This window comes from Chamaea fasciata, unplaced genomic scaffold (genome assembly GCF_029207755.1).
Source record: "Chamaea fasciata isolate MVZ Bird 193981 ecotype frontalis unplaced genomic scaffold, bChaFas1.0.hap1 SCAF_18, whole genome shotgun sequence".
Taxonomy (NCBI): Eukaryota; Metazoa; Chordata; class Aves; order Passeriformes; family Sylviidae; genus Chamaea; species Chamaea fasciata.
Window position 1 is genome coordinate 6,212,061 of NW_027094103.1, and position 69,720 is coordinate 6,281,780.

General features: G+C 50.1%; 2 protein-coding genes across 6 annotated transcripts; both read left to right on the forward strand.

The window, feature by feature from the left end:
• The first annotated feature begins 405 nt into the window (after positions 1-405).
• SEPTIN5 (septin 5) lies at positions 406-42,841 on the forward strand. 5 transcript variants are annotated; one of them, XM_066199799.1, is made up of 11 exons: positions 406-471; positions 32,111-32,207; positions 32,720-32,806; positions 33,350-33,473; positions 33,578-33,712; positions 34,406-34,523; positions 34,862-34,963; positions 35,858-35,954; positions 37,190-37,325; positions 38,853-38,955; positions 39,265-42,841. In XM_066199799.1, exons 2-11 carry the CDS (start codon positions 32,198-32,200, stop codon positions 39,319-39,321), a joined length of 969 nt encoding a protein of 322 aa, XP_066055896.1. In that variant the 5' UTR covers positions 406-471; positions 32,111-32,197; the 3' UTR covers positions 39,322-42,841. The 5 variants fall into 5 exon arrangements, with proteins under 5 accessions (XP_066055896.1, XP_066055898.1, XP_066055895.1 ...); XM_066199801.1 differs by lacking the exon at positions 406-471 and adding an exon at positions 14,987-15,007; XM_066199798.1 differs by lacking the exon at positions 406-471 and adding an exon at positions 20,851-20,914.
• Positions 42,842-42,923: 82 nt separating this feature from the next.
• On the forward strand, positions 42,924-46,874 carry GP1BB (glycoprotein Ib platelet subunit beta). The gene has a single exon (XM_066199804.1). It carries the CDS (start codon positions 45,410-45,412, stop codon positions 46,019-46,021), a length of 612 nt encoding a protein of 203 aa, XP_066055901.1. The 5' UTR covers positions 42,924-45,409; the 3' UTR covers positions 46,022-46,874.
• The last annotated feature ends 22,846 nt before the right edge of the window (positions 46,875-69,720 follow it).

Consider the following 69,720-nt stretch of genomic DNA (forward strand, 5'->3'; position numbering starts at 1 on the left):
CGGGCCGGCGCTGTGCTCGCAGCCGCTGGCACGGGGCGGGGCTGCAGGGGGGATCGCTCCGGTGCTGGGGCCGGCGGCCCCCGCCGCCCTGCCCGGCCCCGGCAGCCCCCGGCCCGGCTGTCACCCGGCGGGGGCGGGCCCGGGGCGGGCTCGGCTCCCGGGATTGGCGGCCCCGGGCGGCCCCGGCCCCTCGGCGGCGGGGGGGCGGCCCCGCCGCTCGCACTCCCTCAGTCCCCCACCCACCCTCGCGCACACGGGCTCGGCTGTCGCTCCGGGGAGGCACCATGAGCACGGGCATGCGGTACAAGAGCAAGCTGGTCAACCCAGGTGAGGCGGCGGGGACGCGCGGCCGCTCCGCCCCGCGGCCCGGCGCGTCCCTCTCGCCTCACCGTGTGTCCTTTTCTCTCCCCGCTGCCGGTCCCCGCCGCGGGCATCCCGCCCTGGCCGCACCGCCCCGCAGAGGAGAAGCAGGTAGGTGGGCTCCCGCCGGGCACGGCTCTCCGCGGGGATGCGGCAGCTACCTGGGCACAGCGGCGGCTCGGCTGCATTCATCCGGGAAACGGGCGCTTTGCCTGCCGCATCCCCCCCGGGTTTTGGCTTGGGTTTCTTTTTTGTCGCTGCCTTTGGGTGTGTCGAGCGGGTTCGGATGGAGAGTGGCAGCGCGGGGCTGGCAGAGGCGTTTGGGTATTGGGAGCACGTCTCGCATCCCTCGCCCCTCCGCAGCACAGATGCGCAGACACAGCCCCGCTCCTGCCGCTCCTTGGTGCTGCAGCCGATCGCCACCTCGCAGGCGGCCAGGATTTGGGTGTTAGAAAACATCTGTTTTGCTTCGCAAAGCTAATAGCTATTTGGAGACATGCCTTTGAGTCCTGGAGAGAGAGGAGGGGTGATGCAATCAGATGACATCGACAGGTTTTTTTGTTGTCTATTTGGTATTTGGAGGGATTTAGGATGTTTGAAAAGAAGAGGAATCCTCCTCTGCAAAGCTTGAATGCTTCGGTAAGGGGCTATCAGGGTCCTGTGTATCAGGGTCCTTCCTCAGCACGCATCATCATGATATAGGGAAGTCTGTAAATAGAAGAGCCCCTCTGTCTCACAAGGGTGGGGATGGAGCTGATGGTTAACACAGCAGAGCAGTGCATGGGAAGAATCTCATCCATTCCCAGCCTGGCTTACACTTGCCTTCGGGTCCAGTCTTTCTCTGAGGCTCCAATTCTGTATGAAGCAAACACCTTGCCTGCTAAGACCCTAGTACTGCACAGCCTTTTCAGGCCACAGAAAAGCAAACTAGCTTTGTAGCAGCTTGGGTATTCACCTGGCCATGGCAAGAGGTGGTGTTTCCCTGTGTAATTCAGACTTGGCACTGTGCTTTTTTGTGAGCTGCTGATCACAGTGATGAGAAGAGCAAAGCAAATCTAGGGGTAATAGGATAATGGGATCACCAGATGCATTTTTTCCCAAGGTACTTGAAATTTTGCTAGTATTTGTAGTTATTTGTGAATATTGCAGTTAAATCTTGTTTTATTTCTGGATGAAAGCAATCCAAAATGTATTCTAACACTGTGGAATATTTAGTGTAAGCTGTGAAGTGGGGAGAAGCTTTGTGACCCCCCCCCCAGAACCATGCTGTTCTTCAGTTCATGTTTTTAAATGAAGAGGGAAGCGGGTTATGTATAAGGCTCCTTTCTGTGCATTCCCTAGGGGAAGAAGAGAGGTAGAGATCAGAGGAGTGTTGTAGATATTAGCGTAACTCCTGAAGGCTCTTGTCACACTGCATAGGCAAAAGTGGGCTGGAGTCTGTACCCCAAAGAGCCTGTGTGTGCAGGACCGTGCAGTTCCTGCTGGGGCAGAGGAGTCTTTCCTCCGGTGTGGAGGGGGGGTGTGTGTAACCGTGTGTCTTACGCTCAGCGTAGAGTGGGTCTTGCATGACAGAGCACAGTTCATTATGGATTTGGGCCAGCCCTGTTACTTGTGGATGGAAAGGGGAAACCAAGCTGTGAACACAAGGCAATCTATTAAAATTAAAGTGAACACACAAAAGCATAAATTATTTTTATTTAGCATCTGTTAAGAGCAGGATTTTTCTTCCTGTGCTGCTTTTTTGCAATCTTCTTGCATCTGACAGCAGATAACAATTTAAAGGATTTACTAAAGCTATAGTTCTTGTCTGAATTAATTTTTAAAAAACTATTAAAAAAGCTATTTTTTAATGAATATGTGAGAAATGGAGTGAGCTTCTGAAAGGGCAGTACAATAGATTGCATGTAAGTAGGGTTTCCTTCGGTAAAGTCTTAATAATATTCATGACTTACCGAGTCCACAGAATGGAACAATGTGGTGTCAAAGAATGCGTGTTCATCCTCCCTCACAGCGCGGTCAGGGCTGGTGCATTGTCTGGGTTCAGGGTACTCTGATTTGCAGATTGGGCTCCTAATTACTACCATTCATCAGGAAAAAATAACGGTAGATTCTCCACCTCTCTGATTTCCAAGGAATGGCCTCTCAATTATTGAAGTCAGTGGAGATTTCATACTGGTCTCTGTGTGCAGAGCATCCAGCATTCCCAGGGGAAGGGTTGTGGTTTAAGAGCTTGGGCTGGTGTGGAGCTCTGTGGCAGGTTGCCTGGTGACATCAAGCTCCTCAGTTTTATTATACCTCAGTTCAGCACCTCTTGGAGAGGGATGGTTTCTCTCCCAGCAATTTATTTACCACTGGATCACTAAGGGATTCTCAAGGTTGAAGCTGGGTAGGAAATGAAGCAATGACTAACGTCCCATGTGCAGAGGAGTAGGCCCCATGTGGGAAAACCCAGCAATTTGTCAAGAATTTGACAGGGCAAGTACAGCAGATGGATGCTCTGCCAAAGTCAGAGGTGTTGCTGTGGGAGGAGTAAAGGTGAAAGCTCCCAAGTACCTGGTTAAACTGGAGTCTCCTGGCACACTCCTCCAGAGCATGCCAACATGCCTCCTAGCTCGTGTTGTTGGCGTGTGTGTGTTTGGGGTGTTACCTCGCTGTGTCTCTGAAGCTGGCTCCTGCTCATTCAGGCTCATGTCTCTCATGTTCTTTGAAGTCATTGTTTCTTTTTAAATCAGGAGGATGGGAACTTCTCTTTCCCAAGTTGATCTCTCCCCACCCCATCAACTTGCAAAGTTGTTTGGGTGTGGGAGCAGAGACTATCTGGTGGATCCAGTTCTTTCAGTGGGTTTGAAATTACAGGGCTGTGCCTTTTGCATTCAGCTTAGCCCTTTTTTTCTACTTGAACTTATTTTGAAGTGGTCTGCTTGTCATTAAATATATAGATGGGGGGATGTGTATAGAGAAGATGCTGTGCAAAAGGTAGTTTGAGGAGTGGTTTCGGTGCGAGTCATTGAGAACTGAATTCATTGCCTTTGTGTTTCAGTTTTTGAGAATCTGGGTTTTATATGTTCAGAACTCACATTCAGACTCCTTTGGTTTTTTTCTTATAAAAAATGGAGCAGAGATTTCTATCATTCCTGGAACAGCAGATATTTCAACAGCAGAGATGTCTTCTGTCTAAAATAGCAACTGTGCCAACACAGAGCATCATTTTTAAGGTCAACTTTCAACCCCAGCTTTGCCTATCAGAGAACACTGGCTGGTGGAACTACCCCAGTTCCCCGTTAAAGTGTGCTGAGCTGCCTTCTCCTTTTCTCTACTGTGCTTATGAAGAAATAAACCCAGGTGAGCTACAGGAAAGTGTATCCCCTGAAAAGCTGCACTCTGCACAGAGCTGAGGCACCCAGAGCAGTTGTCGATACTGCCTGTCACACTGAGGACAACTCCAGTGCAGGGCAGCTGCTGAACAAATTAAGAGGAGGGAAGAGAGGTGATCCTTGTGCCTTGAGCTGGTTGAACATGAGCTGATGTGACCCTCAATTTCTATGTAGATACCTATGTGGGGAAAATTGATTAACTGAGTTTTGCGAAACGTGTGATGGGGAATATCACTGGAGTGGTAGATTCTCTTGTACAGCAACTATACAACAATGACCATAAGCAGAGCTTAGATTTTTACATGATCTCCCCAAATTCTCTGCTGGAGTATCTTGGAGGGTTTGTACCTGCACTGTACCTTTGTGGCATTGCCATCTTTAACCTAAATGTTTTTCTTACAATAACAGTGCTTGTAGTCGTGTGACTAGAGGAATGTTCTTGCTTGTGGAGAAAAGTATGGAACCTGGAAGGAGAACAGACTACCACTGACTCTTTAATTTTCTCAGAATTAAACCAATTATTTTATAATTGTGATTCTTTGAGTCATTGGGAGTAACAGTATGAATCTGTGTTCCTGCTCTGTGTCAATTCAGGGTGGTTGTGGTGAGGTGGCTTTTTTTTTTTTTCCCCCTTGGAGAAAGCAAAATTATGTTTGCAGCTGTATAATGGGATATTTCACCACAGCTGGATAGTCTCTCACTGTGTCATAGCTTGCCCTGGGTGAGGCTGTTTCTCTTTGACTCCCCACATTAATATCTCTTCCAACCTCTGTGTTTTCCAACCCTGGTCATGCATCCTGGCTACCAAGATGCTCCTGCCAGAAAGGGAGTAGCAAATTAGTCACAGAATCTGGAGGTAAATACTGGAAACACACTTAAAGCAGCATATCCCTGCTTGTTTTTCTGATGTCCCAGTGTATCTTGGCCAGACGTAGCATAGGAGTGGAAGCTTTTACTTCTCTGTTAAAAGCCTTGTGTGTTTCATTCATTTTTTTTGGCCCATTTCAAAAGACAACGTTGGTCCCTTGCCCTCCGAGCTGGGCAGAGGCTCAGTGCTCAGAACAGTGTGTTGGGAGCGGTGGGACTGCAGCAGGTCAGGAGGTTCAGCCCTGCCTGTCTTTCTGCTGTGCATCTGTCTAAACAGCCTGGCTGCAGGAGGCCCTGTGTCACAGATGGGCTGTTCTGGGCTAGGAAGGGAAGTTCATCCTGGGCACTTGGACTTTTTTTTTCCATTCTTTGTCTGCTTGGCTTCTTGGAAAAGGGCTGTAAAAAGAGGTCAGTGCATGGACTTTGTGGTGAAACAGAACCACTGGAGAGTTGGGCACAGATTCTGTCTCCTGCTGCTGCTGTCTCTCTTCAATTATTTATGTTCCAAATGGAAGAAACAGATGTGAGTGCAGGGCAGGGGAGAGGCTCAGCCCTCTTGGTGCAAGTACCAATCTGCAGTTTGTGGGAAGGAGAAGTAGGTGCTTCCTCCACATGATTTTTGTCACTTCGATTTCCCTGCCCAGCTACTTGTACACAACTCTAAAATTCTGCTGCACTTGTGAGAGTTCTACAGGGTTGTTCCAGGCACATCAACGAAATGTGTAGGTTCCACAGATGGTAGGGCCTGATCCTTGCTGATGTTAAGGAAGTAGGAGCAACCTTCATTTAACCCCAAGAGGTGCTGGTGACATTTGTTCAGCTGCTGGGTTCCAGACTGCTGGGGCTTTGCAGAGGATGGCTTGCAATTGCAGAGGGGAAAATGTTGCTGCCATTTGAGCGAAGGAGAAACACAGTCCCTGGGTGCTTTCAGTCTCCAAAGTCAAGGAGCCTCTTACAACCACTTATGTTGTCAAAAATATTACTGGCTTCACGCTGATGCTGTTCTTCATTTGATAGTTCAAGCAATAAATCTAAGAGGCTTGTGTTATGACAGTTCCCTGGAAAAGCTGAGGAAAGGCAAGTCAAGAGAGATGAACAACTGGTGGAGTTCAGTGTCTTCTAAAACCCATATTGCCCAGTTTCAGTCTAAGGTGCTGTTCATTGAATACCCAATGAAATGGACATCTTGGAAATTCCATCTCAGCCAGCTGCTTGGTCTCTGTGCCAGGCCAGGTGGGTGCCTGCTGCGTATCTCTAGAGCTTTGCCAAATTAGTTTTAAATGTTCAGTCCAAGGGGTTCCCCAGCTGTTTTGGGACACCCCACAGTGGTGGGCCCTATAATCATGCTGCAGTTACTGCTTATATGTACTGAAACCAAGCCTGGGGAGCTTGGCCCCATCCTTAATACTTCAGGTACTTCTTGCTGAGATACCTCTTGGCTAGGCTGAGAGGGCTGCTCTCCTATCCCCGTTTCTCTTCCAGTTCAAGTGGCCTCTGTGTCACCTTTTTTCTTGTATAGCAGAGCACTAACTGGAGGGCACATTCTTTGCTTACCTGTAGAGTTTTCTTCCCTGACCAACACTAACAGTTTGTCCCCTTCTTGCCCAAGGCAGAGGTTTCCCTGTGACAGTGAAACCACACAGGATAATGCTCTACTCATAAAAGAAATGTGGGGCACCTCTAATACGTGTGTGACTTCAGATGTTTGTGAAGGGTATGCAAGTTGTTTCATAGCATATTGGAATAATTCCCACAAGGGCTGCATTTTGTGCGCGTGTGTGCATGTCTACAGTGTGGTTAGCCTTGAAGCACAGGAAAAAATGTTTGTCTGCTGTTACACATTCCTTTTCTCCCAGAGATTTGTCCCTGGAGCTGTGAAGAGGTTTGCAGTCATCTTGTTCCCACAAAAGTGTTCAGGAGCAGGATTTGTGTGTGGTGCTGGGATCAGATGCCAGAACATATGCTCTTCATCAGTATGTATGTGTGCTGCTGTTCATCCATGACTTGGCTTTCCAGAAACACTGTTCAGCATGAACAGTGGAAGGCGGCACTGCACGCTGAGAGGGAAGATTTGGACATACAGTGCCGACCATAGGGGCTGGGCTGCAGGAAGCGGAACAGATCTGTTGCTTCTGACTTAAGTAAGAACTGTCTTTGTTTTAGGACTGAACGGGGTGATATTCTTCATTCCTTCTCCTTTGTACTTCCAGTGCATTAGTTGAAATCTGTTATGTCCTGCTAACATTCAGCTCTAGGCTGCTCTCCCTTCCCTCAGTCCTCACTCCCTTCCCACAAGGCTGGTGCCCAGCAGCATCGCAGCAGCCAAGTGCTGGGGGTGGCTGGAAGGGAGAGTGTGCTGAGAAGATGCAGGGACTGTTTTGTTAAAGAGCAAAGCTTGGCCAAGTGTTGGCCAAGAGCTGAAGAGGAAGTGAAACCCTGCACAAGCATCTGCATGGGTGTAACGCCAAGAGGGGGAGGAGAATTGTTTAGTTTCTGGCTTGAGTACAACTGTCCACTCCTGAAGTCAAAAGAAATAAGAGAAGTTGAGTTCTGGAAGAGGGATGTAGCTGTGCTGGGCAGGACAGTGCAGGGATGCTCAGGATGGCAGGGACCTCTCTGGATACAGCTATGGAGCCCTCCGCCTGGTGCTGTGCCATGGCAGCCTGGGCCGAGGGAGGATTGGGGTTAACACTTGGAAATGTAGCACTGGAGGATCTTGGGCTGTGGTTCATGCAAGCCTGAGGCTCTGTGGGGTGTGAGCCAGTGTAGTTGTAAGTCACTCAGAGGTGGGAAGCCCTTACTAGATGTTAACTCCAGTTGTTCTCTCAGCTCTTGTTTCTGTGCACAGTGGCAGTGGCTGGTGGCAGCACCAGGCGCGCTCGCCCTGCCCGCACTCCTGCTAGGGAGAGAGGGGCAGCAGCTGCCCGACCCTGCCTGTGCTGTGTGACTGCTGGGCGCCAGGCACAGGGGGACCTGAGCTTTGTGCAGCTCAGCCCTTTGCTCTTCCGGGGATCTTTGGGAGTGCCCCGTTTGTCTTGCAGTTTGTTATCCAGTGTGTCCGGGGTGTGTTTATGGAGATGGGACGGCCCATCTCTGCCTGACCCCACCCGAGGCAGTTGGTGCTGTTCTCCCAGAATGGCTCCTGGCAGGGAAACGGGGAGCTGAGAGTGCAGGCTGAGCAAATAAACCACAGGATCATGAGTGCTAGCTCCTGGAGACTGGCCATGAGGAGTGAGCCCGGCCCACTGACCTCTGGATGTTCTCAGTGCAGAAGCAAAGGAGGGGGAAGAGATCCACTCAGCTTGTGGGAAAAGGGGCTCCAAGGGCTTAACATCTTCCTTCTGCTTTCTGTGAGGCAAAGCTCATGGCAGTACAGGTGTGGCTCCAGTGATTACGTTTCATTTTTCCTTGCAGCCCCTGGTGCATGAAGCTGTGAGAACATGAGAGCACAAGCCAGGCCTTTTACTACTATAGTTTGTATTGCAATTATTTTTAAGGTTACTTCACAGGCAAGTCTCTTTGCTTTCAGCTTTTTGTAATGTCTTCTTGCTGTTTCCTCAGTGTGGGAACTATTTTAATCCTTCCTGACGCACTGAGCTCATTCTTGCTGTGATACGTACACCAGTGTAGTCTCTTTAGATCTCACAGTCTTACATCCACTTTTATTTTCAAATAAATTACATACTACATTAATTATATATTCAGGTGAAATGTGAGTCACAAAGGCATCTGCCTGCCCTACACACAGTCCCCTTGGCTGTGCTTTCTGTTTGGTTTAAAGCTCTCCTGAGCTCTACAAGTGATATGAAGTCACTGGAAATGTGGGTGGGCAGTACTGGAAATGCCCATCTACACCAATAGTAATTTCCCTCTGCCCAAGGTCTGCTGTAAAAAATGTCAGGGAGATTTATGGCTTTTAAGATCCTATAGATTCTCAAGGTTCCTGCTGCTTAGAGAGTCTGGTGCCAGCTGGGATCAGACAGTAATGGAAGAAGCATCAGAGCCTTCAGAAGCTGGGATTTGCCCTGTTCTGTAGGTAGTGGGCTGAATCAAGGCAGCAGGAGTTAATTCAAGAGATTCAGCTGGTCTGCAGCAAAGCCTCGCCATGATTGCACGGGGCCAAGATGAGCAGGGATGTGTCATTGGGACAGTGAGAGATGCTGTCAGGGATGATCTCTTGTCTCCTGGCAGTTGTTCTAGCAGCCCCGACTCTCAGAGCTGATTTCTGTGATGCAGCTGGAGCAGTGCACTGGAGCTGTAGCAAGCAGAAGAGAAACTGTTTGTGTCTCATCCCAAGGTTTATACCTGTGCTGTTCAGCTGCTTTAAAGAGCTCCCCTCCCCTTGAAAGGAGCCCTTGGCAGTGTGTGTATTTATGAGGGAGATGGGTATTGGGGAGGACAGTAATTTAGCAGAACTTGGTACTTTTACTGAGCAGTTAATCCAGGCATATGCTTGGGAAGCACTCCAGGTTCACTGAGCAGCTTGGACCCTCTGGATTAGCTCTAGTCTGCCAACAGCCCTGGGGCTGACACTTCAGAGGCTCAGAGCAGGCCCACAGAGGTCAGTGAGTTAGAGGCTGTTTGCTGCATACACCCCAGTAGTGCCCCTTGGTCCTGCTTGGGACCCTGATGACCATCACTGTGCAGCGGGAGTGTGTCCTCTTGTCACCTGGATAAGCCTCATCTGCCCTGCCCCACCATGCTTGGCTCACGCCAGCTTCACAGCACTGGATCTCACAGCAATTTGAGTAAACCAGAAACAACTGGATGGAGCCCAGCGTTCCTGTTCCTCAGTGCCTGCTCTGTTCAGCTGCCAGTCCCCAAATGGATTTGCATGCCATCTCAGAGCTGTGGGATGGCATTATTTGCAGCAGCTCTCAATAATGTCAGTGAAAGCCTTTCTGTTTGAGATGGTAGGGCTGGTCCTCAGCAGCTGCTCAGACGTTCCAGGCAGTGCCAGGCGTTTTGCTGCCTCGTTTGAATGCCCAGTGTCATCTGAACATCTCCCTGCTCCTCCCGTGGTCGCACTGTCATGGGCAGGTGTCAGGCAATAGCAGAATTGTTCTCTTGGTAAACAAGTGATGTTGTTATTGGAGCTGCCCCTCGTGTGGCAGCAGTGCAGTGTGTGCATGGGGTTGCTAATGAGTGATATCATGGGGCTTGTTAGGCTGAGAGCTTAATGAGCTGGTTCCTTGCAAAGTGTGTGGATGCTTCTTCCCGTCAGCTGCTCCTGTGCTGCATCTTGCACTTGGCTGTGTTTGGTACTAAAGTGTGTCCCTGCAAGTTGGAGCTCAGAGCACATATTGGGCATTTTGGAGGACTCAAATTCCATTTATCATGACATTAATGGCAGTGGACATCCAGGAAATGTCTGGATGAGACCAATGCTCTCGTTTCCTCAGACACGCTGTGTACGCTCGGGGGCTGAGCTTCCTTGCGGCTCCAGTGAATCCATGTGTACTGGGTACCTAGAGTTTGTCCCTTAGCTCATTAGGGATTTTCCTTCATGACCAAATAACTATTTTTCTTCATTATTTTTCAAAAAATAAAATAATTAGGGCATCCACCCACCTCTTGGCTGGCATCCTGCAGTAACATGCCAGCATGTGTTTTCTTCAGAAGAGGAAGCAGGTCTTTCTTTGTATTTTCAAGGCAATGGTTTATAAATGAGCCTGAAAAGCCTGGAAGGGCAGTGGGATAAGAACCCATAGAAAGAATAAATCCCAGCAAATACATCCCAAGAGATTGCTGTTTGGCCTAGCAAGTCAGAGCCCAGGTTAGAAGCCCAGGAGAACCCCTCCTCATTTTGCATATGACAGTGGTTCCAGGCTTTGCTTGAAGGTAGTTATCTTTGGATTCCTAAAACATATAAAGGTTTGACTTCACGCTGTGCTGCACGTCCTAGGAGCTATTCGTGGGTATCTAATTTGATTTTGCACCCAGTTCTCGTTAAAGGGCTGCGAGTGACAAATTACTCTTGGCCTGTTGTGGCTGTCACTTGAGCTGACATTGCATGGGGGTGCTGGCTCTCTGCTAACCCATCGACTGCGTGGAGCATCCCCCACACTGCCTCGCTTCTCTCCTTACCTACACGGCTGTTTCCATTTCCTTTGGGTTGCCTCGTAGGAAAACACAGTCTAGCAAATGCAATTTTTTCCACTCCATTGCTTCCAAGTTCTCTCTAACATTGCGTGTTGCTGCCCCTTGTGTGTCCAACAGCCACAGCGTTTACAGTCAAATGACTTTCTGTCTTCTCTAATATCTTTTTAATCTGGTTTCGTTCTGACTTCTAGAAATCCAATGTAATCATCTCAAAGGTGACATCTTCATGAACTCTGCTATACCTGCTACAGGGAGAGATGCTAGCATCTCTCATCTTACATCTCATGTACTTTACCATTTTTGTTATTTTCAGATGAGCCCAGAAAGAAATTTATGAAACCCGCAATACCACAGAAAAATTCTCAAGAGGGAGGATTCCACAGTTATCTGTTCCTTACAGTCAGGACTGTATTAGTGAGTTGCTGATAACAGTTTTTCTACAGGGCAAGTAGAGAGTATATTGATGACTGACTGGATAAACTTTACAGTGGAAACCAAGACTGAAATAGCAGCAAAGACCAGTGTCACAGTGATATCATCAGCAAAGAACAGGTCTTATGGACAACCCTGTTTGTTCAATGATTGGGCTGTGGTCCTGATGCAAGGACAGTAGTTATTCAGCTTGGGGCACTAACCTTTTGTGGTTGCTTTCTCTCTCAGTTTTTCTGGGAAGAAATTGCTATCTTAAGGTGGAAAGGATTTTAGGAGGTGTAGAGAATGCACTTTTGAATGTCTGTCTTTTAATAACCCTCTGCAAGATGTATGACTTTAGTGTCTGTTTCCTGCAGTCCAGTTGGGTAATAAGGTTTGTTCCTAAGGCTGTAATTTTTGCTGAGGAGAGAGGCAAAATGACAGTCTTGAATTCAGTAGAAAATACCATCCCTGAGACCCTGTCAGGACAATGCTCGTATTCCACATCTGTCCTAGTCAAATTGGGTTGCCTGGTCTGGCTGCAGTATTTTATGCAGTGGCTTACTTTTGTGAGATAATAGCAGCTTTGATCTTCTTGCTCCAGTATGAAGCTCAGTGGGGGCTTGTGACACGATGGCAGTTACTGAGCGTTTGCATGGCAGTGGTGTCAGTGGAGCCTCTCCTGGGCCACAACCTTGCAGTTTCCCACTGTGCCAGTCCAGAACTGTGGGCTCTTCCTGCCACAAATGAAGTCATCCTGCTTGCAGTGCCTCTGAAATTGGTGGCACATTTTGGATTAACCAAGGAACTGACACATTCCTCTGGTCTGGGTTGGTGGTGTGGAGATGAAAGGCTCTAGGCTGAAACATGAGCTTTTCCACAAAGGCCATTGTACAGTGTAGTCATTTAAAAGGCAAAAATTTTAGGCAATTTGCAATAATAGGAACCAAGGGCCAGCCTTCTTTTAATACAGATGAAAGTGCCTGACTCCTTTGAAACTGAGGAGCTACATACCTTCTGTATTTTTATAAATTTGGCTCTGGTGAGCAGCCTTGTCACTGCATTCCCCCCACCATCCCTCTCTGATCCAAGCTGCTGTGTAGCAAGAGCTCTCACCATCTCCCATGAGGAGGCTGCTGCTGCCTCGGCATTTACACACCTGGTGCCAGGCTTACAGTTGCCTTTCATGTGCTGTGGTCCATGGATTAGGTCCAGGAAAGAGGTTGCTGAAGGAAAATAACTGAAAATACTGCAAGAGGTATGTTCCAAGCTGCTCTGAATGGCCCTTTCATCTTTGCCTCAAAAAAATCAGTGAGAGTTGTAGCTCTATGAAAGGATCATGGCTGCTCTCAGGAGTGACAGACCCATTTAACATTTTGGTTTCTGTATTGGAACTGAAACTTTTACAATGCTGCTTCTATTTGAGGGACCTGTTCAGCAGAGATGTTCCACTGCAGATTAATCTCTTAAGCTCATCCCACTTTCTTTTGAAAATTGTCCTCTTTATTTTCCTTCAGATTTCTCCTTAAACCCCTTCTGTGTCTCCCTGGCGGGAGCTGGCTAGTGGATGGTCACTGTTTATCACAGTGGCTGTGCTGCTTTCTGACTGCTCTGTGTGCCTGGCAGTTGTCTTGTGTGCTGAGCATGGGTCCTCTGTGCCTGGGATTGCCTCTGTGCTCCAGCTCAGCACCCTGACACAGGGATGTGCTCCCTGGGAGCGTGGAGCTGACTGCAGTCTGCTCTCTGCATGACAAATCCAGGGCCGAGGAGCTAGGCAGTGCACTGCCCTGAGGCCTTATGCTCCCATGTGCCTGTCTCTGCTTCACCCAGACTTGTCAGAGCGTGGAAAACTCACACAGGCTTTGCTGAGATGAGATCTTGTAGATCTCATCTTTTGCTGTATTGATACCTTTTGCAGGGGACAGAAACGTGGCTTGGAGCTCTCCAGGGTGTCTGGGTGCAGGGTGAGGAGCGTGACCCTTCTTCAGTGCTTTCCAGCACCAGATCCTAAAGGGCTCAGACAGCACTGGCCCAGCCAGGGCAGGTGTGGGTGTTTGCAGTGAAGTTCTCTATGCTCAGAGGTGGTGGAACTAAAGGCCAGGATATTACAGCTCTGTCTAGAGGCATTTCTGTCTGGAGGCCATGATTTTCAGGGATACACAGCATACTTTGATGGAGGAGTGGCTCTGCTCCCCTGTGGGTCAATCACACCACAACTAAAGCTTCCCAGAGGCATTGAGCCTCAGGATTCCCCTTAGCCCAAATGTTCAACTTCACACCTGTCCCTTCCCTGCTGGTGTTTCTCAGGGCGGTGGGTGTGAAGCACAGCCTGTTCCACTCACTGCTGTTGGAGCTGTCCCACTGGGAACTCGCAGGCACTGCTGTGTAGAAGCTCTGTGGTTCCTCATCTCCCCAGCAAGGCAGCCTGTCTGTTGGACAGTCACTTCTCCACCAGGTCCCCACTGTGCTGATGACTTCTGCTGGCAACTTACTGAGTTACAGGTGTGAAGCCAGAACTGGCAGAAAGAAGCTGGTGGGAATGCAGCCAGGTGGGAACAGCCTGCTGCTTCATCTGCTGAAACCTGTTTGTCCTGCAGTGTATTTATTCCTTGTCTATGCTGAAGAGGAGCTACCTGAACAGCCCAGGTCCCTGCCTGGTGCCAGGGGTTGAGAGAGATTCCTTTCTCTAGTGCCACTGCTTCTAGAAGGGCTGAAGCCCACAAGAAGAAAGGTCTCATTTTCATTGCAGTTTTGACTGGTTGTTGTCCCAGGTCTGGCCTCTGGAAAGAGGCTGAGGAGCAAAGTGCTCTCTGGGAAATGCAGTCATGCTGTACTTCTCCTGCTGTTCAGCCCCAAGGTTGTTGTGTGATCCAAAGAAACTATCACAGAATTGGCAGCACACACAACTCAGTCTTCCATCTGCTTGAAGAAAGTCTAAAATTATGCAGCATGTGATCCATTGCTGCACTCGAGCATGCTCTGCCCCTTGTTCCTCTATCCACTGCATTTGCAATAGCTCATATCACCCTGTGGGGTCGTGCCCAGTGGCTGCTGTGTCACCAGTGAGGCCAAGGCCATGTGCATGTGTGAACTGGACTGGATTCTGAACAGGGTATGGATCACAGCAGCTGTATTTGCTGACAAAATGGGCCCATCCAATGGCTGCCATGGCAGCGAGGCTGGGAATTCTGGAAGAGACTCACAAAACCTGGGTGCCTTCTTGTGTTGAGCAAAGTCTGGGGTGAGGGGAAAAACCCATGACTGTGTAGGAGTGTGTGTGGATGACAGTGATGTGTGGTGGCTGTTACTGCCTGAGGCACTGCTGGGTACTGCGGTCGGGTCAGAGCTTCTAACAATGAGACACTGATTCATCTGTGGTCAATGTGTTTTTAAAAGAATGCCACTGAACTGTCAGTCTGGTTTCTCCTGGCCAAGTGTGGCCACTGCAAGGCTTTTTCCTTAGGAGTCCCATTTCCCAGTGACCTTAATTTTCGTTTGCCTTTCTCAGTCTGGTTCCTCAGGCATTTGTGCTGTCTGATCCAGGCGGGAGAATCCTGCTGCCACCTTGGCCAGTGTGGTCACTTGTACAGTGGAGAATGGGGCTGTACTGGAGAAACCACAGGGTGGTGGTGCTGGTGCTTAGTGCTGCATTGCCAGTAAAACCACTTCCAACCTTGTGTGCGTGGGGAGATAGAGTTGGGCTGCTGCAGCTGGAGGTCAGCAATTGGAGCTGGCACAAGGCAGAGCAGTGTGGCTGAGCTCATCTGACAGCACCAAGCTGTGACTCTTCCCCACTGCTCTGCTTGGGTTTGGATTTGGGGATTCGGGGTTCGAGTGTAGTCCCGTGCAGCTTGTGCCATACCCTGCCGTTAATTCAGAGCAGTTTCTGCCAGGTTTGTTCTTGCAGGGGAAGGAGGGAGGGAGGGTGGAGGGCTCGGATGGCAGTCGACTGGGAGGCAGAGATAAATTAAGTGTTGAGCTCTTAATGGGGAACATGCTCCATTGGTTTGGGTTTCCCTCCCCACCCATCCCACTCTTTTTAATCTGTGGCACAGTCTTGGGAGCAGTTTGAGAAGGGAAGTGATTTCAGACTGGAGGTGACCTCATCTGTCTCCAGCTCTGAGGTGGAGCAGTGTGTGGAGGCCCAGCCAGAGCTTATGATGCTCTTGGAATGATGCAGGCGAGGGGCTGAGGCTCCAGGAGAGCTCTGTGCCTCCTGCCCAGTGGTGAACAGTGGTGCAAGGGGGCGGGAAGTGGGTAGTGGCTCTGGGGGTTTTTATCTTTCTGTTCTCATCTTTCTTCATGCTGGAGTGGGGGGAAGTAGGAAGGAGAAGCAGAGTCCAAAAAACACAGCTGGACATGTCAGAGCAGTTAGTTCCTGATGAAAGGTCCAGCCCTGTCCTGCAGGGTGCTGAGCTGTGCCCAGCTGAAAAACACTCTAAGTGTGTTGTGTGCTGTGTGGAAAGGTGCTGAAGGTGTGTGCATGGATGGAAAAGTCCCTGCTGGGTTCTTTGAATCTGAGGACCCTGTGGATCAGCAGAAAAGGGGATCGGAGCCCTCCTGAAGGCTTTGTTTTTTAGAACCCAAGATGTCAGTGAGAAACCTGGGAGATCTGAGGATCTGGAGCATGGGGTGGGAGCCAGCTGGGGTGTCAGCTGCAGGTCCAGATAGTGATGAGGAGCACGTGAGGCCACAGATGCTACTTGCAGAAACTACCAGATAATTCTGCTTCCTGACATGGCAAAGGGCCCTTCCTCCTGCCTTGATGTTTGCTATTTTGAGGTGGCCAAGATTTTCTGTTGCACAGATGGAGCCTGGAGTCCTTGGACTCTGCTGGTGTCCAGCAAACCCAGCTCTATCCTGGATGCTGGAGCTGGTCTGCCAGATGCAGCTCTGGACTTCAGTAAATGTCCATGTTTTTCAGTAAGGACAGCTTCCAAGTGCTGTCTCACAAGCTGTGTGGGGGTGTCCAGTCACTTCCCCTTAAGCTTAGTTGTCTTCTGGCTCCAGCTCCAGCTGAAGAGATGCTGGGCTGTGGTAGGCTATGGCTGGGAAAATAAAAGCAGTCTTTTCTCATGTCTCTGTGGCTGCAGAAACTCCCTGTAGCTGGGCAGGCAGTATTGGAGGGGGATAAATTGACTGGAAGAATTTGCTTTTCTCTTGGCCTTGTCCCAGGTGGCATCAAGACTCTTGCTTGGATATAAATTCCTCTCCCACCACTGCTTAACAGGGAGAGTTTAACCATTCTTGGGATCTAGCAAGAGACTTTCTGCAGCCCTCCTGCCCCTCTTCCCTGTTGAACTGGGAGCAGGGATTGAAAATGAATCCTGTTGTGACCATGTCACACTGAGGACAAGAGTTTGCAGACTTTCCTCCCTCCTGCCTCAGAATTATCTCCATATACATGATGAAACAATCTCAAAGTGTGTGGACAAACAGGTATTTTGTGTTTAAAACGCCCCCTTTTCCCCTCTGTTCAGCATCCCACAGCTGTGCCCATGGCATTGAAGTGCACTGACAGGTGACAGGTGCTGGCTGGGTTACAGAGGAGCTGTGCCATGTCTTTGAGAAGGAGTTTGGGTCAGTGGAGCCCCAGGGGAGGTGCGTGCTGCTGTCAGTGGTGATGGATGCATGGTGCCAGCACTGGCTGCCTGGCAGGGCTCAGGACCTTGGCAGCCCCCTGCATCTGCAGCCTCTGTGTGTGAGCCCCAGCAGCATTATCCCCGTTATCCCCAAGCCTTGCCTGCTGCTGATGTCAGGAGGGCACAAGAAAGATGTGTCCCGGCGGCAGCCTGGAGCGGGCTCGTGTGTCAGGAACAAAAGAGGCTTTGTACCAGGCGCTGCCTCTGCTGGGAGGTTTGTCAGCTCTGGAGCTGCGATGGTAACTCAGGGCCCTGTGCCCAGCCCTGCTGTGCTGCTCAGGGCCTCCCCTGATTTGGGGCAGGGTCACTGGTTCTTCCCTCACTGGGGGAGGTCTTGGCAGCAGATCCTGCTTGCCTGAGCACAGCTCTGCCCGGGGGGCCGGGAACTGCAGCAGGCAGGGCTCCCCTGGTCTCTCAGGTTCCACAGCCCTGTGCTCTGTGGCCTGAAGCTGTGTGCGCTCTCTGCAATGTCTTAAGTCTCTGGGAGCAGGCTCAGGGTGACTGGGACAGGGCTGTGATGGAGCAGGATGGCAATGTCACTCTCTCTGGAGCTTTGAGGAGAAATGTGTCCTGGGGAGATTTCAGCAGAGCAGGGCTGAGTGGGACAGCTTGACAATGTGTGATGGCAAAGCAAAGGCAGATTGGAGAAGCAAAGGAAGCTCCTGTGCCTGGGCTGTTACACCAGACACATGAGCTACAGGAGGATACACTTTAGAGAAAGCTCTTTTTCAGCTATTAAGAACGGACCTGAGGTCTGGCTGCTCTCCCACCCCTGGCTGCAGCACCAGTGCTATGTTGTTGGGGGGTGAGCATGGTGGTGCCTGCCAAGTGATCCAGATCTGCCCTCTCCAGAGGGGCGTGGTTGGAGGTGAGATAATCAAAAACACGATAGAGCAGAGAAAGCTGGTGATGGGATTGGGCCAGTAAGACAAGATCATGTTGGGAAGGATCTCTCCATGAAGCTGGGTAGGATGCTTTAGGATTTTGGTTTTGTGGCAGTTTTGTCCAGCCAGTTGCTGCTACTGCAGTATCACAGGGTGTTACTGTTGCTGTGTTTTGTTCATGCTATGTCCTGATATTCCATCCTTTCTCACCTAAGAACAGTGTTCTCCAGGAACGGTCTGCTCTCCAGGAACACTCACTTCTGCTCTCTCCAGTCAAGACTAGGAAGATTTTGTTGTGAAGGAAAGGAGAACTTAGTATATGTTCTGCTGCTCTCTGCTGTTGTTGTGAGTCCACCAGAGGCAGCAGATCTTCCAAATGGAAAGAATCTCTGAAGAGAATTGCAGCGCCCATGGGCAGGCTGAGAGGAGCATAATACCTCTTCTGGCTCTGAAAAAATGTGTACTCAGAGAGGAAGCAGCAAACACAGGAAAAGGGTAGTTGCCGAACACAAACTGCCAAGAATTAAGCAATCTGTTTTATAGTATGAAACCTCCTGTTGAGCAAGAAGACTATTTTCCCTCCCAAGCAGGTGTGACTGGTAAAGCAAAGTCCTCCCAAAGTTCAGCTGCCAGGCAGGACCAATACTTCCATAGCCCTTCCCACACAGGGTGTCCCCAGTTTTTATACCTTTCCTCTTCTACCCTTTTTGGAAGCTGCCTAGACCCGCCCATGGTACCTGATGCCATTTTCATCTCCACTCTCTGCTTTTGTGCTGCACAGGCACCACCAGCACATTTTGCTCTTTTGTGAGGCAGCTGGGTACGTGGTTGGCCCAAGCAGTGTGTACATAAAAATGAATGCATGGAAAAGCTGTCTGGGTAAAGATTTCTTTGCATAGTATGATTTCTGCAGGACCCTGATTTAGAAAACACCAGGGCCTGGTAGCTGTTAATTTAGGGATCCTGGCTTATCAGTGGCAGATTCTTTTTGGCTTTGAGAGGGCAGGCCAAGAAATGTGGGAACAGCTTTATCAACCCCTCCTCTGCTGTGGTGCCATGCAGAGCAGTAATTTGGTGTAGTTGGACTTGAGAGCAACTCCTCTGTGCCTTCAGGGAAGTGGCCTGTAGGTGGATTAATGATGGAGCTTGGTCACAAAATCAAAGGGGGAGGGCTGCAGTGCCTCCCAGGTGTTCATTTTGCAGAAGGAGGTATTAGGTCACTGAGGAGGGTGAATTCAGCCTCTGTCCCAGCTGGCTGGCTCTTCACTCCCTGGGTGCTCAGGAGAGCAAACCCTCTCTAGAGTCCTTTTGCTGTGTAGCTGCTCCTGTGCGCCAGCACATAAATGGAAACAGATGGCTCCATCTCAGCGGTTAGTAGGAATCTCACTGCTGCAAAACTGCTAATGAAGTCTGGGGCTGGACTGAAGCAGACAGGGCTGCTGTGTGGGCTGTGCTGGGCTCCTGCCTCAGTGCCGGGGTGCCTGTTACTGCCCCTCTGTCGCAAGAGCACCAAGATTGCTGAGCTGACCCCCCAGCACGGCCAACTGTGCTGTGTCCTGCAGCAGCCTCAGGCAGAGTGTTCATCTGGGCACTGCAGAGCCACCAGGACCTGTCAGTGTCCACCAGTCTTGGTAAATGATCTGTGCGGTCATCCTTACTGTGGGTTCCAGACCTTGCAATTCACACCTGTTTTATGGAAGGGCATGGGGAGCCCTCTAGTATCTGACACAACCTCTGCTGAGACTCTGAGCCATATACTTCTTCATTTAAGGTTGTTTACTCTGTTTCACTACAAACTCAGACTATCTAGTCTTATTTTTACCATACTGGTCAACATCTCCCTGATAAGGAGAAGCAACACTCAGCAGTTACCGACTATTACTCTTAAGCTTGGAAGAAACTTCGTTTAAATTCCTTTTGACAGCACAGTTTGATTTAGATGTTCAGTGACTTGAAGTTTTCTCCAATCATCACATAAAATGTGAATCTCCAGTCACGCTGCAGGGCACAGGGAAGTGGTGAGTTGTGCAGCAAAGGTGTAACCAGGCTTGGTGTTTGCTGGAGCAAGCAGGTGATGGAGAAGGGGAGAGAAAGGTGTTGGAAAGCATTCTTGATTCTGTTTTTGATTATTCTGACAGCTGCCCCCCAGGCACAGCCTCAGTGTCTGCGATGGCAGGGTACAAGGAGCGATGTGAATGCTGGATGGCTGCACAGTCACAGGCAAGTGGGGAACAATCCTGGTCCCCAGCTGCCTCGCTGCCCTTACCTTTTCTTCTTCATTCATGCAGCAAACTGCCAGGCTCTGTATCTGCCTGGGTGGTCCCACAGCTGTGCCAGTGGCCCCCAACACAGCTGTGCTGGGGACCTCCTTGGGCAGCCAGGCCTGTGATGCCCTTTGGGAACATCGTGCCTCGCTGCTGCCGTGATCCAGTGTGGGCACCAGTGTGTGCCAGGCCCTGGGAAACCCAGCCAGGCTGCAAATGGTGCAAGAGGCACTGACTGCTCGATGGCTGCAGTGTCTCAGCCTCATGGCCTGAGAGCCTGGCACAGCTGGGTAATGCTCCATCCAGCTCTTGGTGGGCAGCCAGCAGTGGGCTGGCATGGATCACAGGGGAGAGAGTCGGCTGCAAGCTCCTGGAATCTTCTGAATGGCATTTCAAAGCCCCTTGCATGGAGCGGGCAGCAGTTTGGTTTTTGCAGCCAGGTGCAGAATAGAAGCTACAAAGCCCAGGCAGTGATGTGGAGCTGCTGGAAGTCTCGAGGGTTTGCACTGGAGGGCTGTGAGCTCCGTGCTCTGCATGGATTCAGGACATTGCCCATGGAGAACACAGGATGTCACAGGGTACAAGAGGACAGAATTGACAGGTTGTCTCTGAAAGCTGCAGTCTGTACATCTCCTGTGAGGGAGAAACTGTGGGAAAGTTGTGGATCCCAGCAGGATAAGTCCTCTGTGTCAGGTGGAACTGATGTGTCTGTGCATCTCTGCAGGTCCTAGGGAGGCTTGTGCAACCATCAGGGCTTCAGGTTTCAGTACTGCTTCCCAGAAAGCCACTTCTTAGTGGCAGGGGAGGACAGACAATCTTGTGTGCTCAGTGAGGATCTCTTTGGATACGTCATCTGAGCACACAGTCCTCTCCTTCTTTGGGAGCTCTGAGATACAGCTCTGTGTTAAATTACCCCAATTTCATCATTGCTCCATCTCTTCCTCAGGTTTCCTGCAGGAGGGTGTTATGATCTTTTTCTGAGAGCATCTCACACCATGGCTGAGAATCAGGTACGCTTCTTTAGGCCCTGCCCAAAAGGAGTGTTTGGCACCACTGCTCATAAACGGGGGTGTGCTGCAACCCCAGTCCATCTGATTGTGTATTTCTGCTGATTAGCTAATTGCTTCCAATTGCCAACATCACACTCATTGAATTCACGCTGTGATTTCTGTGTCACCTGGGGAAAAGGAGCAGGGTGCAGCTATGGGAGGGAAGTCTGCGTTTGCCAGGCTGAAAAGGACAAATGCTACTGCAGTGAAGCACTCAAATCATCATGGAGTTCATTCTGCTGTTCATATTGAACCAAGAACAACATCCTTGGGAGGAAGGGAGCAGAATTTCCCTCTGACTAATGCTGCTGGATTGTGCAGGGCTGCGGGGGAACTGTTAGCCAGAGAAACCATCAGGAAGGGAAAGGAAATGGAAAGGGAATCTAATTATCCATCTGCAAAGACAGATGCTAGTCCCGACACAGGGCCCAGCCCTGGGCAGACTGATGTGGGCAATGACGTTTGCACAGACTGTTTTTATGGTGGGGCTGGGAAACGGGCTCCCGGGGGTCCCCTGTGGGATAGCAGATGGTCCAGCACACATCACAGTGAGCCAGGGCAGACTGGAAGGCACACAGCTGCTTTCCCCAGGAACACTGGCCCGTGGGGCTCCGAGGGACAGCACTGGGCAGCCAGGTATGGCTGTGTTGTGTGGAGATGGAGCTGGAGCCCAGGCAGAGCTGTGCTGGTGCAAAGGGAGGAGGGTGAGTGCATGGCTCCCTCTCAGCAGGCTCATCTCGGTCAAGGCTGGGGCTGCAAGCCCAGGGGTGAGTGAGGGTGGGAAGGAAGGGGAGGGTCCCTGTGTGCCTCTGCTGTCTCAAGGTGCACAAGGACTTGGCATGTTACTGAGTGTACAGAGGCAGCTGCCAGCAGGGAGGGAGGGTGTGTGGCTGGAGCCTGGGCATTTGAGTCCTTGTTGGAATATCTGCAGGAGACCCCTTAGGAAGAAGAAGGTGCCTCTACCTCCTTGTTCTGCAGAGCTTTTCAGGGTTATTGCTCACAGAGTCTGAGGCCAGCTTTTCGCTCCTTGGGTGCCTCCCAGAACTGAAGGTTGCTTTAGAGAGCTGCCTTTTCTCCCTTAATTAATGAAATTTAAAATTATTTGGTGAGCTGAGTTGGCTTATTCTCCTCTCTTGTGGGCATCAGCTACTCCTAAAGTTATGTTAATTGTAGTTGGAAGATAGAGGTTGGGAGTTCTTCCAAGACAGTTGGCTTTCATTCTCCCAATAAGGTTTTCAGGAGCCTGCTGAGAGGACAGCAGGGTTAAGAAAGATCTTATTGCAGACATAGGAGTATCTATGAGATGGGTGAGTTGGGAATGAATCAGGAGAATTTCTGCTTGAGTGGAACGCCTTTGTTGTCCACTGCCTTGCTCTCCATGGTCTGTGCTCAGTGTGCTGTTTGCAGGTGTGGTGCCCCAGCCTGGACTGTCTTCCCTTGTGATGCCCTCGCATCAGCTCCTGCTGGACCAGGTGTAGGTGTCTCACATTGCTCAGAGGCCGTCATGTCCTCTCCAGGTCAGGATTCAGCCTCTTTGGTAGACAGGCCTGATCCTGCATCCCTTACTCACGTGAGCAGTCGTCTCTATTTCAAAGGGACTACTCGGTGAGTAAGGATCGCAGGATTGGGACCACTACCTGTAACGTAAACTGCATCTTCTGTAGGATCCCGTCCCCAACCTTTTCCTATTCATGTGTGTTAAGATGCATCCAGAACTTCCAAAGCTGATGTTCTTGTCATTTGGATGGAGATACCTGAGAGCTGGAAGAAGCAGTTCCTTTCCACTGCAGAGGATAAATCACCATTATTTTCCATCCTCGTCCACCAAACCGCTCTCAGCCCAGCCAGCTTCTGTGTCTCAGAGCAATGCGTACCCGTTTGTCTCGCAAACATATTCCTGGCTTCCCAGGGCTGGCAGGGCTCTGCTCTGCCTCTCCCTGGTTTTCCCAGCTGTAGTTTTGAAATGAGAAGCCGGCCATCTATTTAAGCCTGATTTGTACTGCAGAGCTGGAGGATGAATCGGAGGGAGAGATGAGCAGCAGTAGTGCCGAGACTGTGGCAGACCTTCCTGCACCACCTGGTTTCTCCTTCTGTTTTAACGGGCTAAATTTGGAAACCTCTGTTCTGTGCTAAGGAGTGTGTTCGCAACCGGAGGAAGCAGCGAGGGCGGCGGGTTTGACCTGTACGTTGATTTCCGTGTGGCCGCGGCCGGGGAAGCCGCCTGGGCGCTCCCGGCTCGGACACGGCCCTTGCGCGGGCCGGCTCCTCCCTCCCGCGGAGCGCTCCGGTACCGCACCGCCGTCCTCCCGCGGACACAGGGGAGCGGGCAGCCACCGAGGGGCTGCCGGAAGACATCCAGCCCGCTCCACGTCTGCCCAGTTTGTTATATCGTGCAGATTATCCTAAATGAGAAGCTGGGTGTGAGAAGATCTGTGAACTCGCTCCAGAGCGAGTCACGAGTTTAAACAAGCAGGAGGCAAATTACGGTCGTCGCTCTTTTTTAAGAGCTGGAAGTGGAGGCATGGCATGAGTCACACAGTGCTTCTCGGGAAGCACGAGGCACTTCAAGTGGAAGCAGGGAGCATAAATACCTTTGAAATAGAATTTTATACATTTCTGGAGGGATTATGTGACAAAGCAGCAGCGATCCTTGAGCGGAAATTAAAAGTTTGACCTGTGGGATAGGTAAAAGAAAAGATGAGATCTGACTGCTGTGCAGATTGTGCTTGTGGCACTGAAAATACAGGGGATTAATCCTGTGCTTTGGGATTTCTGCATTTCTGGTCTGGTATCTTGCTTTTTCCTGAGTATCACAGGATGAAGCCTTGCTAAAACGTCAGGGCTCTGATGCTCCCAGAAGCTACTTACATGGAGACTTGCTTGCAAGTCTGAGGTTAAATTATTCATCAGAGTTTAGATCAGCAAGGCTTTTTCCCTTGGATCAGGTCGGCAGGAGCCTCAGGGTGAGTGTGCAGCTCTGCTGGTGATGGAGCAGCAGAGTTCAGACATTGCAATACCCGTGAGATTCATCTGTCTGAAGTCAGCACTGATGTTCCTTATAGTGGGAGAGGAGGCAGCAGGAGAAGAAGGTGGTAACTGAGCCCTGGAGGTTCCCAGCTATGCACCTGCATGGAGGACACTGGCTGTTCCTCAGCTTCCATTGCCCTGGTCCAAGCTGGGAATGGGTTTGCTGCCTGCTGCTCCTCCTGTTCAGTTTGAGCAAACAGCTTCTCTGGAACTGCCTTTCCTTTTGTCCTAGAAAACAGCCAGGAAGAAAATTTCCCTTCTGTGGGGAATTCTGAAAATAGCTTAGCTGCTTCAGAGGAAGAAACATAAATGCTGTTATTACGTGCCTGTGCTGACCATGCCAAGCCATGGATGTGCAGTTTCACCACTCTTCCATGCAGGCCAGGCTGGCTGGGTGCATCCCTGGTGGGACCTCGTCTCCTGGCTCTGTTTTCTCAAGAGTGTCTGTCTGGATCAGGTGAAGTTTTGCCTTCCATGACATGCTCCTGGTTGTTCACCAAGGATGGAGCCTGAGCACTGCAGTCCCTAAGCCAGAAAACAGCTCCCCTATAGGTGGAGAACTTCTCTGCTGTCCTCCACAGTTTGCCAAAGAGCTGGTCTGTGAAGTGGGAAGGACTTGGTGCACCCCATGCCTGTGTTGCCCTCGCGGACTGTTTGGCAGGTTGGGGTTGTCTGCTCTGACACTCAGAAACTTGGATCCTGCAGCCAGTTTGACCCCTGGGCTGCTGCTGCTCCGAGCATCTGTCTGGAAAGGAGCTTAGAGGTGCCAGTGGAAGAAAACACTTTGGATTTGCTCTACATCTTGGAAGTGCCAAGTTTTTCTCTGCTGAGCTCTGCTGCACACTGCATGAGACATCCTGTGGTTTTCTTCTTTTAAGGACGGTGTACATCAGAGTCCTTGTTGGAGGAGCAGGGCAGGATTTACAGTGGACATTTCTAAGGGCTGCGTAGAAAAAGGATTGTGATCAGAAAGGACGGAGCAAAACAAGATTGGATTGGCTCTCTGGGAAGTTTGGACACAGATCAGCCTGAGCCAACCCTGAACTCTGGGTGTGTCATGCAGCACATCTGAGGGACACAAACAAGTCTGTCATTTATGGTTTGGTGACTCTGAGGATGCCAGGAGAGCATCTCTAGGAGGGACAGGAGAGGCTGAGACCAGCTGACTGTCCTTCAGCATTTTGGAAGCCATTGCATTGGCCACTCAGTCTTAAGATGATCTCTGTAGCCAAGATCTACTTTTCTGTTTCTTTTCCTAATCTGCTCCCTGAGTTATTGGGCATGGCCTTCTGACTGGAATTCCTCCCTGGCTGCCAGTCTTGAGAGCATGTGTGATGTGTGAGAGCTCAAGGCACTCAGGAGACAGTAGTTCCTTGTTCCTCTCTGCACTGTCAGCACAGCTCCTGGGGCCATGAACAACACTGTGGTTTTGTCGCAACCAAATTGTTGTTGACTTCATCTGTGATCCCAGCCCAAAAGAATGTTCTGATTCGGTGCAGTGGGCTCGTGGGGACACAGCGTGTCTCCATGTGCTTTTGGAAGATGCTTGTGGTTGGTGGCCATGTGGCCTGTGGCCCTCAGACAAGGGTTTTCCAAGCCATGAGAATTCATGGGGGTTGGAGAGGGTTTGCTTGCAGCTATTGTGGTTTATGGTGTGGAAGGACTGGTGAAGCTTCCTGTTATCTTCAGAAGGTTTGGATGCACCTTGGGTGTGCCACAAGCCATTGCTCTTGCTGCCCAGTGCAGGGAACACGGTGCCGTCACTGCTTCTCAGTTGAGTGCCAGTTGCAGACCCTGGTGGGAGGGTCCCCCGGTCCTGGAACGCAAGGATTAGGTGAATCTAGGAGGAAGAAGAGGTGTCATGAGCATGGCCTGACCCACCACTGAGCTGGGAGACCAATGCAGGGCTGTCAGCTCCCTGGGGATGGAGCAATGCTGCAGAGTGAGGGCAGAGCCGCCAAACAGGGACGTGTTCTGAGCAGTGACAATTCCTGCCACACCTGGATCTCAGTCCAGGCCTTCTGCTTGACTGCTACACACAGAAACAACTGCGAACAAAACTCAGTGGGTGTAATTAAGGATGCTGCTGGCGGAGCAGGGTGGTTTGGAGAAGGGTTTCAGCCGTGTCGTATGACAGCTGTTGTATGGCAGGAGCTTTCCTGCTCTGGGAGTGCTTCCCAGTTCTCCTCCATTTATTTTCACCAGCCTTTAGGACCTTGTGCCTGACATCACCCTTGATCAGATTGCAGGATGGCATCATGAGTAAAACACTGCAGGTTTTTCCCCTCTTCTTTCCTTTGCACACTCACAGCTGCTCTCAGACTTCAGCCACTGGACCTTATAGTGACTCAGTAGCTTATAACAGAACCTGGTGTCAGCCAGACTTGGGGTACATGGTGGAGGCCCTGGATTGTGGCCCAAGGTGACCAGGGCGGGCCCTGCTGGTCTGGCACTCTGTGTAGTCACTCCTGGAGCCCTGCAGATCCCAGAGAAGCAGCAGGAGCTCTGGCTGAGAGCGAGGCAGGAGTGTGGCTGCAGCCTTTGTCCTTCCCACTGGTGAGCAGAAAGCTGCTCAGGAACCCGTGGGGCAAGGGACAGGTTCCTCCAGCACCACCAGTGCTGTCATCTCCTGTCACTTCATTATACATGCTGTGGTGTTAACCTCCTGGTTTCCAGAATGGTGTGATTTTATGAAATTAAGAGCTTTTTGTCTGTTTTACATAAATTCCTGTTCAGTTTCTATGGTTGCACAGAAAAGCTGGAAGGCATATTTTATAGAAAGGTTCAGAACCCAGACTTGATATTTGAATGACTTTTTTGGTGTGCTGGGCTGTTGTTGGGTTGGGTTCATCTGCTTAATGAACACACAGATACTTCCTTATTCTGAAACGTCTTCAGACCTTGAATGGTTGCTCCAAGATCCAGGATGCATCTGCTGCTATTCCAATTGCATTCGGAGATGAGGCTGCAATAGAGCCTGGACTAGACAGGAGATCAGCCTGCACCACGTGGGGACAGATCCACATCAAGCAGGACTGCTCTCTGGGGGTTATATTCGAACTTTGCTTTTTGGGTGTTTGTGGACCCTTGAGACCTTCACCCACACAGCCAGAAGCAGCACATTTTTGCTGAGAGCGGGTTTCTTCCAGCAAACCTTTGTCTCGGCCGCGTCAGACAGGGCATGTAAGAAATCCTGCAGCTGAATAGGCCCATCTGTCAGGCGGAGTCAGACCGATGGCAGGGGCAGCATCCGGTACGTGCGCAGCCTCTCCGCGGGACACTGGCGGGGCGACAGCCATCGCCTCTGGCCTGCGGCCGCGGTGGCCTTTGTCCTGTCCCCGCCGGCAGGCTCCTCCCGCGGCACGGGCGGAGGCAGGAAATCCCGGGCAGCTGCCTGGGAGCCTCCTCGCCTTTCCTCGCCTCTCCTCGGCTCTCCTCCTCGCCTCGGCACCGAGGCGAGCCGAGCCAGCCCTGCGTGTGTGTGCACGCGTAGGCGGGGGGGCTGCCGCATGGATTTAGCGAAGGCTGGGAGGGAACACATGGGTTGGGGTTTTTTCCTTGGCCCGCGGTGGCTGTCCGTCCGTCCTGCCAGCCGCGGTTATGGATTCGATCATTATTCAGGAGCGGTTAGTGGAGCGGCTGCTGTCTCCCCGGACGCAGGCACAGCGAAGCCACCCAGGCAAGCTGAAGGTACAGGGATGTATTTATAGCACTGCCGAGCCGGGGAGCAGCGGGGACAGGAGGGGGGAGGATGGTGCCCGACAAGACGCGCGCAGCACAAGATGAGACCTCTGGGGAGCAGAGGAGCGGAAAGACGCCGGTAAGGGAGGGAGGGCGGCACGGCCAGGAGGGGAGCAGCCCCCGCGGGCGCGGGGGCGCGGTGGGCAGCTGCCAGATGCGCGACGCTTTTGTGCGGTTATTCGATGCTGTGATTCCCTGTGTGAATGGCGTTTGTGTGCGTGGGGGGGCTCCGGGCAGGAGTCAGCGCTGTGTATGCCCACACGAGGTCCGATCTGTGTTAATTAACAATGTGTTAATGCTGTGCTTTGCTGGCCGCTTTCCTTCTCTTCGGCAAATGCTGGTGGGTGAGTGGTGTTGCCGATACTCCTGTGCTCAGCCCCAGGCCCGAGGAGCAGATGTCCGTGGCAGATGCCTCGGGGGCCGTTCGTGTTATGAATTTATGCAGCCTTCTGCAATGAAAGGAAGCAAAGGGTCTGCCTCTCCTCCAGGGCTGGGCTGTGCTGGTTCGTGCAGACGCGGATGTGGCGGCCGTGCCTGGCCGAGGGAAAGGCTGGAGGAAGGGCTGCCTGGGAGGGAGCTGGACGCCTTGTGCTGAGGGCTCTGACACCGACAGGGCCCCTGCCCCCTGCGGAGGCAGAGGCGCCACGCTCCTAGCACAGCTCCATCATTTCTGGGGCTTGCTCCGGAGCTTGATAGGGATTATTCTTCAAATTTGCTGTGGTCCCATGATGTTTAATTTTAGCCCTTCTGAATATACCCAGCAAGGCCCCTTTCATCCCCAGGCTGAATGGTGAAGTCACGTGGGATCTGGGTTGGTCTAAACAGCACATCCACCACAGATGTGAGGAGGGAGTTGGGAAGGACAGGAGTGATGGAGGCTGTACTTGGAGGTGCAGACAACCCTGTGAACACCTCAGTACCAGGCTAGCTTCTCCTTTGTGCAGCACATCCTGAATGTTTCTACGCCCCCAACAGGATCACGGCTTGAGCCCACCCAGGGCTTTGTTGCTTGGCTTGAACTCCCAGGGAGAGCACTGGCTGCCAGGGGAGCCCTGGCCACCTCGGCCGGGTGTTAGAGGATGTGAGGATGTGACATGTTGCTGTAATGTCTGCTGAACCAGCAAGCGTGTGCCAAAGGAGAGTACGGGTGTGTTTTGCTTGGCCTGGGATGCTTTGGTTTGTGTCAGCGTCCCAAAGATTGGCCACAGCTCTTGGTGGCCGCTGTGGTGGTGTGGGGGGCACGTTCCCAGGCACGTGGTAGCGGGATGCCAGTGGGAACAAAGGCAGCAGCATGGAGCAGGCAGTGGGAGAGGGGCTCCTTGTGCCACAGGGCCGCTGGCTTGGCTGGCTGAGGCCCTTTCCCGACAGCTGGAGCTGGCAAGGGAAGCGCAGTGCGTGAACCAGCTGTCATGGCTTTTGTCAGCTTGATGGGGCCTGGCTCGTGAGGGTCAAGAGCACAGGGAGGGGGCCGTGATGCATTTAGGAACTCCCTCCATCCTGGCCTCTGATCTATGAATGGATTTTATGTTTTCATAACCCAGAAAGCCCCCTGCCTCTGTCAGTAGCCCTCCCAGGCCCCTCCACCCCATGCATGGTTGCTCTGCAGATAGTAGCTGGGGGTGGTGAGCAGTGTAGAGCTTTGAGCAAGGCACACACCAGGCTCAGGAGGCTACTTGGGCTCCTTAAGCGCCATGCTGACGTTGCCACGCTGGCAGAGGTGGTGGTACATGCCTGTCATGGTGCCTGAATATGACTGGGATAGGAGCACACACGGAGTGTCTCAAAGAGAAGGTGAAATGTGAACCTTTACAGTGAAAAACCACAAGTCAAGGCTGGTGTAGAGACCACACTGCTGTTCCTGAGAGAGGGCTGTTACAAGAAGGGAGGCTCACCTTGTATATCTTGCCTTCACCCTTGACAGGGCTCTGCAGCGTATTCATGGCAGGTCAGAGGGAGACATGGCTGGAGACAGCGTTTTTCCCCTCACAGTGAGGGAAGCCCTTCTGTTGGTATTGCACTCAGCACTGACCTTCCTTTCTGCAAGGGAAACGACTGCGTGAGTCACGGGTAAAGGGCAGTGTCCTGCACCAGCTGGGATGTGCTCGTTTGGAGTATCGTGATTCCACAGAGCTGTGGGGAGGCAAGCGCAGGTACAGCAAATCCACGCTGTCCTGGCTGGGCTGTGCAGACATGAGATCAGGTTCAGCCAGTTACACCTGGCAGAAGTTAGTGGAGTTGCACCAGAGCGCAGCTCCCCAGTGTCTCCATTGTCAGCCCTTAGTCATCTAGGTTAAAAACAAAACAAAACAGGAGAAACACACCCCAAGCCTCAGCTCTGGTTTCATTAGCACATTACTAGTACTATTTCCCATGTCAAGTCACTGGAGAGAGCAGGTGATGGTTGTCTTTCCAAAGGCTGGTAAAGATCAGGGCAGGAGAAGCACAAAAGGGAAGTCTGTTGTGTATTTGCGGTGCTTGCTGGGAAACACCGGATCTTTCACTGTGAGCTGTTGGCTGTTACGTGTCCACTTTGGCTGTGCTCATGGATGTGTTTTCCCAGGAAGTGAAGCAGCTGTGAGGCAGCTCTGGTACTGAGAGACAGAGGCTGGAAGCTGTCTTTTCTGCCTTGTTTTTGTGACCTTGCAATTATCACGTTTCTCACTCTGCTTTGTGCACCTCATTTGCCCTCTGCTGAGCCCTTTGGGTGGCAGTTTGTGGTGTCCTCCAGGCAAGCATTGCTTTGCTGCATGCAGCTTGTCAGAGCTGCCATCACTCATCACCCGGGGTCTCGCTGCGCTGCTGCTCGGGATGTCACTGCCTTTTAGATCAGTCATTACAGCTGCCAGGGGAGTACTTCAGGCACTCTCTAATTCTCCCCTTTTCTCTAATTTCATTTTCTCTGTCCCTTCCTGCCTTTCTGGACTGTGGGGTGGCGAAACAACATTGCTTCAGCTATGGGAGGTGAGGGAGATCAGAAGCTACAATCACTCAGGGCTAAAATGACCAAGTTTCAGACCCAAACCAAACCTCAACTGCCAGAAGGTAGCGACAGAGTCCTCGGGCCATGATGCCATCAGCCACATCTGTTCCATCTCCGTGGGCAGCTCCAGAGCAGCCATAAATTGGGAGGAGGAGGCTGTCTTCCCTGCTCAGTGTCCCCAGTGGAACTTTGCAGTCTGTCACACTGAGGATGCTCAGGGCTTCTCACACAGGTGGGCATGCAGCTGTAGAGAGTTGCCCGTCTGCAGTGTGGAAATAGGTGCAAGTCAGCATTGCCCTAAGCTCGGCACCCAGGATCATATTTTGCATTCCTTCGAGTGTGTGGCCCAGGAATAGAGATAGTTAAACTTATGAACGGAGGTGTCCCCTGCTGTGCCTGGAGAATTGGTGAGGGCAGTCATGTGCTTGAAGGCATCCATGGAATGGGAGCCAGGGCCGGTTTTCAGGAACTCTTGGCTCCATGGATGTATCTGTGGTGTGAATCCCAGTGGTATGATTATATTCAGTGATGTTGAAATGCAGAGTCTACCATGTCTCTAGCTCAGGCATTTGTGAATGGCTTAGTGTGCTTGTACAGAGCGTGTGCCATGCTTGTGGGGTGCCTGTGGATTTTGTGCTGTGAAAGTGCACTCGGTGACAAGGGGCTGCGTCTGGGGGGTGGTTGGGTGGTAGGTAACACTCCAGTAATACTTAATATAATACCCTCCCCAAAATCATCTTAGTTCTATTATCAATATTTCCACATCCTTCCACTTCCCATGCTCCTTGAACTTTGGTCTCTTCAGAAATAACACAAGAGATTACTCAGGATTTCCTCTTATTCAGCCAGGAGCGGCTGTGACACAGCAAGAAATAATCCCCTCTCAGGTCAAGCAGAAGCTGAGCCACTGTCCCTTCCTCTAGACATGGCTCAGGACAGTGCAAGCCCCGAGGGGCTAATTACAGAGCTCTCCATCATGTAGCACACATGCCTCTGGTGGGAAGGATGTGGAAATGACCTGGGGGGAGGTGGCATTTGGTGACCCTGCTGTGAAGGGAGCCTGACTGTGCAGGTGAAGCAGTTAGGAAGGGTGTCTGTCAGCAGCAGCCCTGGATGTGCTCTCTGGTGAGATGTGCCTTTTCCCTTGTGCTCTCTGTGCTGGAAGCTGCCGGGAGTGTGGCCAAGCAGGGTCGTGTCCCTCTGTGCCCACCTGTGGGAAGGGCCAAGTCCCTAAGCCCAGAGGAGGTGTGTGCCTTGCCCTGCACTGCTGCCAGGGCAGGGACCGGCCTCTCCTCCAGCCCTTGGCTCTGCCCCAGGGGCTTTTTGAGTCCCACTCGCTGTCAGCGTGTGAGGCTCAAGCAGAAGGAGTGGCACACTCTGACCTGCTGCCATCCACCTCTGCCCCACAGGACCATGAGAAGCAGTACGTGGGCTTTGCCACTCTGCCAAACCAGGTCCACCGGAAATCCGTGAAGAAGGGTTTCGACTTCACCCTGATGGTTGCAGGTGAGACTGCCCGTGGGTAGAGGTGGCTGGGCCACATGACGGGTCTGTGGTGGGAGCCAGCTCTCCTCACTTCCCTTAGGTGCTCCCATAGCACCTGGATCCTCCCCTCACTCTGTTCTGGTCCTTGTCTCAGGCCTTGCTGTGCTCCCCAGCCTGTGGCAGTTCCCCAGGAGGAGCAAACCCCTCCTGACCCCTCACAACCCACTCCAGCAAGCTTTTCCTCCAGCAGTGACTGCTGTGGGAGGTGAAGGCAGGGTTGAACAGAGACTGAGGGAAAGGAAGCAGGGGGAGAATGGGGGAGCTGGGAGATTGCATTTGTACAAGATTGAGACATTTTGCAGCAAGTTTTACCACTTCTGGAAAAATGTAGTGCCAATGAACAGCTCCTGACAGCTCGTCTCTCTCATTTCCTCTGGCTCAGGATTCAAAGCCTTGTTCAGAGTTTCATTTGTAAGTCAATTAGTGGGTCATGTTGCTTGCTTTTTCCTCCTCCCCTTTGCGCTGTCAATTAGGAGAGTCTGGTCTGGGCAAATCCACGCTGGTGAATAGCCTGTTCCTGACAGACCTCTACAAAGACAGAAAGCTCCTCAATGCAGAGGGTAAGTTGGGGCAAAGCAGGGTGAATGGGACTGTCCTAAGGACTGGCACTGTGGTTCCGTGCTTCAGCAGCAGCTACAAGCTTGGCTGGATCCCAGCCCTCTTGTTTGTGGCTCTGCTCTCCTTTGTGTCTGCTAAGGCACTAGAATCGAGAAAAATGGTTTGGCTGTAGGGCTCTTCTGTCCTTTGAAGGGAAGATGAGGCTGCAGAGCAGCCCCCTTTGGGATGAGATGTTGAGATTTGTCTTTTGTTCTTGGATGCTGGAGTATGGTAAGGATTCCCCTTCCCCAGTGACGAGACAAAATGTTCAGAACAGCTGGGCTACAGGCACTTCAGAGGTTTGTGTATCTTCTTGGAGTCTGTCTGCCTGCTGCTGGCCTCCTTCTGCAGTACCAGCCCCTTGAGGCTCCTTAGAGCATGAGCTGGGCTTTTTGAAACCTGTGTTACTCCCTGTGTTCAGTGATAAGAGGGAGCTGGCTTGTCATGGGTGCAGTGGGGACCCCAGCATTACAACCTGGCTTTAACTCCTGTGCTCCTGTTCAAAGAGAGGATCAACCAGACAGTGGAGATCATCAAGCACACGGTGGACATTGAGGAGAAGGGTGTCAAGCTGAAGCTGACCATAGTGGACACACCAGGCTTTGGAGACGCTGTGAACAACACTGAGTGGTGAGCAGGGCACTGCTGCCTTCCCTTTTGTCCTTGACCTCACAGTCATTAGGAGACAGGTGACACTACTGATGATTTTGTTTTGATTGTATTGCCCTTCCCAGCTGGAAGCCCATCACTGACTACATTGACCAGCAGTTTGAACAGTATTTCCGTGATGAGAGTGGCCTGAACCGGAAGAACATCCAGGACAACCGAGTGCATTGCTGCCTTTACTTCATCTCTCCCTTTGGGCATGGGTGAGAGCCCACATTCCAGGCCTGGGGGGTGACTCAGTCCAGAGGGAAGACCTTTGTGCCCCAGGATTGCCCTGCAGCAGCTCGTACACTGCCAGGGCTGTTGGCACGGGAGAGGAGCTGTCTGGATGTTCTCCCTCTGCTAAGCATCACAGCACTCCCTTCCCCTCGCTGGCAGGACAGACTGCCTGTGAACAGGCAGAGCAGATCTCCCTCGGGCCTTACAGCCTGATTTGAAAATCAGGAGAAATAATGTCATGCAGACTTGTATGTTCCTATCTAGCCAAGCTGGACTGATGTGTAGGAAAGGGAGTTTTAGGCTGCCTTCAGTCCCTGCCCCTTGCTGGCTCATGTGTCAGCCCAGCCTGGAGCAGCTGAAGGGGCTGTGCTGGCTGCCTGTGGTACAGGACAGCTGGAGGGACACCCCAGGCTGTGGCCTGGGCAGTATTTGGCCTGCAAGGGAGCAAATACCCAGCCTGTGTCTGTATGGGACACTCAGCAGCTAAAATTGGAGACAGCTTTCCTGAAGGTACAGCCCTAGCTGAGGGCTGTCCCCGTGCTCCTGCAGGCTCTTTTGACAGTCCTTTCCCTTTCCCCTTGGCTGTCCTTTTCCCGTTGTGCTGGGTGAGTGAGAGAGGCTGGAGGGGGAGCTGCCCAGCGTGTCTTTGCTAACAGTGACCCTCGTCCCTGCTGCAGGCTGAGGCCTGTGGATGTTGAGTTCATGAAGGCTCTGCATGAGAAGGTCAACATTGTGCCCCTGATTGCCAAAGCCGACTGCCTGATCCCCTCCGAGATCCGGAAGCTAAAAGAGAGGGTGAGATGCTCTTTCTGTACAGTTATACATGAAGCAGTGGCAGGGATGAGCTGAGGAGGGAGGAGAGATAGAGATATGTATTTATGTGTCTGCACAGCATGTTTGTGTGTGTGTGTGTGTGTGTATATATACACACGTACACAGTGTCTGCACATACAACTGCAGCTGTGCTCTGCTGTGAGAAGGGAAGTCAGCAGAGAGGCTGACTGTGGAAGAAACATCAAATCCTTTTGCCATCTGTAGGCTGCAGCAAACCATGGTAGCATAAACAGAATAAACCCAGCATTTCTGTATTGTTGAAGTTTGCATCCTTTTGGTTTTGTCTTGCATGGACACAGATCCGGGAAGAGATCGACAAATTTGGCATTAAAGTGTACCAGTTTCCTGAGTGTGACTCTGATGAAGATGAGGAGTTCAAGCAGCAAGACAGAGAGCTGAAGGTAAGGAATCTGCTCAGCAGGGTCTGGGGAATCAGGCCCAGGGGCATGTGGGTCAGTCCAGAAGGAGCCAGAGCTGCCCTGCTTGTGCTGGAGGCCTGTGCTAGTGCTACCCAGGGACCAGCCTTGGCTGGTGTGGTGGATGGCGTGGAGAAGGTGCTGATGTCCTTGCTGGTGCCGTGAAGTCAAGTGTGGCATGAACCCACGGCCCTTCTGCTCTCCCTCCAGGCAGTGTCAGTCTCACCTCCATCTGCCCCAGCCTGTGTGTTTAAGGTGAAAGCTGGGTTGTGCAGCAGTCCTGAGCACCTGTTTCTGGGTGATGCCATCAGCAAGGAGGAGAGATTTGTGAGTGATTAGGCACTACTGTGACACATTAGTTGCACTGGGGGACACAGCATGATCACACAGGCATACCTGGAGGCCCCAGCAGCCCAGTCCTCACCACCTCCCAAGCCTGTGTGTGCATGCAGTATTGGCTTGTTTCTCCTGTCAGAGGGGCGCAATGGGCTTTGACTCCCTTCTGAGCAGAGAGGAGCACAGCCTGTACATTCCTGCTCTTGGTGTACATTGCCCCACTTGCTTGGTGTCCCAGCGTCTTTGCTCTGGCTTTCTTGTAGAGCTTCCCCTTAATGAAGGGACGCAGGCACCTGCAGAGACGCGGCTTTGCTCAGGACAGCTGAGGTCAGGCTGGGAGCTAGGCTGCCTGTAGATCCCAGTGCTTTAGGCTTGTCTCTGCCAGTGGGTTGTGGCACGCTGCTCTGTGGCATGTGTGGATGTGCCTGTGGCTCTCCTGCCAGCACCTTCCTCCTGCTGCCCGGCTGTCTGAGCTGGGCCCCTGGTGCAGGGATCCCGGGCAGCTCGGGGCTGAGCCGGGCTCAGCGGCGCCTCTCGTTCCAGGAGAGCGCCCCCTTTGCCGTCATCGGCAGTAACACGGTGGTGGAGGCCAAAGGCCAGCGCGTCCGCGGACGGCTCTACCCCTGGGGCATTGTGGAAGGTAAGCACGGAGCCTGGGAGCACTGGGAGGAGGGGCAGGCATTTCCAACAGGGATGGCAGGGGAGAGTTGGGATTGCCTGTGCCACCTTTGGCACATGGCAGGGGACAAGGCAGGGTACAGACTGAGGCACCGGGACTGGCTCCGGAGGTCTGTGTTAGTGGGAGTGTATCAGTCATCCTCCCACTGCAGATGAGGAAGAGAGGCTCCAGTGCGAATGGATGAATGCCTGAGCCTGAATGTGCACTAGGACATGGCTTCTTATTAAGCGGGGGAGGCTGAGCATTGCCTGTTTATTTTCTGGGGAGAAACTGTTGCCCTCAGCCAAACAATCATAAACCCTCGTGTACTCCCTCCTCTGCAGCTGCTTCTGTAAATGCTGGAGTTGCTGGGCTGGAGGCTGTGCTGATGCACAATGTTTGTATCCAACTTCCTTCCTTTCTAAAGGGAGAAATTTCATAAAGCCCTTAGGCAGAATAATCCTGGAATGGCTTTTGCTGCTGTTGCTGATTTGCCCTTGCTGGTTTGTTGCTTTAAGGCCTTGCAGCTTTCGATCCCAAAAGCTTGTCTGTGCACTCTTGGGCTGGCGCTGGCTGCTTGGGCTGCCCAGCTGTTGGCTCTGTTCCCTCAGTGGCTCCAGAGGGGGCTGTGCCTGTTGGGATGCTGGCATTTGGCAGTAGGATCAATTCTGTGAACCCCTGTGCCTGATACAGCTGGTTTTCCCCAGCCCTGCAGAGAGGCAAAAGGAGATCATCACAGCAGCACAGTGCTTCCCACAGCACTGTCTGGAGCCAGGCTCCCCATGGCAACAGCAGCTCTTTCAGCTCTCCATTGCTTGCTCTCAGCTTTGCCCCTCAGGGGCTGATTTTGTCTACAGGGGCCTTTTGATAAGTCCTAAATTCTGATGAGACAAGCAATTTACCTCCAGCACCAGCTGTGCTCACTGTGGTTATACCATCCCATGTACATGGGATCCTCTCTCAGGGCTCTGCTCTATGTGCTTAATTAATCCTTTTACACAGAAAACATCCTGGGAACACGGTGCCTTCAGCAGCCTGGCCTCAGTGTTGGGAAGTGCAGAGCACCCCTGAGGCCTGTGCCAGGGCAGTGCTTGGGGGTGATGAGGAAGGAGCCCTGGAGGGTTTTAGTCCAGTCTGTGTGTCCAGGACTGAGAAGGGGCTCCCGGGGGAGGCCGGGTGAGGTGTGATATCCAACTCTCCCGTTGTTGCTTCCACAGTGGAAAACCAGGCACACTGCGACTTTGTGAAGCTGCGGAACATGCTGATCCGGACACACATGCACGACCTGAAGGACGTCACCTGTGATGTCCACTACGAGAACTATCGGGCTCAGTGCATCCAGCAAATGACCAGGTGTGTCCCCACCTCTGGGGGAGGGCTCTGTCAGCCTCTGTGGAGCTGGGGTTGCTCTCACAACAGTCGGTCAGGAGGCTGTGGATCTGCTGGGGACTTGCTGGGCTGCAGCCTCCGGGTCTGCCATTGGGAACTAAAATAGCAAATCCAAGCATGTTTCCCACAGCCTGAACCCAAGGCAGGAATGCTCCTAAGAATCCACATTCCCCATGCAGATATAGAGAAATAGGCCTGGAGATTCTTTTGAAGAGCTGTTTCTAGCAGTGGCTGAAATACATCCAGCCTAATAAAATAGGATGAACCCTCTCTCTGGTGATTGATAGCTGAGTGCATTGCTGAACAGGAATGCGTTCTGGGGCCTGCAGTTACGTCTAAATAATAACACAACCCTTGGGATGCTGCTGTTTCTCAGACAATGAGGCCCAGACAATCAGTAAGACAACACATCTCCAAAGATTTCTCAGCATTGTCTTCCCTTTGCATTTGATGCTCTGTGGTTTTGGTCAGAATGATCAGAAAACAGACGAGAGAACACTCACAGGCTTCTCATTTGAGACCTCTGTTTTTCCTTCTCCCTTCCATGACTGATATACTGGTGAAAAAATTTGGGTTTAAGTAGGTCTTGGCTCCTCTGTTGTGAGCTATTCCCTTCACTTCCTGCCAGCCCTGGCTGGGTAGCTCTGTGCTGCCACGTTGCAGAGCAGAATGGCTGTGCTTCAGCAAGGAGCAGTCCTGCATGTGTGCCGACGTGCAGGTTGGCACATTCTCCTGACACACAGTGGATCCCAGTACTTTTGCATAGCAGACAAGCCTGTTTTTTTCAGCAGCAAGTATATGGAGTCCCAAAATAACTATGTTAAATGCTAGAGCTGGGGGAGCAGTGTCACAGCTGCTATTTAGGTAGGCTGTGGGTCTATTAAAAGAAGAGCACAGTGAAAAAGTGGTTGCTATGCCTAGAGAGAGCTTCAGTTTGGTACCGTTTCTCATGCCATGATTAGTTCCTTGCCAGTGAACAAGTTTCATAAAACCAGCACAGGGCCATTTCTAGAGTTGTTTTGGTAGGAGAGCCTAAGCTCCAAGGCTGGAGCTGTCTCAATAATGAGCCAGTGGTGACTCCAAGTGGTGAACACATGCAAGTGGCATGTTGAAGTTCAACTTCAGCCCAGACTTCTTAGGCTACTACCATTCCCTCGTCCTGTACTGACAGCTCCTGTCTTTTGAAAGAGAATCACGTCCTTCCTGTGTTCCCTACCTGCAGTCATGGGCACCCCAGCCCTCAGAGCAATGCTGCTGTGCTGTGCCCGTCCCACGCCTCCCACCTCCTGAACAGGAGGTCTCATTCTCCATCCAAGTGCATTCCACAGCTCTGGACTGGATTGCCCTACAGCCCCTCCACCTGTTTGGGTGTGTCATGCTGCACTGCTGGTGGCTCTGCCTTGGGGAGTGACAGTCATTGTGTGGTGACACCAACGCCAGTCATCCTGAACCATGAGTGACTGCTCTTACCCCCTCTCTCCATCTCTCTAGCAAGCTGACTCAGGACAACAGGATAGAGAGCCCCATTCCTATCCTGCCTCTCCCAACACCAGACACTGAGACAGAGAAGCTGATTAAGATGAAGGATGAGGAGGTGAGTACCACTTCTGCCTGGGTGTTGGAGCTGAAATCCCTGGAGTTTCTCCAGGGTTGCCCCATAGAGGCAGTCCTGAGGCTTCCCCCTCCTGTGTCCCCCTGTAGGCTCCTGGGGTGGAGGACAGGGTGTGAAGGCTGTGGCTTCCTCTTTCAGGGAAACATAGCTCCATTCCACCCCAGACACAGGTGCCCCTGTGCTCAGGCAGGAGTTAACACCCCCTGAGGGCTCCTCTTGTCAGCTCCAAGGGGCTGCCACAGGGTGGATCCACTGGTCCCTTTCTGACTCTCTCTCCTGTGTCTCCTGCAGTTACGGCGGATGCAAGAGATGCTGCAGAAGATGCAGCAGCAGATGCAGGATCAGTGAGAGGCAGGTACCCTGAAGGCAGAGGGGATCCCCCAGTGACCATCTGAGACCTGGCAAGAGCTGTGAACGTTTAGAAAAGGTTTCCTATTGTATAGAGACTCGTGGGCAAGAGCTGCACCCGCACCCTCTAATTTATTAGCAGCAGTGCTGGCTTTTCGACCAGCTGGATTGTGGAGGAGGCTGTTCACTTAACAGTTTACTGATGTGTATTTCTTTTTTAATAATTATTCTTTCATTTATTTTTTTTTCTCTCTCTTTTTTTTTTTAATTTTTTTTTTTTTTTAAGAAACTAGCCTGGGACGTCTCTAAGGCATCCTAAAAAAATAAGAAAAAGATCCCCGTTTCCTATGTACTAATCTCTTGTTTGGGAATGCTCTGGTATTTAAAGTCCTGGTTTCTCTGGTGTACAAACTTATAGAGTATCTCTGTCAATGCACGTAAGTGTTTACTCCCAACTGAGGTGCTGTGCCCCTGTCCCTGTTGCCCTTGTCTGGGGCCAGCACAAGCATTGTAAAGGCAGCCATACCCTCCTGTGAGTTTGACCTGCACTGCTTGGGCTTCTCAGCCTGGGGACAGCGCTGGCCCAGAGAACTGGGGCTGGGAGTTTCTCTGTGCACTGACCTGCTCAGGAGTCCTGATGATTGCCTGGTATCCTGTCCAGGTTTTTATGGGTTTTTTGTTTAGTTGGTTTGTTTTGTTCTACCTATCAAGAAAACTCCAGGATATTTGCACTGAGCAGCAAGAGACTGAGTGCCTCAAGAATGGTTAGAAGAAAACTGTTCTCAGATACATCTTTCTGGCAGAGAGGTTGTGTTGTTGACTATTGCCTGCAAGGAGGTGATGGGAGTGAGCACCTTCTCTGCCATGGTTTCCTCCCACAGCAGGCTGAAGGCATTGGTAGAGGAACCCTAAGGCCCTGCAGTAGGTGGGTGAGGGTGTTTCATTGGTTTAGCTCTGGTCATCAGCTGCAGTGTGTCTTCAGTGTCTGCCCTGAAAAGCACTGTGGCATCCAGAGCACTTGGCCAAGACTGCTTTGGAGGGGGTAGAAACCCTAGGGCTGAAATCCAACCCCAAATGCAGACCTGTCCCCTGCCCCCAGGCTTTGCAGTGCCATGAGCACATTGCTGGCTCTGAATTTCTCCTGGGGGAAGGGGCAGTTTTTGTAGGCTTGTATCTGAGATCTGCAGGCAGTCTGTGTGGGCAGGAGTTGGGTCAGCCTGGCAGGTGCAGGATTGTCCGTGAGTGGGGCTGAGCACAGCCCAGCAGGCTTGGCTCTTGCTCCCCTGCCTTTCCCCCAGGCACTCAGCCCTTCTCCCCCTCCTTATTTCTTGGCTCTTCCTGCCCTGGTGCTGGGAAGGCTGGTGGGTCTGCTGGGCAGAGATAAAAGCACTCTTTGGGCAGCAGCTCCTGTCCTGTTCTTGCTTCCTGCAGTATTTTTAACTTAGGTCCAGCCAGAGCAGAGCCCTGCAGTGTGATGTGCTGGGCAGGGCTGGCCAGCAACACTGCCACGCTCACAGGAGTCAGGGCTGCTGGAGGGAGAGACACTTGGCTCTTCCCTCTGACTCCAGGGAGAGCAGCCATGGGCTGGGCCCTTCTGCTCTTTGCCTGACTCCTCTGTTCCTCTTCCCCTTTTGTATCTGCTTCTCCATCTCTGGCTCTCCCCAGTAGATATCCCTGGGTAGGAGGAGACACAGCGTTGGCCAGGGATAGCCAGGCCCTACATTCTGTTACTGGGCACTGCATTTGTCTGATTCCTCCCTGGGCCTTGAGAGTCCCAGTCAGGGTTTGTCCAGGTGGTGAGTAGGTTGGCTGGTTCCAGTTATTCACTGTACAGAGCCTCTGCTTAGCCAGAACATGGGCTGTAGGGGCAGGGGAGAGACCCTGGCACCGTGTGGAAGGACAAAGTAAGGATGGAAGCCCTTTGACAGAACTGTGCAAGCTGGGCAAGAGCAGTGTTCAACAATGTTTGGGGGTTTTTTTTTTCATGCTCCCCTGTTTTGGGCCCATAAGTGGCAGTGCCATCCTAGGAGAGCAGAAGGATTCAGCTTGACTTCAGTAACATGAAGGACCAAGGCACCTGAGAGGAAGTGTAACCTTTCTTTGCATGAAGTGCTTACTTGGGCAGTGGAGTAGCCAGAAACAGGAGCTTCCTCCAGGTTTTCCAAAACGATGCAGAGCTGAGTTCTTGGCTTTGTCTGTGCTAGCATAAAAGGAAACCTCTTGAAGTATCTGTCCCCTCTTTTCTTACACTAATCTTGGTGAGGAAGGATGTTTTGTTACAAATGAGCCCTGTCCACCTGGAGATTTTCCTCTTTCAAACAGGTTCATTCCTAAAAGATAAAGGAGACCTTTTCCCTTTAGCATGGACATAGAGCAGCTGACACCTTTCATGCTGGCTGTGCACAGAGGTGCTGTGTGCTGCTGAAAGCACAGGGTACACTGGTCACAGGCAGGCTGGGTTGCTGAGGGTGGATCTGCCCATCCCTCCAGGTGGGGAAGTCTCCATCAGCTCAGTGCACGTGCCTCCTTCATCAAGTCAACAGTCACAAGCCTGTCCTCTACGGAGAGCTGAGGCCTTTGGCTGCCAGCTGGCAAAGATGGTTCAAGTTGCATTTAGGAAAAAACCACACAGGAGTGAGGCACCAGAGGTGGCTTCTGCAGAGGGGTGGTGGTACCGCTGAAATCCTGTCTCTGTGTAGGAGGTTCCCTGCCCTGAGTGCCAGAACTTAGGGACTGCTTGGAAAGGGATTAGAGACTGATTCTGGGGGACTTCAGGGGTTCAGATTCTGGCCTGGAAGGTGGAATCTGTTTATTGAAGGAGTGTGTTGTACTGTGGCATCGGTTCTCACAGTAAGTGGAGAAGAGACTCCTGAACACAGGGAGCTTGGCCATGTGGCTCTGGCAGCGAGAAGCGTGGATAGGAAAATAAATTACCACCTCCCCTCATGCAACCCTCCACAGCCTCACATCTGATCCCTACACCCCCTGGCACATTCCCATGCCTCTGCCAAGCTTTGCCCTGCTGAGTGAGTGGCTGCAGGGATGGTGTCCCACTCCACAGCTATGCCAGGCTGCAGCTGGGGCTGCTGGTACATCTTGGCCCCTGTGCCTGACAGGATGGATCCATGGCATGAACTCCTTGTGTGCTGCTGCTGTGCTGGTCCTGCCTGTGCAGTCCTTGCTGCCTCCTTGCATGCCTCCCCTCAAAGGAGGGGCTCCCACTCCTCGTGCTCTGCGATGGCATTCCCTCCTCTTCCTCACAAACTCTGCTGTGCTTTAACGCTGGCTTGCTCCTGCCATGCACCTTCCTCACCCCCTGCTCCATTCCTAGGCTCTATGTTTCCTGTCCATCTGTTGGGTTATTATATTTTTTTGTAAATTTCTGTTTGAACGTTTTGTCATTGTGAACAAAGAAAACGAAACCTTTTAAACATATCCATTTTATTAAATGATTATTGTTATTATTATTAATGTTTACTACCTGAATTGATCAGTGAAATAAATACACTCAAAAATCCAACCTCTTTCTGTTTAATTTTCAGCCCCCTTGAGCAGCACTGGTGATACATTATGGGCAGGAGAGAGCAAAACTGACCCTCTTTCTCCTTTTATCTAATTCAGTCAGAGCAGGTTTCAGGCAGGCTTCCTGCATGGGGTTTCTGGCCTGTTTATTCCAGAAGCTAGCAAGATGATCTTGAAGGTTCTTCTATATTCAAGCTTCCCCTAGAAGTGGTGTCTAAATCATCAGTGGTGAGCTGGGCAAGATCCAGTCCCAGGAAATCCAGTTTGTAAGTAGCTAGGAGAGCATTGCCAAGTCCATGCTTCCTGCAGAGCCACAACGTCTGGCTCCAGATCAGCTCCATGCCACCCTGGCCCGAACACCTGTCTGTGTATAAACATAGCACCAAACACGAGATGAGGTAAGTTTGCTGAACAAACTTACCCTGTGGTAGTCGAGCTGCTCCCAAGTGGAAAGCAGGCCCTGCAGGAAAAACTGGGTTAGTTTGTTAGCTAAGATCTCTTTCCCACTCTGCCTGGCTGCCACAGTCAAACAGCTGGAATTATCTGCTCCAATCTTGTAGAAATTTAAAGTTCAATTGTTTTCTTTAGAGCATAAAAAATTTCCCTTGGTTAGGGCCACATTCTGCCATTTTTTGCACCCTCAGTTCTCAACATGAGCATATGCAGGGCATTCATCATTTCTGCCCTCTAAGATGTCCACAGTACAATGTAACAGAGTTGAGTTCAACGGGACAATAGTTTCACAAGGTGATTCTGGTGACCTTAGGCCAAGGAGTGCAGCGTTTGCCTGGTCAGGCTGATGGCAGAGAAATGTCTGTGAACACACCATGGCCGTGAGAAGACATGATTCTGCCTGAATACAGTTTTGACCCTTGGACTTACCTCTTGAAGTATTCATGTAATGCAGCTTCTGAATAAAGCACGTGGTCAGTCTTTCTCAGCAGCTGCACTTGTCAAGGGCTGTGGGCTCGCTTGGCAGCCTGAAGAGCAGTTCCTCAGAGCATTGCCTCTCCCAGTCTGTTGGCCTTCCTGTGAATCCAGCTAGTTTTGTTTTGATGTAGACAGTGAAATGCCAAGTGTTATATTTTGCCCCTATACTGATCATGAAAGGAGCAAGTGTCTGAAAAATCTTTCCCTGGAAAGATGGATGGACCGGAAGACCATGTCTATCAGCAGATCTTTCACTAATAAGTAGTAGATTAGTGTCACTGCTTCAAGGGAAACCTGAGGGTCAGCACCCGGTAAGTGCTAGGTGTCACCAGTCTGCCGAGTTTTCCTGATGAGATGGGAAACCAAAGGTGACAGTGCTCAGGGAGTAGGGTACGAACCAGTTACATCACCTTCCAGTCTGGAGTGCATTTTGAGTTACTGTGCCATCGAGACTTTGTAACATTTCTGTTGGGATGAGCCTGTGGGCCCAGAATCACAGTTGCCAGAACTGGCAGCATCTCTCCCAGCAAACGTGTTCTTGTGAGCACTGGCAGCTCCCGTTTCTTGGAAGACTTGCCCAATGAAGCCTCAGCATCCGGTGACAGGCAGCAGACTTGCAGGAAGGCCTCATGTGGGAGGTGTCCCTGGGATGAGCCTGACCCTTATCTTGGCAGCCAGCTGCAGGGGGATTATCCGGGAACACAGCTATGCACACACTCTTGCTGGACTGCCTCGAGACCTTCCTCTTGTGTTGTAAAGCCAGCAAGAAAGCAAGGATTGAACTACTCTGGTAAGTCAACAATGCTGCTTTCTACTCTTTTTTTAAAATTATTTTTAATTGATTGACAATTACAATTTGTCAAGCACAGAAAAATGCTGCCTTGTTGCAGGTATGTGTAGTTGTTCTCCTGGAGAAGTTACAGCAGCTCCTGTTCAGCAGTGGCATGAGACTGTAATATAAAAAAAGCTTGTTGACCATGTGTCCTAGCACAGGTGATTATTCACCTGCTGGAGCAGTGTCTAGCATGAAAAACTCCACTGGCCTCCATCCTCAGTGATCAGCACCTTCTCTGCAGCCAAAGGCTGTTTCACTTCTTTTCAAGGCTATTTTTTACTCATGGTAACAGTAAATTTATTTCTGAATCTCCTCTTGCAGCTTATGTGAATGAAACTTTGCTTACAGATGTAATCCAGAGCTGTGATAAGGCATGAGAAATTTCATATTCTAGTTTTTGATTCCTTAACAGAAGTTTTCTTGGCTGCCCTGATAATGCACCTCCAGTATGCTGAAAACACAAGAACACAAGCAGCTCTTGTACACTTCTGAGGACTAGTGAAAATGTATTTGATGGCTGCAGCTAAGCCTTCCTATAGCCGTGTATTCATATCCCTCCTCAAATCCAGGGTTGGAAGACCATGAAAATTCCCTCTCCTATAGCAAGAGACCAAGAATTTGCTCTCTTTTAACTCTGTTCTTTTCAGAGCTCTCATGTCTCTGGTGGAGGACACCAAATTCACCCAATTTTAGAAACTCATCCTCTGAACAAAACAACAAAAGGCCTTGGCGGTGGTGTCAGTCCTAGAGTGTGTGGTGTCTCCTCACCCAGTCTCACCAGGGAAGTGTTTGCAGGTGAAAATGAACATTGGAATTCTCTTGTCCCTCCTTGGCTTCCTCCCACTCGTGACACCCATATGCCCTGTGCCCTGCAAGTGCACCACCAACATTACTGACTGCTCATCGAAAAACCTGACTGTAGAAAACCTGCCCACTGCTTTCCGTCCTTCGGCTGAAATCATCCACCTCGGTTCCAACAGGCTCACCTCTATTCCCAACGGGCTCTTTGACAACCTGAGGAGCCTCCAGGTAGTCTACCTGCAGGGCAACCCTTGGGAATGCACCTGTGACATCCTCTACTTGCGCTCCTGGCTCCAGTGGCAGCAGAACCGGAGCCTGTACAGAGATGTGAGATGCAGCTCCCCGGAGCACCTGCGGGGCCGGATCGTCGCCTACCTGACAGAAGATGAGATCATCTCCACATGCCAGCACTGGTACTGCAGCCTGGCTCTCCTCTCTCAGCTCTCTCTCTTCGTCCTCCTTTTCCTTCAGGGTATCTTGGTTATCTTCATCATTGTCTACCTGCAGAAATTTCGGAGAATGACCGCTGAAGTCCGGAGCACCACCCGAGAACTAGACCGGCAGGTAGACCCTTGTGTATCTTCGTCAATAAACCCCTCCAACAATGATTAACATCACAAGACAGAAGATTCTACTCCCTTTGGGGGATGCTGTGCCAAAGTCCTGTAGTTTGTGATACCCAGGGGGGACAATTCAGTGTAGCATCTAATCCTGACTGCAGTCTGAAGCAGGACTTGAATGGATCAGACACTTGCTGTGTTCCAAAAGAATCAATCTTGTGTTTTTTCACTGCTTTAAATTCTTCAGCATGATCTTGACTGCTTGTCTGAACTGGAAGTGGTTTGGTAGACTAAGGAAGTCATAAACTACAGCGACCAGAACTGACTCAAATGGCTCATAAGCTCATGGGGGCTCCAGTGCTCGATCCCTCCCCTCCTGCAGTACTCCAGCCATATTTCTCAGGATGTTTCTGCTTGTTCTGGGTCAGGTGAGGACAGAGGTGAACAGCAAACTGTTTGAATACTGAGCTAGGACAATGGAGAAATGCCCCCCTTCTGCTACCACAGACAGCATTAAGAGCTTTGGACTAGGGGTTTAGTCTTCTCCTGCCTTGATTATCCAAGTGAAAGGGAAAGGAAATATCTTCTTGCTCAATGCATCTTTTCCAGTGTTCTTCTGGGGGTGGGAGGACATGTCTAGAAGCCCACTAATTTTACCTTATCTGCATTCCTTTTAATCTACTTTAGTTTTAATACTGACTTAAATGAGTGAGACTGGGGCCCTGAATCAGGAGAAATTCATCCTGAAGACAGAAATTGTTTGACTGTGCCTGTACGGCACCTGGCACAAGAGATCTGTACTTGAGAGACTCATACGGCAAACCCCACTGATGTGCCTACTGCTGTTTATGGTGTCCCTTAATTATTTTTGAAATAAAGCAAAATTGAAATAAAATTATACATGATGATGCAAATGGCTTATTTTTCTATTCTGCACTGGGTATCTTGCAAGCTGTTGTGATCCCTGGAGTTCCTCACCCTCAGACTCCACGCCAAGCAAAACAAATCCTGAGGGCAGGTGGAGAAATGACTGGAGTGCACGGTAGGGTTAAACTCTGGCAGCTGCTGGCTCCTACCAGGGAGTTTCTTCTAAAGCCACTACGTGGCTGCTTATTTTGCCATGCAGCTGGAATGGAGAGGGCATTTGGTGGGGCCAGCAGGCTGTGGGGTGACCAGCAGGAGAATGACCTGTGCCCTTCAGCCCCCAAGCCCAAGTCACGGGGCTCCATTCCCCACTCAGCTCACACACAGACGGAGCTCGGCCGCGAGAGGAGCCCTTTGCCCGGGGGCTGCGGGCACCGGTGGGGACGGGGCAGCTGGTGGCAGGGGACGGGGCAGGCTGGGACAGGGACCAAACAGGCGGGGGAAGGTGCTGGGACACGGCACAGGCGATGTCACCGCTGGGACACGGGACACTGCCGGGACACGGCACGGGCGGTGTCACTGCCGGGACACGGCACAGGCGGGGACAGTGCTGGGACACGGCACAGGCGGGGACAGTGCTGGGACACGGCACAGGCGATGTCACCGCTGGGACACGGCACGGGCGGGGACAGTGCTGGGACACGGCACGGGCGGGGACAGTGCTGGGACACGGCACGGGCGGTGTCACCGCTGGGACACGGCACGGGCGGTGTCACTGCCGGGACACGGCACAGGCGGGGACAGTGCTGGGACACGGCACGGGCGGTGTCACCGCCGGGACACGGCACGGGCGGTGTCACCGCCGGGACACGGCACAGGCGATGTCACCGCCGGGACACGGCACGGGCGGTGTCACCGCCGGGACACGGCACAGGCGATGTCACCGCCGGGACACGGCACGGGCGGTGTCACCGCCGGGACACGGCACAGGCGATGTCACCGCTGGGACACGGCACGGGCGGTGTCACCGCCGGGACACGGCCCCGGCGAGGGCAGTGACGGGACCCGGGGCAGGGACGGAGCACCGCCAGGCGGCGCTGCCCCGCGGCCGCCGAGCGCCCCCTAGCGGCCCGCTGGCCGCTGCCCCAGGCCGTGAGGGAGCCCGTGAGGGGGAAGGAGCTGATGGAGCCGGTCCGGGCACTTCGGGGCCGCCTGAGGGGAAACAAGGGAGTCCTGGGGTTTCTCTGCCTCGGGCTGCTTCAGCCGGGCTCAGCGCAGCGGGCCGCGCTAGCCCCAGACGCACCAGGTGCTCGGGGCCGATGAGCTGAGGCGGGAAGATGGAGGCCTGTGCGTGCCCTCACGGGCAGCGCGGGTGGGGCCATGGCTGAGAAGGCCGTTCCCCGTGCTGTGTGTGCCGGGGCCAGCCTGGCTGAGGTGAGTGACACGGGCTCTGCCTCGGGGGTCTCCTTCTGCCATCTCCTTGCTGTGCCCCGTGTCCCTCCAGCACTAACCCCTGTGGCATTGGCCTGACGGGATGTGGTGGCAGTGAGGCACTCAAGGAAATGGGGGTCCAGCTCAGATTTATTTTTTCTTCTGGGGATTGCACCATGCTGGACTTCACCCAGTGCACCTCTTGCACCAGTATCCCCTGCAGTGTCACCATAACATGATCTCCAAGGAGGCACACAGGTCCACTGAGGAGCCTCCTCTGTGGAGGGGTCCAAACTGATGCTCCGTGAGGCCCCCCAGTGCTCTCAAAACTGATTTTTAAGTACTGCTGTATTTTAATTTTTTTTTTTTTTTTTTTTACCCTGAGCATCTAACTTCCCACAGGAATAGTAAGCCTGGTTTCTGACTTGTTCCTCCCCATTGTCCATTTCTCCAGAATCAAGATGCAGCTGTGTAAGGAAGTAGCACAAGCCACTGTCATCCCATCACCCCTTCCTTCTCATTCCTATTAGTCAATTATGCTGTTATTTTAGTATTTTATGTGTGTTGTTGAAGTCCTTTTCCTTTACAAATACATGCAAGAGATGCAGAAGACCCTTTGCTTGCCCAAGACTTTGCAGAGTGTACTGACATGACAGAATGAATGCCCAGGTTTGCCTGCAGATTTTTAGCTGAATTTACCTGGGTTAGAGGATGCTACTGGTGCATGTGGGCAGTACTGAAGGCACAGGTTCAGTTGCTGGGAGAGGCTGGACTGGGAGCAGGCACAATCCCAGCCCTGTGACTGCTTAGCCTTTTAGCACTGCCATGGGGTGTTGGAAAACCTTCAGGGCTGTGTGTCCAGAGGGACAGAGCAACTGCTGACTTTGGTTTTGCTTCCCTGAGCAGGCACGAGGGCTCCTGACTCTGCATCATTAAGTCTTGGCACATGGAAGTTAAAAAGCCTTTTTGGCATTATATGCACCTGTGAAAAATGTGACCAGCCACGGCAGGGTGATAATGAATTGCACTAGATGCAGAGTGATTTGTGTGCTATGGCAGCGTGTCTAATCCATAAATCTAGAGCCTGCATATCTTGCCTTCTCCTGGCTCAGGAATCTGCATGTCACAGATGCTTTCTTGCTCTGCTACCCAGTGGAGGATCTGCTGGGATGTCGTTGAAAGGAGAACTGGCTTTCCTTCTGAGGGGAGACACTGCCCAAGAATGCACAGATGCTTCGAAGGGGAAGTAGTGGTGAAATATGACAAAGATAAACATAAGCTATTAAGCTGCTTTGCAAATAATTTTCTAGTATCAAGGCCAATCCAAACCCGTGGCACGCAGAGTTAGGCTGCCAGGCCTGCTGGACAGTCTGCTGCCTTGTCAAAGGTTCAGATGCTTCCAAACAGCTCCTTTCCCTGAAAGTTACCAGGTTAAAGAAGCCTGGGAGACCAGACCAAGGTGTTTGCAGCGTCCAAACCTGAGGTGTCTAAAAAGCAGGTCAGCCCTTCCTAAGTGAAGGACCAAATGGTTGGTAGAAGACACTGGGGAAGGCACACTGCTTTTTTCTTCTTCCAAAGGCCTTGTTATCTTCATGGTGACTTCTGCGTGTTTTGCAGAGAAAAAGAAGGCTGGAAAGCAAAGCAAGCTGATTTTAGAGCGTAGAGAATTGTAACCCATAATTCCACATTCGCTGTACCATATGGTGATAGTGGTTCTGTTTTGCTTCAAGATTACTGCAGGCCCTTGTTTACAGATTGCCTGGGTCCATGTGACCCTTGGGAACCTGTCCGTTCTTCTGCTTACACTTTCATAAGTCCTGCACCCTCAGGTGTGCAATGAAAATATCACATCTGATGTTATGAATAAGGTGTGGTGACTGGCACATGCAAACGAGGAAGAGTTTTTGAGTTTGGTAAGGAAAAGTTTTGTTGGGGTTTACAGTTCTTTTGACATGTACTTTTGATGTTCCAGTAAAATTTTGAACCCTTTTCTGTTCTCCCTTCAATACTCCCGTCCCCTTTTGTGGTTCCTGTCTGACAGTTCTGGGTTACAAAGCTGTAAAAACATGTAGGGGAAGGAGGGTATTTGCCCCTGGTTGCAGGAGTTCGGGCACACTCCTTGCTGGAGGCTGGCAAGGTAACATGGCACCACCAATCCGGATACCACAAGGGCTCCACCAATGAAAGGCATGGAAGGTCTGATTGACAGGTCATGGGAGGAGCCAAATGTCCATATATGGGCAAAGCAATGGGCTGTGGGAGGGGCCAGAGGGACAAATAAGGACTGCTTATGAATATTAATGACTGGTACACTCTCAGATTATAAAAAGGGGAGACGCCGTTTTGTGAGCTGAGGCTCTGGTGGGCGGAAGGAGCCCCATCGTGTGCCCAGCGCTGTTCCCCCTTTGCTTTGTAATTTGAATGGGTTCAAATTAAATTGTATTTACTCATTGCCACCTGGGTTTTGAGTAGTTTATAACATGTACACACAGGCAACAGCTCATTATCACCCACGGCAGGGCTTGGTCACCGGGACAGGCCAATTCCATGCAATTTCGGTCGATGCCTTGGTGGCAGCCTGATCTGGGATTTGTTGCTTTGTTTACAAATCATAAGAGGCATTTTTCTTGGTCATGAATATGAGGCTACCTGGCCTTCTCTAAACCCCTCGTTTCCCTTCAGGATTGAAGTGTGAAGGGCATCCCAGAGGGAGTGCCAAGAAAACAGTGTTGATTCCACATCATGGGACAGATTATCTGTCCTAGGGTACATGGGAAAACAAAGATTTTAGAAATGTTTAGAAGTGGCTTTTACTTTTTTAATGTGTATATTTGCATATGAAAACAAAGGCTCCCTCAGGGTCATAGGCCTTATTTTGGAGGGTATTAATGAAGAGCACAGTTTAATTTAACAGGTTTCTGCAAAAGATTAGTTATCTTGGGGAAGTGCACTGAAAGCAGCAGGTTGCAGTGTTTTGTTCTGAAGATAGTGTGTGTGTGCATACTGTATGTTACAGCTAAAGTTACATGCTCCCTGGAAGGACAGGATAGAGCACTACTGGAGAACATAAAAGATTTAAGTGGGTTTAGTCCAATAAAACCTCCTCAAATTACCCCACAGATTAAATCTACAAATATTTTTTTTCTATTTCTGTATATATCTCATGATCTGCTTCTGCTCTGAAATGTTTGTGACTATTGAGAACAGAATATGCTGGGAGGTATTTCTTAGTATTTCCACAGAAGAAGACTACCCTGAGAGTTACAAAACCCAAATGCCAGGACTGCCCCCTGTGGATACCAAATGGTTCATGCTGTGTGGCTGATCTGCCATCCTCTTCTGTCACAGCTGATGGTCACTTCTAACCTGCCCTGTCACAGCAGTTCGTGCCACATCAGTGCCGTTCCTTGTGCATGGGAGCAGCCGCTCACTGAGGGGAGGTCTGTCTGCAGAGCCGCTGCAGTGCTGACAGTCACTGGGGCTCGCTCGGGAGGGGGCAGCAAATCGCTTTTAATCTCCCGTTTGCTGTGACTAGTAAAATACACGTGGGATTTGGGCCTGGGAGAGGGTGAAGGCCAGTGTGATGTGTGTCTGCCCACAGGCTGACAGGGATGCTCCAGACTTAGTTGCCCAAGCACCAGACATTGCTTCTTGAACCAGTAACTACTAGGTTAAAAGGTCCTTTTCTGGTTGTTGTTTCAAAGGATCAGACTGAAACAGAGAGGGGGAGGAGGTGGTCATTATGATGTGGCCATGATGGAAATAGGTTTGGTTCTCTCTGGGTGTTTAGACTGATGAACTTTGGAGGGTGGAAATCCATCTTTTGGCAGGTGGTAGATAAAGCCCTTGCCATCATCACTGAGTGGTGAGAATAGTGTTTTTTCACTGATGTGCCTGTTGGAGATGGGAAGGTGCCTGGAGGATGGGTGGGAGGTAAGTGCTCTCAGAATTCCCCAGGGCTATGAAGGACAGGGAGCTCAGAATTACTGGGGTTGGCTCTGTGCATCTGTGGGACAGAAAATGCAGAGGCTGAGCAGGCAGCTGTCTAAGCACCCGTGGAATTTAAATGCCCCTGCACTAGGAGGAGCTGTGGGGAGCTGAAATCTGGATCAAAGGACTGTGAAATACCAACAACTCCTGTTAGGACTCCTGGCCCTTGACTTTGTTGTCTCTCATAGGGCATGATAAGGGATGTGCCTGTGTTTGGGGAGCTTTTTTCACCAGGAGCTTTTACGTCCAGCATTCTCAAGCTCACCAAAGGATTATGTGGGTGCCCACACTTACTCTGCATCTCCATTACCTGATCTTTCAACACAGTGTTAGCAAGCTGTTTTTTTTCCCAGGATGAGACTTTAATTCTCTCCCATTGATCATGGCCAAAGAGGAGAGCTCAAATGGAGATTTTATTCCAGAAACAATGGCCCCTTATGTGCTGTGTCGTGATCTCTCTGAATGAACCTGCTGGTGAAATGAAGGCTTTTCCCTAGGCTGTTTTGTACCTCTCACAGGTGAATCTTCATATTAGGTCAGCTGCCTTGATTCCTGCAAGGAGAGAGAAGGGAAGTAAAACATGAAATCTTTGTTATGTGGAGACTGAGACAAAATGTCTCAGTGGGACTTGGGCTTTATATTTAATGTCCATAAACCCCCATGTGCTGCAGGGAATTTGTCCCCATTAACACTTACAAAGTGGAGGGCAATTTCCCTGTGCAATTGTATGTGTTTTTCTGCCTTTAGACACTTCTCTCCAGGTCCAGCCCAAAGCCTCCTGCCTGGGCTGGCTGCTCACTTCCAACCAAACTGCTGTTGTCCTTCTTGTCCCATCCTCAGCTCTGCTGTGAGCTGCTGCCTATTCTGCTGGTACCTGCTCTTCCACACCCTTCCCACTGCTGCCAGCATTTCCCAAGTTGTACATAGAATACAGCTTGCTGCTTTCCTGTGTTTGGCTCTCTGATGGCTGAGCTGCAGCAAACCCACCAAACTTATTCATTTGATCATCCAGTGCAGGAGGCTCTGAAAGCAAGACCTTGGTGTTCTTGATTACTTCCTCTCCTGTCGTCCCCTCTTGCCACTATCCATCAAGAACGGCATTTTAATGATCCCTTTGCTTCTTTTCCTTTTCTTCCTGAGACTTCAAAGAGCACAAGAAGCAGCATTGTCATTTCTGTGCTGCCTAAAGGAAGGGAAACTCTCTCCAAGTGCTGTGTGTGAATTTCAGTGTGCAAATTCCCATGCAGTTTCCTACAGCACATCAGGTAGTCTTTTGTATTCTGTCCATTGCTGGATTTGAGCAAAATATTAAAATACTGGATTGGTTTCTGTTTCTGTGTTGAGAGGAATAAAGAGATATGCTTACAGCAGGTAGAGATGGAGAGAGGGCATTGTATTGTCTGTGATTTGAAAATTTATCATGAGATGTATTTTCCTGTGTGTATATCTGAAAGAAAGCTCCTCAATAAATGCAGAACTCTGTGGTGGTGTTCATGCTCTGGGAGAAGTCAGCTGTGGGGAAGTTGCTCTGTGTTGCAATAATCCAGTGCCCTATTTTGTGTTCCAGATGTGCAGGAAAAAAATAATTTGGAGATGCAACTGCTGAAAACATGTGAAACCTGGAGGCAGTGGAGTGAAATCCCGGCCCTGCTCTGTTGTGCCACTGACTTCAGCAAAGGCAGGGTTCAGCCTTCGGAGCGTGTGCTGGGCCCTGCTCACAAACTGCCAAGAGGAATCTCTTTAAGAAGATCCAGTGCAGGGAGGCCCAGCTGTGGGGCAAGAGCGCTGGATTATGCATGTCTTGGTAGTGTAACATTAGTTATGTAGTAAGGCAAGGATTTCTAAAACCACAGAAAGCATCTGAGTCCTGTCAAAATGAAAGAAAATTGGGATGGAGGTTGGGCACTGTATTCCCTAAACTTGTTCCAGTGATTAATTAGCTGTGGAAAAATTAGCATGTAATTTCAATCCCTGTTTGTCTGTGAGTTTGCAGCATTCCTACCTTGCCTTGCCTTTATCTGTAGATGTCTGTAGGGCCCCATGTACTAGGCACTCTGTGTTCCCAGGGATGGGAAATTGTGAAATCCATGTGGGATGGGAAATTATCTCGGATGTTTCCCATCTTAGAGGAAAAAAAATCTATCTTGGAAGTGATTCAGGTGAAACCCAGAGCATACAACTGGTGCATTGATCTTCATGCTCACTTGCCTGCCTACTAGCAACACACTTGACTTTCTCAGTGAAAAATAACTCTAATCCAAAAATTGTAGCTTCACTATTTGTGAACTGGAAAACAGACATCTAAACAAGTCTGCTGATTTATATATTTTTTAATCCGTGTCTTAAAAATAGATGCAATATATACCAACTGTTCCTTGGTCATGCCAAGCTGAGGGTTTCATACTAAAGAAAGAGTTCACAGAATGATTTCCACCAGCTTTGTATCTTGCACAGCCAGGAGGCTCTGTCTGCTGAATGTCTTTGATTGTGTGTGGTGAGAGAGTGAACAGAAAGAGGAGGATGGGGTAAATGGTCTTTGGCAGTGCAACTACCAGCAACTCATGGCCTGCTGCTGAGGGGAGGTGGCTAATGCCATGGGGCACTGTGTTCTTGAGACAATTCCCCAGAATGCTTGGGCCACGAGTGGGTTCCCCCATGGCCCTCATATGGGATGACATGGGTTGCTCTCCACCTGGCAGTTTCCCCTTGGCTTTCCTCAGCCAGGAAGGTCTGACCTGAGCTGTGCAGAGATGAAGGGGTTCCTGGCAGGTCTGTGGAAGCATTCCCTGCTGCCTGTTTGTTTGCCACTGTGAGCTGCCTGGAAAAGGTTTCCTTGCTCAGCTAAGGAAGAACCTCATTGCAGAGCTGACAGCAAAGAGCCCTCAGGATGGAGTCTGTGCACACAACCACAAAAAGACCAGGAGTGAGCAGAATGAAGAAGCAGAGCTGATGGGCAGTTTCCCAGCAACAAGAGCTTGGTCTGGGCCGATTACTGAGTATTTGCAAATGCTGAATCAATGCCTACTGAGCTGGCCTAGTTGTCTCCTCAGCAATTTCTACAGATGGAGAATGAGTGGCAAGAATAGGGAGGATCTGGTTACAGGCTCAGAGAGGAATGCCAGGTTTCCCTTGCCTGTCTGGGCCCTTGCTTTCTCTCCTCTTGCCCTGCCCTTCCACCTTTGTGGCTAATCCAGCCCTATTTCAGAGCACAGGAGAGGAAGGCTCTTCTGTTGGAGTCACTGTACCCAAGTCAGTCCATGCCAAGTTGTACATAAAATATTTTTGAGCTGCTGCACTTGCAATGGAGAGGAAAGCAGTAGAACTTGGGGGCTGCCATGAATACTTCATAGCAAAGCAGCTTTTGCAGGACTTTTGTAAGCAGAAGGAAAAAGCTGAAGTCTATTTTATTGAGTAGGGTTATCAAGAAACTTAATCTAGAAAGTTAATCTGGGTAGTATGCTAAGTTTGAACATCTGCAAATGCTTTGAAATTTGTGAGTGAAAAATGCTGGGCAGAAGGAGAGGATATGTCTGGTTCAAAGTAGGGGCAACAGAACACCTCCTGCCTACAGCTGGGCTATGCAGTAACTTCTGAAAAGCTATTTCTTTGCTTTTGAAATACATTTGACTGCACTAAGTGGCATGGTGTTCTCAAAATGTTTTCCTTGGCTTGTCCAATACCTCCTGGCCTGTGATCGTTCTCTTTTTCTTCCCTATTCTTTGCAAACAATTCCATTTGAACCTTACTTTCCTTTGTTTAGGTTTAGTATTTCCCTCAAATATTTAAGGCTGTGATACTCATCTTGAGTAGCAAGCCAAGGAATCGCAGAAATTCTGTGTTAATTTCTCACCCTCCTTTTGCTACACAGCAGCTTTCCCAGGCAGAAAGGTAAGCTCCCAACTTGCTCCTTGTTCTATCCTAACACGGCATAAAGGATTTGGTCTCTTATCTTTTGGATGGTGGGACACTTTAAAATAGCTTCAGGTACTGTTCCTCCTTTTCCCTATCTTGTGATGAACTGGCTGTTCTAGGAAGTGTGAGGAACATCATTAGTAAAATGATACCAGCTGTCTCATGGGTCCTTCTCGTCGGTGGATCTTGGAGGGCTTTGCCCAGCTGGATACCAGTTGTTACACCTATTGCAGAGATGGAGAAACTGTAGCAGGGGAAGAAGCTCTCCCAGAACTCATCAGCAGCAAAGTTGGGACTGAACACTCCTGCATTTTGCACCACCTTCCTCAGAATTGAGAGGGAAGGATGTGCAGCCCAAGGTGTATTTTTTGCATATAGCTCTTCCTTGCTTCCTTCTCAGCCACTGGCACACTGGAGAAGAGGCACCATGCTATCCCGTTCTTCATGGTTGAGCTAATTGCCAAGCTCCCTCTACGTTTCAGTAAGTCAGAGGATGGAAGAGTTGGTGTTACAGGTTGACATCAGGATCTGGGAAGCAGTGTCTGTCTCCAGACCCTGGGCTTACATAGGCAGCTGCTGCCACCTCACAGAAGTCTTGTGAAATGCTGCCAGGAGTCTTCTCAAGGTACTCAGATCCTAGGTGCTAGAGGAATAACAGGGAACAAGGGCATTTTTTCATGTGTGATGCAGCTGGGAGCTGCTACACTGCGAAAAGATCTCTCTGACTTTGCTCTTGTTGACCATGAAATGTATCCTGCAGTCTGGCAGTGTGCAAAACTAGCAATGGGAACAGAGGTCTCCTGTCTTGAACACACTTCACTCAAGCGTGCACAGAGATATGGGACAGTGTCCTCTTTCAGAGTGTGCAAGGGAAGCCAAATCCTGCTTTCATCAGGTCTGCATGGCCTTGGAGTAACTTCATTTCTTTGTTATGCCCCAGTGATGCACTTGGCTTCCCTACTTGTGAACCCCAACACCCACTGAGGAATGTGTCTCTAGGCCCCATCAAACCCTCAGCCATTTCTTCTGGAGGCTGAGGTACAAAGACACTTGTGATGCTCAGAGAGGGGAGGGCAGAGTGCACGCCTGCCTCCTATGATAATGCATCTCCACCTACGCCTGGCATGGCTGTGTTTTTCCAGCTTTTTTGTGGTTTTGTTGTTCTCCCCTTGCACCCACAAGACCCTGCACCGGCTATAGCAATTGGCCAAATCTTTCTTGTGTTCCTCCCACAGGACCCAGGCACAAGCCCAGCCAAGCTTTTTATACGTGTTTGCAGATGGACCTTTGCCCCCATGATTTGCCTGGCCCTCTCTTCACCCGTGGCCAGGCACTGCAGTGCATGAAGTGGACGTTTTCCAGCCCTGAGCTGCCAGAGTTAATTAACCCTCTGCTAAGGCTAGGCCAGTCTTTCTGGGAAACTAGATCCATTGGGCTGTGCATTCCACAAGGCTCCCTTTGCCTGGCGTCTTGTGTATCTGTACAGGAAAAATCTGTTTCTTCCTCCATATCTTTGTGTTTTGGGATTGGAGGGGGCAGAAGCCTGAGGAGGAGAGAAGAGATCAAGTTCCCTGAGTTTGCTTGCTGTCATCAACTGCCAAGAACTTGGCATGGGAGAAAACCAACCCAAAGCTGCTGTAGATGCCTTGGTTTTTCCTGGGCAGAGAATGGATGCACAGAATGCACAGAGTTTTCCCCATCTCTTCTTCCTTGTGGCAAAGTTGTCTTTGTGTAAGGCAGCTGCTACAGTTTCCCACAAACTGCTTCATATGACCGGTCATATTATTGCTGTCCAGCTTAGTCCTTGCCCTCTGCCTTCCAGGAGGCTTGCCCCACTTTCAGAGGAAAGCACAAGGTTTTTCTCTGGGAACTGTTTAATTTATGTGGTTCTACTGGCTGAGCCCCTACAGAAGAATGCTCTTAATGCCATCACCCTTTGGGGTTATGGGGGTCCAATTCCCTTCCGTGCCTTGAGGTTTCAGAAGTCCTTGAGGTACCATCCTCCAACAGCCTGAGGAGACAAGTCAGGGATGGACTGGACTCTCACTGAGACACGCAGAGCTTCAGTGGCTGTTCTTGAGGCAAACTGTAGTTGAGGGTTGAATTCTTCCCTAGCTGACCCCTGTCTGAAAACAGAGTACCCCTTTTGCACTGTGCCCAGTGCATCTCTGTGTTTTCAGGCTTGTACCACCTGTGTCCCTGTGCTTCTTCTCCTGATGAGTTAATGCTGGTGCCAGAGGGAACAAACACGGCGTTGTTCAGGCTCCCAACACACGAGTATCTGACTCCCGTCCGTGTTGTGCTGTTCAGGTCATTTATCTCCTCCCCAAAAGGCCCTGCAGAACGCTGGCCAGACCTGTTCCCGTTAACTGGGCCTGTCTTTCCTTGTAAGAAAAAGGAGTGTAACTGTGCAGTCTTCCAAAAATAATAATTAAAAAGTATAAGCTTGCATGAAAGCACGCTCTGCTCTGGAGAAAGAAAGATAGGGACCTTTTTGACTGGTGCTGAGGGCAGGATACAGAGAGTTGTTTGCTTAAAGTGAAAAAAGCCAGAATTTACCTGCATGATCCAGTCCTGTTTGGATAGAGGCTGCAAATCCCCCCTTTCCCACCTAGTTCTGTGAGTGGGTTGCAGTAAATCAGGACAAACTGAGGGTTTTTTTTGTTGGGTGGTTGGTTGGGGTTTTTTTTGAAAGGGCCTTGATTGTCCAGCTATTTTTCTCCCTTGGTGCTGCTTCACGCCACTTCTGACTTTGATTAATAGGTCTCTGAATAAAATGTTAATCTAACTAGGGGTCCTTGGCCCAGCCCCCCACTCTCCATGCCTTGCTCCAGAAATATCAGAGAAAACACACAGAGGTTTTGTCTCCCTGCAGAGCACTTGTAGCTTTTGATTAATGGGTGGAAGGGCCCAGCTCCAGGTTTGTGGCATCTCTCCCGACTGCAGAAAAATAAGCAAAAAGTCACCGAACATGACACAGAGAAGGCAGGTCCCAGGAGCTGCAACGAGGAGAAGGAAAGGAGAGAGACCAGCCTATAATTCAAGATGTACCCTGGTCTAAGCCCTATTACTTGTGAGTCCAAGTTCAGACTCTCATCTTCATTTTAATCTTAATCTTTCTTTACAATGAGCTCAGATCACATTGCTGAATTCAGCAGTTTCCAACCTCTGGGATGCCTTAACTTCTAATACGTGCATCATGAACTACTCTGCACGTTGCCCTGGGCTGACACTTCACGTGCATGTGTTAAGAGTGGCTAAGATGGCTTAATAAAAAAATGAGACCTTACACTTCAAACAGGACACGTTTCCCCTCTTCCCCTTTGAACTCTTGCCCATTCTCCGAACCAGACTTCTTTTGGAGCTTCTGAAATGATCAGAAACATGTGTTTCGTTCTTGTCTTCTGGCCAGTACTGAACTCGGAAAGACTCTTCTTGTATCACTTTCATGTGGAAGCCAGACCTGCTGGAAATTTGCTTATTCCCTCAAGGTGGATCATTTGGTGGAACTACAGATATACCAAGCTACTTGTGCAAGGGCTTGTCTACGTGGGGCAATTAGGCATGAGCAAGTTAGGAAGTCAAACTGAGCTGCTTTGTTAGTCTGAAATAAAAGTGATCATTGAAGGGGCTCATCAGATAAACTGTTCCTCAGGCAAGCCCTAAGTAATGGTGTGGGATATGCATGAAGTGTGAAGGAGATGCGTATTCCACCTTACAGCTCCCTTCCCTTGCAACCCCTCTGTGGAGCCATCACTGCTCTCCAATGTTCCTCTATTTTATGATGGGGTAACTGGAGCAAATTTGTATCAGAGCTGTAGGCAGGTGGGGATTCTTGTATGGGTACTCACAGACTATAGGGAAAATTCACACTATTCAGAAAAGAGGAAAAAAAATTCCATTAATATTTTGAGCCTGGATTTTTTGGTCAGAAAATATGAAGGGCCTTAATTTGTGCAGTTACAATACTCCCTTGTGCCAAGGAAAAGTGCTACATCCTTAACTACTGAAGAAATACTTGAGTTAAGAAAAATCAAACCTGAGACCAAGAGATTTATGCTTTCTTCACCTGGAAGGAATCTGTGGAGCAGTGTGGCCTTTCCTGGCACTGGAGCAGAGTAGCGCAATCACTGTATGGTCTTTCTTCTCCTCCTGGCATCTCCCCGGAGGCCTCCTCAGTCCCTGACGTGCCTGTCATCCAACTCACTCGACAAGTGACATGCCTGGAGGATGCAGCCGCCCCTGCTGACAACAGCTTTGTTTCCCAGGTGATGGATGGCTTTGTGGCCCAAGCCCTGCCATTGTCCACTGCCTGTGGCCTTACTTCAGTGATTCTTATCTTGGTCCTGGGCATCTACTCCCTGCAGGAAAGGTGAGCAGTTGCCAGGGCTGCACCTTCTCCCTTGGTGCCTCTCCAGGACCGGGTGGGGGAAGGATAACGGGCATCCCATCCAGACTGAGTGAAGCCAAACTCTGTTGTTTACCTGGGCCTGTGAGGCATTCAGCTTTTATCATCAGGGGAAGGCAGATAGGAGGGATTCTGTTCCTTAATCAAACACTGTCATACAGGCAGTGTGGAAGCGCTCGTGTAATTGCCATTCTCTGCTCTCACACTCCTATCTTGTAAATCGCCAATCCATCACAGTCCAGGTCCTTGTATTGTTCTATAATTAACTGGACAAACTACAGGAGCATTGTCACACTTCCCCATTTATAGAGGAGGGACAAAGACCTGAATGAAGATTTCAGTCCCCTTCAGCTTTTTCTTCTTCTCTTGAACTCTTTTTTTCTGTATCTTCTGATCCATCTCATGACTCTAAAGATGTCTCACCTGCTTCTCTGAATGAGCACTTCTTTTCTAACCAACAATAACACAAAAAGAGTGGCCACAAAAGGACAGACCTAAGGATTTTAACCCTTCTCATTCCACTCTGGGTGTGTGCACATGTGGTCACTCATTCCCTAACGCAAGGAGCAGCTCAGTTCTGAACAGGCTTTTGACCCTCTGCTAATGAAAACAAGCTACAGTTGCCTCATCCATTTCTTAACGATAATATGCAGAGGATTTAGCTCCAAGCAAACAGTCTTCTTATGAGTTAGACACTCCCTGGGGCTGGATTATGAGCTACAAGGGAGATGGATGATTTCCAAAGGGTGTGGTAGTGCAAAGATTTGGGGAGTTACTGTTACTTTGCTGGTTTTGACCCAGGAAGGTGGGTAATGTATTTCAAAGTTGCATATGGCTTTTAAGGCTATAAAAATGTTTGATGCAGGCTCTGGAGCATGGAGAGAACTGGCAGTGATTTGGTTTCTTTTCTGTAGACCAGATGAGTGAGGCTGTGGTGCTGTTGGTCAGTGTGGAGAGTTGGTTGAAAGGCAGAACTTTCCCTGAATTGGGTCATCTTACTTTAAAAAACTGTTCCCAACAGCCTTTGAAGGATTATCCTGCTCTGTTGCCCAGTAAGGGCCTTGGGTCCATCAGGAGAACCAGGCCAAGGCTCTGTTCTCCTTGCTTTATCTTCTTACCCCCTCATTCCTACAGGGATTCCACTACTTCAGAGCAAGGTGTTTCTCTCACTTCGGCTTACAGCACCTGCCATGCTGTGGCTCTATTTTCAGCTGGAAGCTTTAGACACTGGAGCACTACAAATAACAATAGTTTGTATATCCTCTGTTCTCTTTCTTTGCAAATTATAAGAAAAGGTCACAGTTCTCATGGCTGCTGCTTTGACAGCAGAATTTAGTTCTTTGTGTTGACAGTGTCACACAGCCAACTTTACCGACCTCCTGGGCATCCCTTGGAGCAGATTTTGGCTCTGGTGCTGAAGATCTACTTTTCTTCCTTATTTGAGGTGTCAGGTAGGTCTGCTGGAGGAAATGTATGCTTTTATGTTTTGGTAGGACAAGGCCTTTTAATAAAGCTCAACTACATTGCTTATTTAACCTCCCTCTCTAAAATATTTTCCAACTCTTGTGAGCTGTAAATTCGAACTGTCCACCCCACAGAAATTGTGAATAAGTGACCTGAGGCTGACCTCCAAGCCACAGGGCACTTCCTAGCACTGCCTGCATCCCAGTGACCAGGTCACCTCTATTAATGTAGGAGCACATTGGAGTCCCTCTTGTGAGGCCAGGGAAGTACAGAGTGTCTAAGCTCTGCTTGGAAAAAGCCTTTGCCACTTCAGTACGTTTGAATGGAAAGGGGAAGATCTGTTCATGTTTATTTTACAGCCCCTTTTATTGACTTGATTTATAGCCTGAGGCTGTGAGTTAATTGAGGTTCAGTCCAGGAGAGGGCACCTGGGAAGGGGAGGTGGTGCAATGCCACTGAAGGGAAAAGGTGTGGGAAAGTGCTTTTATAAAGAACAGTTTATTGCTAGTTCTGGCTCTTGCTCTGAGCCAGGCTTTTGCCACCAGAACTGGTTGCTCTACCTCAGGGATCACCCTTAGCTCACTGTGGATGGCAAGGAGCAGGAGGGCAGGGGTTAGCCAAGAGAAGGTGCATTTTGGTGTCCCCTTGGTTAAAGCATCCTTCTGCCTGTCTCTTGTGGGTGAAACCGAGTCACCTGTGTAAGTGCAACTGTCATCGCCTTCTCTAATGGAGACCTGAGAGGGTTGTTCCCACAACCTCAAAAGTGTCTTTCAGTGCATACCAGCTGGGCCTGCAGAGCAGATGCCAAGGCCAGTGCTCTTCTTTGGCACCTTAAGTGTGGGATGCAGTGAATGATGCACACCTACATGCACTGAGGCAGGTGAGGAAGTGTAGGGCTCTTACTGAGGTTGGCTGGCTTCAAGACAGGTCAGGGAAAAGGCTCCTTCAGCCCAGTGACACCCTAACAAACAAAGTGGGTATAAAATTGCTGTGGGTGGCCAAGGGCTGAATCTGTAGTAAGCTGGAGGGTGGCAAATCAGTCTGGAAGGGCTGATTCACCCTTTTCTGTGTGGCAAACAGTAATGTGGCCTTGGGGTTTTGCACAACCCTCAGTGCAGGTGCTCTGAGCCTGCTCTAGCTGTTCCTGGGCTGTTGGGTACAGGGACAGGCTGGTGCTGAAAGGTTGCCAGCACGTGCTTGTTCTTCGGAGCTGGTGGGGCATGAAACCTGTGTGCTGCCCCTCCTGAAGCTGTGCTAAGAGAGCAATGTTCTGTCCTGTAAAAAACCCTGATAGGCAAGGGGTGAAGTTTCAGCAGCTCCTCTTGCTTGGCTGGCTCTGCCACAAGAGGTTGGTACATTTCAGCGAAGAGCTTCTCTTCCTCTCTCCTCAGCCCCTTCATCAGCCTTGGGAGGGAAGCTGTTCTGCCAGTCACGGCAGCAGTCTCCGGGCAGCTCTGGCCTCTTCACCCACCCTGCAGTCAAACCCCAAGGCCACAGACAGCTGGGCAGGTGCCACAAGGCAGCCATGGGCTCCCTGTAGACCTGAACCTCCCAAATTCTCGGCCTGCTGATTGGCCTATGGGAGCTCTTTGTCAGGGTTCTTCTTTTCTTCCTAATTCATCACCAGCTGACATGAGCAGGAAATAAAAAGACCCAATTTACCCTCCGTTTCTCCGGTGCAATGAGCCCTTTTTTTAAGCCATCAGCCCCTTTATCTTTTGCCATCGGAGTGGCTGCTGTACAGCTTGTTTTCAGCTGTCTCTGGACACGGCTTGAATCTTCAGGGCACTTGTGTAGCCCCACTGAGATAATCCCCTCTTTCACTCAGAGCAAACAAAGTGCTCCTGGGCCACACTGCACTTCCCCTGCCCCATTGTGGTGCAGGACTTCAGAGGCTGATGCACTTCAGGGTGCGCTGAGGGGGCTGTTCACTGTTTGAAGACAAACCCGCAGATGCTGGTGATGTTTTTAAAATACCTTTGCTGGTTGGAGGGCTGAGGTTCAGAATGAACCTCATCATCTCATGCACGTGATTTTACAGTGACCGTGTCGTGCCTTTGCAGATGTGTTGCTGCGTGGGGTACCCAGCCAGGCTGGGGGGAGGGAAGGGGCTTCTTGCTCCAAAGTCCGGTCTGTGCATTGTGTTTGAGGTCTTTCTGCGCAGACTGACGAGGGCCTGGGATCTTACTCCGCTCGCTATCCACATCGGGCTCTTCCTCCTCCCGCTGGTCAGCAGAGGGCACCAGTAACCTGGGGACGGTCCTTGGGATGCGCTTGCCCTGCCGCTTCCATCGGCCGGCGGGCGAGGAAAAGGGGCGTCCTGCTCTGGGGTGGATCTCTCTGACATTTGGATAGAAATGTCCCCAGCCGGAACATCCATCCAGACTGGGGGAGTGGGCCAAGGGGCTGCTTCACAAAAGGATTCTCTGAATCCTGTTTCCTGCCCACGGGGTTCGTACACACAGAAGCGTGCCCCGCTCATCTCTGCTGCGGTGGCTGAAACAGATGTTGTTGGCAGAGTCAGTGGCTGGAGCAGATCTTTCTGCCTTTCGTTTCCTTCATGTTATAGGTGGTCTCGGAGGTGTTTCACAGGGAACACATCGCTGGATCAGGGTGCAGCATTTCCCAGTGTGAATTTCTATTAGATCAAAGGATAAGCTGCTTAGGAGTTAGTACTGCCTCTGTGAGCACTCCCTACATAGCCTGCACTTGGCTTTTTCTAATTGTATCCCAAATCTGACCAAAACATAGCTCTGCTAGAGCTGCTTACTGCTCTTTTCTACTGACACAGATGAAAAAACGTGTAGTGTTGCAAGGGCAGCTTTGAAGCCAGATGTGCTGCAGTGGCTGGCACTAATGGCATTACTTATGGGCTTCTTGCCCTGGTTTTAAAAGCATGGGGTATCTAAAAAGACATTCCTTTTTCCTTGTTTTTGTTAGAACTCAAATTCTTATTTCCCTCATGGTCTGCTGAACTCATTGTAGTATGGACTTTATAATGTAGGATCTGGCTCCACACTGCACACAGTTAAGTTGCTTTTCCAAAGACAACCCTATTTCCCTGTTCCCTGGTCTCTCCTTTGCACTAGATTTAAGCCATGTGTAATTGCAGGGGAAATTGATAGAAAGCGAAGAAGAAATATAAATTTTTTTTTTCCTGGAAATTCTTTTCCCAGCAGATGAACTGTGGAGAGTGAAGACAGATTCCCTTTTCATTTTATACTGCTTAGCAGGCAGCATGGAGACAAGCTGGTGATGATACTGCACATTTTCTGATTTTTTGTCAGAACTGCCTCCTAAATTCTGTTTCATGTATGTGAGTCTGGAAGAATACCACTGATTTTAGCAGGCTTATTCCAGGTTCACATGCTGTAACTGAGATTGGGGTTAGGCTGACTGATATCTCAGCTTTTGTTCCTTCATGGTTTTCTGTCCCATTTTAATTCCCCCTGTTGTTTTCCTAGTTGTGGTTGACCAAGGATGAGCAGTGAGTCATACAGGAAAGTCTCACACATCTGCTTATACACGTCACTTAAATCCTAAACCAAGTATGTCAGGTGCTTGATTTCTTTTTCATGCATTTCTGTGAACTGTGGCATTTTTTTGACATGAACTAGAAAAGCAACAGAAGTTAGAAGGCTGCAGTAGAGACATACTTTGGGATTTCTTTTTCCGTGTGGAAATGTGGGAAAGGCTCTCTATTAGAAGCTATTTCTTTCCAGTGTTCTGGAGTGTTTTTCCTCAAACAGTACAAGCACATTGTTACTGACTTTGAGTTATGTTGCCTGTCTAAAACAAGGAAGATTTGGTTCATTGCTGGAAATAATAGATGATTTTGTAACTGTATTTAGTTGCTGGCACACTGCTTAGTTTGTGTAAGTAAGGAATCTTTGTACCAGCCAGTACAGAAGTGTTCATCTCAAATTTGTTGATTTCATAGAAATTCTAGGCAAGCTCTAGAAGTGTGTTTCCAGAATTGAATTCAAGGTGCTTTGTAAACTCCAGAAGACAACAGTGCTTCTGGAAATATATGGAGCCAGTGGGTTGGAGGTAATGAGCTTCGTAATGTGGTCAGTGTAGATCTACTGGAAATGATCAAACCCCGTTTTCAGGTGGAGGGATAGGGCACAGAGAACCAATTACAGGGGATTTAGGTTAAGATAAGTTTATCTGGCCATGATTTAATGTCATATGGGTTCCTCAGAACAGCTTTATTTGATCAGTAGAGGAGATCTTAGATGTTCATATCTCCAGTACATCACCAGCAAAGTCTCTCTGCATTTCTCTTCAGCTCTTAGCCCAAAGCTTTTGTTTTTGGAGTCAATTGTCCCAGAATAGTGTAGTTCTTCATTAGTGCCCTGATTTCTCTCATCTCCACACCACTGCTACTGACTAGATCACCTTTACTGTGGGAAGTGAAATAATAACCTTGCTGCATGCTTTGGATGTGGCTGGTGAAGAGCATGCGAGCTCTGAGCTGATGTTTTCTGTTGGCACCTGCTGTTCATCAACATCTGGCTATTGCTAAAACTCTGACACAGGAAAATGGTTTCAGTCTTCTGGGCTGCAGTCAATGTTTAGATTGTGCTGTTTGTTCTTCATGGAAAATCTTGGTGCAGGAAGATATTTCCAGGAAACTGTATTATTTCTAGTGCAACCTGGAAAGAAACACAAATAAATTACCTTTGAAAAAGTGAAATGAAAATGCTCTTTTGATGTTCTTATGCCATCGTATTTGCACAAATGGCTGTGCCAGGGGTTGGATTTGTTAACCAAGAATGAGAGCAAGAGCTAAGATGTTACAAGTTCTGCAGAAACAAGAAAGCAAATAGGATGAATGCTCATCTCCCTTGCATTGATAGTATTTCATAGGAGTAATCCCAGTTTTTGTATGTAGTCCATTCTTAGAGTGGTTATTGCAAAATAGGAGTCAAACCCATGTAAAGATTATGCTTTTTCTCCTGGCTCCATGACTCCCTGGACCTGTCATCTGCCATGTATCTCAGACCTTGGGTTTCAGAGAGGTTTTGAATAAAATGCTATGAACCCTGTGGCTTTTGGGAGAAATGTCTTCTCTGGTGGCCTGGGGTTGGTGGGTTTGGGGTTTTTTTAATGTCTGAGACAATTCCATGTTCAGCTTTGCCCAGTTTAAAATAAGTCATATTTTTGTAACATGGTGCTGCTGATGCAAGAGAGGATAGGGAATACAGAATTGTGGTACAAAGAGAAAGCCTGCAATGAGGGCACTGCCCCAGAGGGACTTTGGGGAGAGGGAGCAGGAGAGGGAAGGGGCCCACACAGCGCTAATTGAAAGCGCATCTTCCCGTCAGTCATGGTGCTTGCCCATCAATCATTCTGGCACCAACAGGATCTGACATCAGTGGGGAATTAAATAAACTCCTCTCTCTTTAGGGATCTGCTGATGGAAACCCGTAGGGGGGAAGTGAGCAGAGAAGAGCAGGAAGTGTGTTCGTGGGGGAGAAACAGTCTCAGCGGTCCCCTGGGATGGTGCAGGTCTGTGTCTTCCCTCTTTCTCACACCAGCATGTACAGCTGAAGGGATTTTTCAGTGAGTCCCCAAAAAGGTGAATTTAAAGCTGGTAATAGGCCAAGCTCACCTCAGTTTAAATAAACAAACTGCAATAACAGTATCCTATGGTGAGTGCCCTGAAAGCTGAGTGATGCACTGTGCAGCTGAAAAGTAGTTTTCACCCTTGGGTGAACTCAGTGTTATTGGACTGCAGTAACTGAGGTGAGTCTTGACCAAAGTGTCAGAGGAAAACACTGGGAAGGGAAAGTGGATTAGAGCAGAGGGTTAGAAAATGAGCCCCTGTTTCCTATCCTGCTGTGAAACTGACTCCATGGTGAATTAGAATGTGATGTGAATTAGGATGTGATGTGGATTAGGATGTGATGTGGATTAGGATATTGCAGATTGGACCTGCCTGAAATCAGGGGTTCAGTGCAGATAAAGGGACTGGTATCTCCTTTGTCAGGGCTATCAGCAGTCCCTCGGGGGTGGGTGGCAGTGTGTGTGCACCGTGCTCCTGAGGAGAGCCCCAGAGCAGCTGGAAACCATTCGGTCACTGACAAGTCCCCTGATGGACCTCTACTGACATGGAGCGGCTTTGGTTTCAGGAAAGCCAAAGGGAACCTGTCACTAATTAGACACACAGCTAATTAACGAGAAGCAAACAAAGAGCAGCAGCTTGTGTTTTGGGAAAGCTCAGCTTTAGTAGCCAAGGACGTCTGCTCCTCCCTTTCAAACCATTTCAAAAACAAACAAAGCGGGGAGACTTGCATTTCAAAGCAGTGCAAACACTACCAACCTCAGAAAGCCTTCCAGAAGGGATGCCCAAGAGTGGGATTTAGCAGTGAAAGGAAAAAGGGCTCTCCAGGTGTAATGAGACCTTCCCTGTTCCTAGATCAGGGCCCTCTGAATCCTCAGGGTGTATCTCTTACCTAGTAGCTTTTCATTTTTCTTTCTTCAGATAAACATTTCTGCTAAAATTTTGGGTCAGTAGATGGGAAGGAGAGGTAGGTGTGGAAACAAGAGCTGCCATTTTGTACTTTTTTACTTCCCAGGTCTTATAAAGATGTATGGTATTTCAATTTTAAAACCTTATTTGTGCATTGTTTTTATTGATGTTGTATACTGCTTTATTACTGTGGGGTTGGCTGGAGGTGTATGTCAGTAACAAACTAAGCAAAAACTACCTAGGAGGGGATGAGGCTCCGAGTGCTAAAATCTTTAATAAGAGAAGTGTGCTTTTGGGACACCCAAAACTGTTATCCCAGTTATGAGTCCTCCAGTGACCCTGAGAAATCTTGCTTAGGGCCTGATCCTCCAAAGAGCCTTGTCAGGGTCCCAAGTCCTGCTCAGAGCAATCGTTTTGCACTAACTCCAAATGCAGCAGTGCTAGCAGGACCCATTAACTCAATTCTGCTAAGTGCTTTGAGCATGAAACATGATAACGATGCCAATTTATGGGATATTTGGTGTACTTCCTAGAGTCATGCATGTAATTAATGGGGAATCTCAGCCCTTGAAAACCAAGGCAGTTTCTAACCTCCTTGTCATAGGAAAAAATTGATAGCTGGAAAACAAGATGGAAGTCTCAGAAATAGGAGGCAAATTTAAAAGAAACAACAACCCAACAAATTATGATAATAATAATGTCATGGGTTTGGAGACAAAATCATAAAATCGAGTACTCAGGTATGACACTATGGGACTATGCTTTAAATATTTACTAAAATAAATGCATTAATAATCTTTCTGTGCATTCAGTAGAGAAGTTATTATGTCCTTATTATCACTGTTTAATGTGGAAATTCAGCACAGCATCTGTCATCAGATTAGCCTATCACCCTAACTTTGTCTATTTTCTTCCTTCATCTTGGAGGAAGGACTGTGTTCCTGGTTAGGGAAAAGGCTGGGATTTGCAGGTTTAGTCCCAGTGCTGTCAATGGCTTCCTGGCTGAGCATTGCGTGGTCCTGCTGGGATCAGAGTCCCCAGCCCCACAGGGGTGGAAGCATCTCTACCATCGCAGAGTGAAGGATCTCCCTGTTTCCATGAGATCTTGCAGTGTTTAGCTCATGAAAGTTTTTAGAGCACTGCAGCTTCCTTTACAGGAAGGAGTTACCAGAGCACCTGAGGTTACACTGCAGTGGTAGACCAC

Bases quoted from the DNA above. Each gene is read 5' to 3' on its own strand.
- SEPTIN5 (XM_066199796.1), top strand. From the start codon at position 27,581: ATGGATTCGATCATTATTCAGGAGCGGTTAGTGGAGCGGCTGCTGTCT. The intron at 32,208-32,719 runs GTGAGACTGCCC...GCTGTCAATTAG, and splicing joins CTTCACCCTGATGGTTGCAG to GAGAGTCTGGTCTGGGCAAA. The intron at 34,524-34,861 runs GTGAGATGCTCT...GCATGGACACAG, and splicing joins TCCGGAAGCTAAAAGAGAGG to ATCCGGGAAGAGATCGACAA.
- GP1BB (XM_066199804.1), top strand. From the start codon at position 45,410: ATGAACATTGGAATTCTCTTGTCCCTCCTTGGCTTCCTCCCACTCGTG.